The 72,089-nt window shown below is 38.9% G+C and overlaps 1 long non-coding RNA gene across 1 annotated transcript; it reads left to right on the top strand.

Moving 5' to 3' along the window:
• The first annotated feature begins 23,906 nt into the window (after window positions 1-23,906).
• LOC121144300 lies at window positions 23,907-50,101 on the top strand. The gene is made up of 3 exons (XR_005881625.1): window positions 23,907-23,949; window positions 29,818-29,878; window positions 49,454-50,101. It is a non-coding gene; the product is annotated as an uncharacterized LOC121144300 (long non-coding RNA).
• Window positions 50,102-72,089: the final 21,988 nt, after the last annotated feature.

Raw genomic sequence — 72,089 nt, 5'->3', positions numbered from 1 at the left:
GGATTTTAGAGCAATTTCTGTATTTGATGTACTTTTGTATTGAATTAACCAACAGCACACTCATAATTCAAAACTCTATATGAAATCTATCAGATTTCAGAGAATTCTGTATTTCATATTTTCAGGTCAGAATGCTCAACTTGTGTCAGTATTTAGTGAAATAAAACATAGTTGTCTAAGGACACGGTTAATTCTAGGACTGAGGAAAATGTAGAAGACACAGCTTTAGCACACTTTAAGAAGTGCTCAGAAAAGGAAAAGAAGAAATCCTCTACTGATAAATATAAATTAAAGGGCCACAGAATCCAATTGAGAGTACTTTCTGTACTAATTCCTCAAATCTATGATACTAAAATTACTCTAAAGATTTATTATACATTTTATAGAATCCTGTGGGGGTAAGACCAATATGTATGTCATTTGGACAATGATGTAACAAGATAAGCCATTTCAAAAGAGAAAGTGCTTACTTTTTTATTTTTTTTATTTTTTATTTAGAAACAATCATTTTACATATCAATCCCCCCCAGTTCCCTCTCACTCCCATCCTCCCATGCCCCCTACCAACACCTCCAACCATCCCCCCCCACCCACTCACCAAGAACGGTGAAGCCTCCCATAGGGGATCATCAAAGTCTGTCACATCATTTGGAGGAGGGCCTAGGCCCTCCTTTGTGTATCTGGAATGAAATAGTATCCCTCCATAGGGAAAGGGCTCCCGAAGTACATTTCTGCACTAGGGATAAACACTGGTTCCACTGTTAGAGGCCGCATAGACTGCCCAGGCCTCCTAACTGACACCCACATTCAGAGGGCTTGGTTCAGTCCAACGCTGGTTTCCCAGCTTTACAACTGGGTTCTCTGTGCTCTCACTAGGTCAGTTCAGCTGGTTCTGTAGATTTCTCCAGGAGAAAATGCTTATTTGTAATGCAGTTGGCAATGGTAATTATGCCACCCTCATGACATTTGAAAATCATACTCTTCTGGGTCCTCACCATATCTGTGAAGAGTGAAAGAAAGATGAGCCCCACAAGAAGGCCTTTATTCAAAAGGAAGACAATAAAGTGCATAGAATCTTTTCTTTTTTCAGTTTTTATTTTTTATTATATGTTTAAATTAGAAACAAGCTTGCCTCACATGTCACTCCCAGCTCCCTCTCCCTACCTTCCACACCCACTCCCCCACACCAGCCCTCCCCCTGCCACCCACCCAATCCCCACTCCATTCCCCAAGGAGGGTATGACCCTCCATGGGGGATCTCTAGAGTCTGTCATTTCATCTGGGGAGGGCCGAGGCCCTCCCCCAAGTGTCCAGATTGAGAGAGCATCCCTCATTATGTCCATTTGTGTGCCAGGAATATATACTGATCTACTGCCCAAAGCCCTATAGATTGCCTAGGCCTCCTCAGTGACACCCACATTCACAGGGTCTGAATCAATCCCACGCTGGTCTCACAGCTATCAGTCTGGTGTCCAAGATCTCCCCCTTGTTCAGATCAGCTGTTTCTCTGGGTTTCACCAGCCCAGCCTTGAGCCCTTTGTTCATCACTCCTCCCTCTCTGTCACTGGGTTCCAGGAGTTCAGTTCAGTGTTTAGCTGTGGGTGTCAATCTGCTTCTGTCTGTCACTGGATGGAGTTTCCTGGATGGTATATAAGATAGTCCTCAAAATCATTATCAGTGAGGGGCATTTAAGGTGGTCTCTCCACTATTGTTTAATTTGCCAGTTGGTGTCAACCTTGTAGATCTCTGGAAATCTCACTAGTGCCAGATCTCCCCTCAAACCTATAATGACTCCCTCTATTATGGTATCTCTCACTCTGCTCTCCTCTATTCTTCCCCCAACTCAGCCTTCCTTCTCCCCCATGTCCTCCTCTCTCCTCCTCTTCTCCCCCTCTCTTTCTTCCCACTCCCTCTCCCCTCCCCCCATGCTCCCAATCTGCTCAGGAGATTTTGCCTCATTCCACCTTCTCTAGGGTGCCATGCATATGTCTCTTTAGAGTCCTTCCTGTTTCCCAGACTCTCTGGCAGTGGGATTGTAGTCTGGCACTCCCCTGATCCATGTCTAAAATCCATATATGAGTGAGTACATACCATGTTTGTGTTTTTGTGACTGGGTTACTTCACTCAGGATGGCTTCTTCTAGTGCCATCCATTTGCCTGCAAATTTCAAGAATCCATTGTGATTTTCTGCTGAGTAGTACTCCATTGTGTAAATGTACCACATTTTCTCTATCCACTCTTTAGTTGAAGGGCATCTGGGTTGCTTCCAGATTCTGGGTATTACAAATAGTGCACAGTGTCTTTTCACAAAAAAAAATGCACCTGGATTCACAAAACATACCATGTGACTGAATGTGTCATATCTATGAGGCAACTACAGTGAGTTTCTCCACAGGGGAAGAGTACTTCTCTCCTTAGTGAGAGGTGCTTCTGAAGGAGTATCATCCTTACCTGACCTATGCTGTAGTCTATAGCAGTGAGTTCCACTTGTTGAAAACACTTGATTGTAGCTTCCCAAACCCCAAAACAGAAATTAGCAGCTGTCATCAAGCTGAAGGTGTGTGCATCATACACAGATCTATTGTTACGTGAAAGTAAAAGGTAATTAAATGTACTGCTGGGGTTTTGTGACTGAAATTAATGTGTCTGCTTCTAGGAGGTTCAGTGTTAATGTTCCAAAAGCCCAAATACCTCTTGACAACCGACAAAGTTACAGCTTAAGGACCTTTCTCACTGGGGAAAGTCATATAATTTTTCTTCTCCATTAGCTTATTGTAGCTAAGTAGCTAAATGCCTGAAGCCACACTGGTACCCAGCTCTGATTTTGAAGGTAAAACTGAATCCTGTTCACATGCAGACTAAACCTTGTCTCCAATGGGACTCACAAAAGGCTCCCATGCCTGTCTCTTCCTCCTAGGTTTTCACAGGAGGAGACAAGAACTTCACTGTCATTTTCTTATATGTTGTCTACATGCAAGTTCTGACAAGTTATTGTACCTCGCTGGCATTTGACTTGCTTTTTGATACCTAATTCTTGTAAACTTGTTTTACAGTCTTGAGGCTCAAAACACTAGACAACAAGAATATGATCAAAGTACATTCTGAGTATGAAAATGTCATGATGTGACTATTTTATACAATTAAAATATACTGATAAATTACCTAAGATGTGAATTCATGGCATGTTTCATATGTGCATAGAGTGAGAAATATACTTTACAATGTGTCTCCACTCCAAATTCTTTTAGAACTAACAGACCATATTATCCTGTCAGGCACAAGACTTAACTTTACAAATCATTTTATATCATCCTTAGCAGCCTTACAATTTGCAAACAAATACCTATTGTGAGAATCTGTTTGTTGAGCTCACTTTAAGGCATGCAAATTTATTTCTCTATAGACTGAACATATGCTATGTTATTTGTTGTACTGTTGATTGAATATGTCTACATCATTTGTTCTATTAAATAGCTTCATGCTGTAGTCAATTATTTCCCAGTTTAAAAGTAAGCAAATTAAACCTTAAAAGGTGAGGTAATAGAGTTGAAAACTACACCACAATTACAATCTTCATGTAGTAGGAGCTGTTAGAGACACCATACAGTCTGGTCACTGGATTCTGAAGGCTGAAAGATGTGGTAGCTCAGGACGTATGCTATGGTCTTCCACTTACTTCTAATTAAATGCACTATTTCTTTGTACTATACAGAATAATAACCACATCAGTATTTTAGTACCTGTAACTTCCTTCCATCAGAACTTTAATGCCACACGAAAGAGTTCTTGCAGTTGTCTCGAAATATAATTTGTACTCATCACTACCAGGTATTATGTAGTCATCAAGCCTATGTACCAGGCCTTACATTTAGTGTCTTCATAAAACATGTAGCACAAAATTGTGTAAATACGTTGATAAATATCTTTTGATAGTATTGGTTTTCTTAAATTTTTAAGTATTCAATTTTATGCCTTAGAATATTACTTTGCAAAGAGAAAATTTCACAAGACTGACAAAAAGTATATGCCACAAAAAAAAGTTAAAACTCTCACCTAGGTATAGAAACATTGTCTAGCAGTTAAGAATGTAGGTGCTTAACTGGTAACTGCTTAGGATCAATTCTTGGAGCCATAAGGTGGCTCACAACCATCTGTCACCTAAGTTCCAAAGGATCTGATGCTGTTTTCTGGTCTCCACAGGGACAAACATGGTACACAGACATACATTAAGGCAAAACACCTATGCACACAAAATCAAATTTAATTAAAATTTAAAAACTACCAAAAATCCCTAACTCTAGGTATGGTGGCACATACCAGTAGCCCAAACTACTCAAAAGGCTGAGATTAGAGGATCACTTGAGCCCAGAAGTTCAAGACCTGAAAACATATCAAGATCCCATAGCAAAACAACAACAACAATAATAAAATAATAATATATATAAACACAAGAAATACTACATAAAATGATATTTTGATAGATAATAACATCAAAATGACTTTTTATTGCTTGTATTAAACTAAAATGGCAACACCATTCATCATTAATCTCCAAACTGGTCATCTTCAATTTTTCAAAAAAACACAGGATGCACTCCATAAACTGATCCCTTTTAGTTACCTTTGTAAATCATCCCTTCACATTGAACACCATTCAGAGAGTCCATTGGTCTCTGCTATTACACATGTTCTCAGCTGCTCTACCCTGTGCCCAGCATGTCCAAGATGGGAATTTTTAGGCACCAAGAAAAAATTACAGTGTCTTCCACCTTCCTCTTGTTCATACTAATTTCCATAATTCTTCTAAGAAAGAAAAACACAGAGTTTTTATAATATATTTGGGGAAGATAATTAATGTTCAAGTATCCCCTAAAGGATGGGTAATTATTTACATTCACACAGAGATGCAAACAACAGCTTTCTCCTACCCCTTGAAGAAAAGTTTTGAAAAAAAAAAAAGCTGTGCAATTGGAAACATTGAAGAGGATGGGAAATGTGTCTGAAGAGAAACCTAAGTCTCTCTAGCAGGTTTGCCTAACTTTAGGCCTTAAATTTCAATGATCCCCTTAATACTAGCATCAGAAGTCCCACTACCTTGGGTTCATTTTTGTCACACACGAGTAAAATTACAGGATGTCCTGCCTACCTCCTGGTTCTCAGACGCTTTTTATTCACTCAGGCACATGTCATTATATGCCACAATCGGTAACAGCAAAGCCCATTTCTTCATTATGATGAATGTCACCACGGTCTACTCTATTCCTCCCCCATTTTGCAGCTTTTCAGTCTCTGGGCTTCCCATAACACAGGAAGAGTGCAATTACATGTGTTTTCTGAATGACTCATTTTTTGATGGTAATGATCACTACTTAAGTTAATTAAGATTCTTTTGATGCCTTATTTCACTCACAATTAGTGTCAGGCTATATACTTTTTAAAGTAAACTCCCAGCAAGTGGTGTGAGAAGAAGGAATGGTTTCGCTATACTCTGTGTCTATCTAGTTTCGGGGAATTGCTCATCACCTGTTTCTCCTCTCCTAATGAGCAACTAAAATGACGGATGCCTAGAGATACTGACTTTATCTGAATTATAAATGAACACAGAGTTCTGAATCCTGGTCTGGTAGAAAGCTGAGATATGACAAAAAACAACATTCTAGAATGTTCTCTCTCCTTTTGATCAGTTAAATCTCCACTAAAATCCAGGCTCAAAACAGGTATACACCTTTAAATCCCAGCACTTGAGAGGCAGGAGGATCTCGGTTAGTTTAAGGCCAGCCTGGTCTACAGTGGGAGTTCCAGGACAGCCAGACCTACCTAGAGAGACCCTGTCTTGAAAAACCAAAATAATAATAATAAATAAAAATAAAATCCAGGCTCAATTTCAAAACTTCAAAAAATGTTCCAGATAAAGTTACCAGACACCTCTACTACAGAGGTCAAGACAGGAAAGAAAAAAGAAATAGTTAAAATTAGATGTGGTAAAAGATTAGATTTTATACTGGAAGTGCATGCTATGATGGAAATCCTTCAGTTGGAAAGCAGGGAGCACACGATGGCCCAGGGAAGGGCTGTAGATGTTCTGGGCTCTCTGAATGAACGCTTCTGTCTTAGGGTTTCTACTTCTGTGATGAAACACCGTGACCAAAAATCAAACTGTGGAGGAAAGAGTTTATCTGGCTTACATTTCCAGATCACAGTCCATCACTGGAGGAAGCCAGAACAGAAACTCAAATAGGGCAGTAACCTGGAGGTAGGAGCTGATGCAGAGGCCATGCAGGGGTGCTGCTTCTGGCTTGCTTCTCCTGATTTGCTCAGCCTGGTTTCTTATAGAATCCAGGACCACCAGCCCAGGGATGGCACCACCCACAATAGACTGTGCCCTTCCCCATTGATCACTAATTGAGAAAATACCTTACAGCTGGATCTCATGGCCGCATTTCCTCAGCTGAGGCTCCTTCCCCTCTGATGACTCTATCTTGTGTCAAGTTGACACACAAAACTATCCAGTACAGCCTCTGACATTTGAATCAGTCACTGTCTTTTTCAAAGAAAAGCTCAAGAGATCTCAACCCTACACAAAGAACTAAAGACAACCAAGGAAAACTAGAAGCAGGATAAATAGTCTTTCCTAATAAAGAATGCACTAATTTGTTGGGGAAGTCCTGTTATTTGCCTGTTACTTGTCAATAAAGTACTGTCTGGCCTATAGGGAATCTAGATAGGAGGGAATAAGAGTCCAGGAGGACTCTGGGAAGGAGAAACACAAGAGAGTCGACATGTAACGCCATGGGCTAGGAAGCCCGGAAACTTCTCTGGTAAGAGACATACTTAGATTAACAATTATGGGGTAATTACTTAAGTCAGAGCTAGCCAGTAAGAAAGAAGTAAGGCCAACAGCTTCATAATTATTATAGCCTCCTGTGTGTTTATTTGGGACTGATGCAGCTCTAGAACCAGGCTGGCGGGAAGGCTCCTCTCAAGAAAAAGCTTCTCTTTACACTAATTGACTATCAAATACCAAGTGGTCAATCCTGAGGCATGCTTACAAGTAGCATCATACAGACTGAACATGCTGTATTTACATATTTAAGAATATACACACATATAAACATATATTTATGGAGCAACTATTAATAAAAGAAGAGGCCATGGATTTGAAAGAGAGCAAGGGGTTCTATGGGATGGTTTGGGAGGAAGAAAGGGAAGAAAGAATTTCTGTAATTATGTTATAACATCAAAAAACAATAGAAATAATTTTTGAAAACCCAAGTTAAAATTCAGTGCTCTGTGCCCTCTTGTTTTATGATGGTAGAGGGTGAGATGGGGAAGAGAACAGTCAGGAATAATGCCTATATCAGCTAGAGTTGAGCCTACGCCTACAAATATAATTTATTTATTGTGATCTATCTGGGAGTTTCTTTATCCTATTTGCTTCCATAACAGGCATTTTTGAGACAGAGTTTCTCTATGTAACCTTGACTGTCCTGGAACTCCCTCTGTAAACCAGACTGGCCTGGAACTCAGTGATTCACACTGACTGTGCCTCTCAAGTGCTGGGATTAAAGGTGTATGCTACTAGATTGATTGGTGTGGCTTACTGTTGACAGATACTTAGAAAACAGTTAGGGACAATGCTGGGCTAGTGAAGTGGCAGATGCAGGTTCTTCTCCAAGATCCAGGACTTCACTATTCCTAAATAGTTGCGTAGGTTTCCAACAGGAATGATCTCCCTCTTGTTGAGTGGGTCTTAAGCCCAATTAGAGAACTGTTGGTTACCATCAGAGTATGCATGCTGCTACTGCACTCTTGGAGTTATTGTGAAATGGTAGCAATTGTGGTACTTACGTGTGTCATAGTTGGGAAAGACTGTTGGTTGCTTCCCTCCTTTGGAAATTTTTATGGTACCATGAAAGCTAGTCCTCAAGCAAGAGGCATTCAAGTCAGTTCCAGCTCAGGGATCGATGGGCCTTGCTTCTGAAGTGCACAGTGCCTTCAGTAATAGAGACTTACATCTGAAGAGGTAACAGCAATAGCAATAGGCCGTGTGTTTCGGGAGTCTCTTGGACAGCCATGGCCAAACTCAAGAGTATTTTGTATTAGAGTTTTTGTTAGGTGGTCTTTGTCTCTTGGAGAGAACATTGTCAGCCCAGATGATAAAAGTCCATTAAAATCATGTGCATATATTTAGACATAGACTTGCTTGTCTTATAGATTTCTTTAGGTAGATAGTTAATAATAGGATTCCTTACAACTTTTTCAGATGTAATTACTATTATTTCACTGCCCTCCCTCCTTTTTCTATATTATTCACCTTCATAATTGAGCCTATTTTCTCCATCAGATCACTTGTACCCTGCTATTCCTTCTATTGCCTCCTCACACCCTCAGACCCCAATGATGGTCTCTTGATACTTTATTGGTTTCCTTAGTTACTCCAAGGTGTTTATTCATATGTGAGATTTTGAGCTAGGAACCTCAAATGTAGAAAGAACATGCTACACTTTTTAGGTCCAGGTTACTTTACTGTATATGTAGTATACTAGTTCCATCCATTTATCTGCAAAGTTCATGATTTCATTTTTCTTTATAGCAGAATAATAATATATCCTAGTATATATGTGCCACATCTTCATTATAATTTGTTGGTTGAAGGACATTTATGTTATTTCCATTTCCTAGTTATTGGGATTAAAATAGTAATCAATATGGTTGAGCAAGTATCTGTGGAGTAGGATGTTGAGTCCTTTGGGTATATGCCAATGAGTGTTGTATCTGAGTTATTTGCTAGATTTATTTTTAGCTCTTTAAGAATTCTCCACACTGATTTCCAATGTGGTTGGACCAGTTTGCAGTCCCACTTTGCTTCGTTTTGTAAGTGTTTGAAACACTTTCTGCGAAGGTGTTACAATCCATCTGAATTTGAATTTATTACAGAGATTTCCTGCGTCAATAATCAACCATTACTAGAAATTAAAGGGTGAGATATGCGCATACAAAACCTTGAGCTTAACTCTGTGTGAGATCCTCTCTCTGTTGACAGCTGCTTGTTACAAACGTCACCCACCCATTCTACTTTCACGCATAATAACACACCAGTCCAACACAGTTAGATACACTTCCCACCACTGTTATACTTAAGCAGCCCCCTGGTCTGTAATGTGCTATTCACTTCCCAGAACAAAGCCACAGAGTACATCATTGCCCTGCACAAAACACTTTCTTCTTTGCTTAGTGAAATCCCAATCGAGTTGTAACTGCCATGTGACACCTCTAGCTCTGAAAGCTGAATCCTCTTCTATGTGACCATTTATGCTCTATCTCCATTATAGCACTAATAGCACACTTACCTGTGTTGCTTTTTTTGGTTTTTCAAAACAGGGTTTCTCTGTGTAACAGTCCTGGCCGTCCTGGAACTCACTTTATAGACCAGGCTGGCCTCAAACTCACATAGATCTGCGTGCCTCTGAATTGCAAGTGCTGGGATTTAAGGTATGTGCCACCACCATCCAGCACTTGTGTTACTTTCCAATATGAGTATTCATTCAAAACTTTATAGTTATTTTTAGTCACCTAGAATGAATTCTGATCCCCCAAAAAAGTCACTCATGAATTAATAGAGTTAAGTAATTTGATTCCACAACAAAACTGGTGAAGTATTATTTAGTGTTGACATAGTATGCATGCTATAAGACATCCAGGTGGTACCAAGTTTCCATTCAAAGAAAGCGTTTATTGTAGTTCAGAGATGATTATGACAAAAGTTTTAAAAATCAAGTAAAAATCTCTTATAAAATCCTTATAATTTTCAAAAAATATAGGATTCTGTGAATCTTCTGTTTTCTTTATAGCTTGGTTACTAATGACTACAGAGTGCAGAAGACACAACGTTGCCATTCGGAGCTTGACTGGGTACAGCAAGGCCAGCATCCATCAGTTCCCTTCACAATTTCTAAGATACCAACTGCAACTCGGATATGAGAGAGCAAAATGACTTTTCTGTGGTCTCTGGAAAGCATAGGTAGATACCCCAAATGTGTGGGTTAGCAGTTGCTTGCAAATTGATAGCATCTTAGTTACCAGAACCCAGAAAAGACTCTCAGTCATCTGTTACGATGTTCCCTGAAGGTAAAAATCTTTCACAGTAAGGGATGCTCACAATTTCCCACCTGCACTTGAAAACATTTACAGACCAAAAGCTTATCAGAAATCTAGCTCACTGTTGTTGAAAATTAATGAGGACATTTGTGTGAAGCGTATGACACAGTACCTGGCATACAGCAATTGTTTAAAAAAAGTTATTAACTAATTAATGAAGATACTAATTGTCTACCTTAAATAATATCATAATTATCAATGGTTCAGGCCTGGTCCATGTGACTGACAGTTACTTCTTTTAGTACTTATGTGATGTGTCCTTATTTAAAGAGTAGAGAGCATGTGTAAGTGTAAGATGATATGTACGGGTGGGTGGGTATAACCACACTTAAAAGGTGACTTCTTGTTGTTCCACTGCTATCACTCCAAAAGATGTCAACTTCAGGGACTTTAATGTCCAGGCCCCTCTCAAAAAATTATCTTAACCCTGATTCTGGAACACTACTAGACCAGGTGCTAGAGTGACATGAAAAGCCCTTTCTCCCATCTTATGCTAAACATTATCACCTAACCCTTAGAGTACCATTGCTGTAATGACAGTCCCCAAAAGTCTATCAGTCATCTAAGCAATTCAGGACACCAAACAGTGAATCACCTTCCTCACCCTCCAGTTATCCAGGGCTCAACCATTAATTGCTTATGGTAAGTATTTAACATCACTTGGGCAAAATAAAGATATATAAAATAGTCCCATTATAATAAGTAACTTTCTATATTCATTATAGCAAATTCCCACTTAGTGCAGAAGGTTATGTTAAATGTGTAGTGTCTACAAAGGGATGCAGTCCTGACTGGAGTGTAAACATCTACCAACATTATAATATAGTGCAGTTCAGCTACTGAGAGCCCCAGATGTCTGACACTCACTATTCTAATGAGGGGATAAGCTCTACAATGATTCTGTGTTGAAAATGATGTTATAATTCTTCAGGTCAGAAGTCTGGCAAGTCTTGCTAGACTGAAAAGAAGAAGTCAGCAGAAATGTGATGCTTTTGAATGTCCTAGGGGACAAACCATTTTTTGCCTTTCCATCTTGTTGAGGATGCAAGCCATTTAACATTTGGGACTCCTTCCCTCTTTAAAGCCTGAAAGGCTGGCTGGTCAAGTGTCTGTCACCTTCCACGATTCTAGCACTGATTCTTCTATTGACCCGTTTTCCATCCTTCCAGGATCCTTGTGATGAGTTTATCCCCTATGAATAATCCAAGATAATCTCCAATTTTAAGATGGGTTGATTAGAAATCTTAATTGCATCTGTAACTTAGTTTCCTTTTGCCATACACTTTCCCAGGCTGTAACGGTTAGGACACAAGCTGTTATGATAAATGTAAGGTAAATAGGTAAATTAAGTGCATTATTTAATTCACAAAAGTTTTGTAGTGATTTGCTCCCCATAATCTGATAACATTCTATCTTACAAAAATAAAAATAAAAGTTTTCCTCCTGCTCAAGTCTGTTTCTGCATTGTGTGTATATGTTTTCAAGACTGATGGGTCTGTATTGGACAACCAATGAAGGGTCTCAACCCTGGGAGAGGCTAAATCTCATTCTCCAAGCAGTTATTACTCGCCTATGGTTCTTGTTCCAGGGGTAGAACCCCATGAAATTTTTCTCCATCCACATTAGCATGTCCAATGATAATGCCATTATTTTGGTCTTGTGTATTCAACCATTTCTAGGAGAGATTTTTGTTGTTGGTTGTTTTTTTACTCTTTCACTCTTTGCTCTTTGTGGGGCCCACCACCCAGCTCCCATTACTTAGAAATGCTCAGCCTTAACTTGGCTTGTGCCTTGCCAGTTTTTCTTAAAGTATCCAGTATACATACCTCTTGTCTATGGGCTTTTACCTTTCTCTATTTCTGTATAACTTTCTTTACTTCTTACTCTGTAGCTGGCTGTGTAGCTAGGTGGCTGGCACCTTGAGGCCTCCTCCTTCTCTTGCTCCTATATATTTCCTTCTAGATTTCTCCTATTTATTTTCTCTGCCTGACAGCCCTACCTATCTTTTCTCCGGTCTTGCTATTGGCCATTCAACTCTTTTTTTTTGTTTCTTTGGGGGGAGGATAAAGGGGTTTATTTAGCTTATACTTCCAGATCACAGTCGATCACTGAGAGAAGTCAGGACAGGGACTCAAGCAGGAACCTGAGGCAGAGATCATGGAGGAATGCTGTTTGTTGGCTCACTCTGAGACCCATGCCTAGCTAGCTTTCTTGTATAGCTTGGATCACCTGCCTAAGGAATGGTGCCACCCACAATGGACTGGGCCTTCTTATACCAATTAACAATCAAAACAACCTCCCACAGAAATACCCACTGGTCAGTCTAATCTGGTCAAGCCTTCAATTGAGAGTCATCTCTCAATTAGAGAAGAGACTGTGTCAAGTTAACAATTGAAGCTATTTAGGACAATATCATAGTTTAAAGAATGAAGAGGCCTCCCCATGTCACCTATGACCTGTGGGAGCTCCTTTGGGGCCCCAGACCTGACCTCTGCTCTGACTCCCATGGCTGCATATCTAGTCACCACATAAACCTTTATCCTACTTCTCAGCCATCTATCAGTCATCATAATACAGAAATTGTATAGTATATGCTTTAAATATCTATTTTTCTGTTTTCTGAGGCCATTCAACTCTTTATTAGACCAACCAAGTGTTTTAGAAAGGCAAAGTAACACAGCTTCACAGAGTTAAATAAACACAACATAAAAGAATGCAACATGTCTTTGTATCATTAAAACAAATGTTCCACAGCATAACCAAATGTAACACATCTTAAAATAATAATAATATTGTACAACATATTTATTTTCACAGAGTACTTCCGAGTATTCTGACTCTTACAATCTTTCCGTCCCCTCTTCTGTGCTGTTCCCTGGTTCATAGATACAGAAGCTGTGCTGTAAATGTTTCTTTTGGGGCACGACTTTCCATTACCTGTTGATCTCTGCATTGTGGGCAGTTGTAGTTTTCTATTTGCTATAAATGTAGTTTCCATTTGCTATAAAAAGAGGCTTCTTGGATGATGTGTATAAGTGTGTGTGTGTGTGTGTGTGTGTGTGTGTGTGTGTGGTGTGACTATATGTAACTATAATAAAGAAAAAAAAGCTATCAACTTAGTGGGGGGATGGAAGACATTGACAAGAATTTACCTGGGAGGGGCAAGAGGAAGGAAAGGGAAGGTGGAGAATAATGTAGTTCTATTTGCATTAAAAACATATTTTTAAATGGTGCTTAAGATCTTTATCTGAAATAAAAACTTTGAGTTACATTGGTACTTGTGAGGTGTGTTCTACAACATGTCATGAGGACTTAAATCAGCCTCTATGAGCACATGCCTTTCTGGAATTAAATACCAGCTCTACTCCTTACCCTGTTTAACATGTCTCAGTTTCTTCATTTGCAGAATGAGGATGGGGTTAGTGCCTGCATCATAGACTTGGTGTTAGGCTGACCCGGGTTACTAAGTTCTTACAGCATGGCAGAACGTGGCAAGCATCCAGTGCATGCTGCCTGGTCTGGCTTGATTCACATTCACATGAAAACAGCTCTAGAAGTGTCTCTCCCAAGGCAGAATGCCCATTTCCAAAGTGACATCTCGTTCTGTCTTCACAGCCTTAAGAAGAAAGTTTTCACAAATTATTTTCTAATCCATCCTGGCACACTTTTTTATTACCAAACTAAAAGATGACATCAGGCTGCCTGATTCAATCCCAGAAGCCACAGAGCCCAGTGATTTCCTGATGCATCATATGGATTGAGCTATGTGATCTCTGCTTTCAAACAAATGGCCACATTATGAGATCATCAGACAAAGCTGCAACATATGAAAACAAATGTAATAACAACAACAAAAATTCATTCACACATCACTAAATAAAGTGAACCTCAAAAGCAAAGGGAAGAATTCCTTTTTTAGCCAGTTCTGCATTCTCATTCCTACCTCCAAAGAAGTTGAACATGGTGCTGTCACTAGGGACACCTTCTCTACAACTATAATCACTATAATCACATAATTACCAATCTACATCATTGTATCTTTGTAAGCTATTCCTCTGCTGTCCATAGATTGGATTTAAAGATATCTAACTCATCTCTGTAGTTTTATTTTCACTGAAAGATTATCCAATACCTAAACCAAAAAAAAAATCATGAGCACTCAAGGCATCCTGAATTAACAATTAAGCATCAAAAATAATAATAATCACAGTAAAAACCACTTTCATTTTTACTATGATAATAACTTGGCAAGTGGCCATCCTCCTTCCTAATTACTGATAAAATGGAATCAGGACATCTATCTCTATTTATTCTTTCAAGTATTTTGGCAGCGAATCTAACATGTAATTCAAAGCACTTAAAAAAAAGACTGGCAATACCCAAATGTCAACTCCATGGAAAGGGCATGCAAACCTGAGGGTCTGTGCTTTATCATAATCATCCAATGAGATTAAATTTCATATTATCAAATACCATGATTTATCTTCATGTAGCAAGCTGTATAATTAATGAAGAAAGTGAATGTAAATGTTGCCTACTAAATATACAACATGATTAAATCTAGTCTATGGACATTCAATCCCTTTTCTCAAATCTGTCAGAATATCCTAGATGAGGAGTCTCCTATTTTGTCTTTTATAAGTCAAACGAAATTCATTTAGTGTAAAAATATAGCTATATTATGACACAAAAGGTTTCATTTTACACATTGGTCCCTTTTGGAAATATCAAATATAAAAATCATATTATATTATGTACTTCCATATAATTAGGGCTCACATCAGGTTAGAAATAAAATAATCATTCTCCTTGGCCCTAAACTTGTGCAACACATCTGCTATATTTCAAAAGCAATGATTTATTCAAGAAGCATAAAGAATCAACCCAATGGGGCACACAACAAAATCTTCATTTTAAATGGCCTTTTTTAGGTGTGTTTATGTGGTTAAAGTGAATGTTTTATAAATATGAAAAGCATCCAAATTGTTCATTACTTAGAGGAATATTCATAACCTCAAAATAAGAGCTAATCACTGTTTTAGAAACTAGGGACACATGGGTAAAAGTCAGAGATGTACTGCAGTTATTGTTTCAAGCGGTTTTTGTTTTTGTTTTTGTTTTTTGCAATGAACAGCAGTCAGTGTAGACACACAAATTGTCAAAGTGCTAAGAGTACGAGGCTGAGTGCTCTAGACCAACTCCCACACATAACAAGTCCCGGCGACCATCTCAAAATGGAGGCAGAAAGAATGTAAGAGGGGGATGGGGAGGATGGTATGAAATGAGTTTTTTGGACATGACATGGATATCATACTCTTTGAGCTCACAGCAGCTGTCATTACCTGCACAAGAACAGCATAAGATTAAGCCAATCCAAACTTCCAGCAGAGATAGGGCAACAACTTCCAGGCCCCCTCCCTTACTAAGGTGCTATTGAGAGCTGATAATTGCTGGGGGAAGAACACACATTCTTTTTTTAAGGATGTGGCCACTGGCAGATTCCCCATTCTCGAGTCAATAGCCCCACTCCCATACACTTATGGGCAGCACTAATTGGATGTAGACAGTTATAAAAATATGAAGACCAAAGGACATGATATTGAGATGAGGTCATGTCGTGGAGCAAGAAGAGGATCTGGAGGAGGGAAATGGGAGTGGATACGATCATATTTTATTTTATGCATATGTAAAATTCTCAAAAATAAAGGAAAACCATAATTGAAAAGGAAGTACTTGCTTCAAAAAGCTGACATAGCTACTCAGAAGAGGGAAAGAGCGCCAAATCCAAGCAGTGGAATTAAAGCAACAAACTTTTTTTTGAGACAGGGTATCATGTACCTCCAGTCAACCTCAAAATCTGTATGCAGCTGAGGATGGTCTTCAAGATCTGAACCCCCTGCCTCCACCACCAGAATTCTCAGTTTATCAGCATGCACCATTGTGCCTGATATCAATCAATTAATATTTTCAACAAGCAAATAAAAAAAGGATGGCTTTGAGACCTTGTGTTAAAAAATACTGGAAGTTAATAAACTGTTGAAAAATATCAACGATACAAAACCACAATAAGAAAGGTTGAAGAAGAAATTTTAAAAAAAGATCAGCAAACTCAATTAATAAAACAGAAGTATTGGACACAAAATAGCCCAAACAAGAAACTGCCAGAAACTTAGAGAAGTAAATCTGACAGTTTTGAGTGTATTGGTCTTGTCTGACATTGTTTATAAAAAGGAAAAGCATCATGAACTTGAGACTGTTACATTCTCCTTTTCCAATCAGTGGTAACATCCTTTTGACGATGAGACTTTAAACAATTAGGAAAACATTCTAGTTTCCAGCTAATGGACTTAATAGTGATTGCCATTTCAGGAAAAGCACTTCATTGGCTTGTAGGCATGCCAAAGGTAGAAGAGGGGGGAGCTGAAAAAGCATAAACTGTACTGAAGGTCTGTGCAGCTGGCTTTCCGACACTGAGTAACATCCTTCCTCTAATACTCCCTGAAACACTTGAGACTGTGTTCATTCAGAACAAGAACGTGCTGGCCTCAGAACAACTGTTGTCTCAACATCAGCATCGGGGAACTCAGTACAGTATTTACTGTGCTGATGCCAAGCATTCATGGGTAATGAGTAAGCACTCCTCGAGAAAACACGCATATACTAGAAGTTCAAACATGTAGGGACTTGTTCCCTCATTAATAAGCCAGTTTTGACCTTTCACAGATTTTTCTCCTGCTCAGTGCCCTAGCACCCTGGCTTTATTCTGCCCCCTTGTCTTCACTCAAGAGCAAAGCAGGGTGGAGGAAGGATTATGACCCTGGGTCAGCATCCCTTTGTCACAGATATCTGGAGTCACTAATTGGTCATTTGGGGATCCAGCTTTTCCAGAATTCTCCCCCACATTTGCCCTTTACCAGTGTTTTAGCTTTTAAACAGATTGAAATAAATTATTGTTTTATATCAAGTATATTTCAATTTACCTTCAGATATCATCATCTCAAAATTTGCTATGGATATTGGCATTAATAAAAAATAGGAAAGTTATAACTAAGCTAGATTTTAAGTATGGATTATAGATAGACTAGAACTAATAATGAATTTTTATTAGTGCTAAATTAATTTATGTTTAGTTTTCTTAAGTTAATATCCAAGCCGGGCGTTGGTGGCGCACGCCTTTAATCCCAGCACTCAGGAGGCAGAGGCAGGCGGATCTCTGTGAGTTCGAGGCCAGGCTGGACCGACAGCCTCCAAAACAGAGAAACCCTGTCTTGTAAAACCAAAAAAAAAAAAAGATAATATCCAAATGTCCTCATTATTAATAGCATTGGATTAAGCCATCGTATTTTGATTAAATTGTTTCTTAGTATTTATTGTGTTTATTTTATGTGCATGGAAGTTTCCCGTGTGTATCTGTGTATCACATGTGTGCAGTGTCTATGGAGGACAGAAGATTCCCTGAAACTGGAGTTATAGATAGTTGTAAGTCACCATGAAGGGGAGGGGAATGGAACCCATGTCTTATGGATGAGCAGTCAGTGCTCTTAACCACTGAGGCACCTCTCCAGTCTCTAAACTGTTATTTTAATTGCTGTGTAGGAGCTTCTATGTAAAACTGAAAGTTATGGGAAGAAAACAATAATATAATCCTGTAGATTTTTTTCTGGTGCTGTAATTGAGTACCCACAGTTAGGTAATATGTAAAGAAAATATATATACTTCCAACAATTCTGGAAACATTGTGTCTGTGTCTACTGAAGGTGTTCTTGCTGTGTCATAACATGCCAGAGAATTGCAAGGGAAGACATCACATGTGCTAGCCAACGTGTCCTCTCCTCGTTGTCATCCTGTTCCTCCTCCTCACCCTCTGCTACATCATCTCCATCATCCCTTTTTTCTTCTGCTGCTTCCTCTTCTCCCTCCACTTCTATTCCTCCTCCTTTGTATTCTTCTTCAGCTATTGATTACTTCCTGGGACCTCACTTAGATCATATTGTCTGATCCGAATTATCCTCAAAAGGCTTTACCTTCAAATGCCATTAATATATGACTTTGGGAATTAAATCAACATACATTTCAGAAGGCAAAAACTCATACTATTGAAGATCTGTATTAGAATAATGTAAAAAATCATAAAATGTTTTAAGTACAAGTAGCAGAAATCCTAACAGAATTTAAACACAGGGATCATACTTAACAAAAGACTAGGCAGAATCCAGCCCAGAACAGAGTGAATAGCTCAATGACGCCATGGAGGAAATGGACCTCCTCAAATTTCTAGCTCAGCTGTCCTTGGTGTTCTTCCAATGTTCTTCATCAAGGTCCAGTTATCAAAGGTCCAAATATGAGTTCCTCTTACAACAGTAGAAAGTTTCCAATCTCATGAGCGTACTTCATTCCACAGTTGTATAACATGGCCAGTCTCAGAGAAGTCATTAATAAGAAACAACAGATTGCCACAACATTTTACAGCAAATATAAATTACACAGATATCGTGAGTCATTAATTGGTCATTAGTTACTTTCCTGTTGCTGTAATAATACAACATGACCAAGACAACTTACAGAAAGAAGGGTTTATTTGGGCCTATGGATCCATATTATTAGGAGTCCATAATGTCAGGGACAAGATGGCAGCAGGTGACAGACATGGCAACTGGAGCTGGAAGCTGAGAGCTGAGAACCCACATCCCAAACCACAAGCTGGAAGAAGAGAGAAGTGGGACAGTATACGGCTTTGAAACCTCAAAGCCAACCCCCAATGACACACATACTCCAACAAGGCCACACCTCCTAAACCTACCCAAACATTGCCACCAACTGGACAAGTATTCAAATATCTGAGCCTATTGGGGACAGTCTCATAAATCCTCCACATGTCCTGAAGTAGGTTGAGCTGGCATGTATAAAAGGCACATAACAGAGTTTCCAAGTGTGTATGGCTATTTTTAAAGTCAAAATATAACTCAATTTTGCAACTTGAAAACTACAGTTTCAAAGGGAACAAGAAAAGATTAATTTAGATTCCAGAATTTGCTTGCCCCTATGAATTTATTATAAGTTATCAGGTCTTCTGATTTTTGGAGAAACACAATATCTAATGAAAATAATAAGAAATGAGTGCCACTTTCCATTGTCCTCAGCAAAGGGAAAAAAGAAAAAAAAGCCAGTTTATCCTACATGATACAATGTTGGGACATAAAAGAATATTTAAGACATGAAGACTAATGGGAGGAACTTAGTTCATCAAGATACACCCTTGTGATGGGGGAAGTCCTGTGTATATGTCAATAAAGCACTGTTGGCCAATAGGGAACTAAGATAGGTGGGACTAGGAGTCGAGGAGGACTCTGGGTAGGAGAAACACAGAGAGTCAAGATGTAACGCCATGGAGAAGGAAGCCCGGAAACCTCTCCGGTAAGAGAAATATTTAGATTAGCAATTACGGGATAGATACTTAAGTCAGAGCTAGCCAGTAAGAAACAAGCAAGGCCAACAGCTTCATAATTAATATAGCCTCCTGTGTGTTTATTTGGGACTGATGCGGCTTTGGGGGGGAAGGCTTCTCTCAAGGAAAAGGCTTCCCCTTTACATAATGGTACCAGGAGTGGGGTACACGTGGACTCTCATTTTGCTAAGTTCCCCAGCACTTCGCTCACTCGGCAAGGCACGATTCCTGCCACCAGGAACCAGCACCTTCTACCTGCCGGTAAGGTTAGGTGGTATTCTGAGATTTCTCTCGCGGCCACGTGCTCTTTTACTGGAGGCCTGTTGACTTCGGCCTGAATAAAACTCCACTGGTAACAAACTTAACTGCTTTATACAATGTCAGCTAACATTATTGTTAAGAGAAGCTTTTTTCTTTGAGAGGATGCCTTCCCGCCCAGCCTGGTTCTAGAGCCGCATCAGTCCCAAATAAACACACAGGAGGCTATATTAATTATGAAGCTGCTTGGCCTTGCTTGTCTCTTACTAGCTAGCTCTGACTTAAGTAATTACCCCATAATTGTTAATCTAAGTATGTTTCTTACCGGAGAATAGTTCCAGGCTTCCTACCCCCATGGCGTTACATGTTGACTCTCTTGTGTTTCTCCTTCCCAGCATCCTCCTGGACTCCTAGCCCCACCTATCTAGATTCCTATTGGCCAGCAGTAATTTATTGACATATACACAGGACTTCCCCAACATCTCCTCTTTTCTGTTTAAACAAAAAGAAAGGTCTTAACTTTAACATAGTCAAATTGTATATGACAGAACAGTTATCAAGTAAGAACACAGTTACAACATTTTGTCTATTAACATTTAGCAAGATCTAAAGAAAATATCATCCATCCCATCCTTGTGAGTACAAAGTCCTATATGTACCTTATCTTTTGTCATAACTAAGGAAAACTATAATTATAACTATCTATCTTCAACTCCATCAAAGACCACAGAAGGATAATATATAAACACTAGGATTGACAGAGATATCTTACTGCCTGGACAGTCACCCGAAGTTCCTCTGTAACGTTAGGGCATCCATCTTCAGCCCATAGGCCACAATGTATCTGGAATACTTCTCAGCAAAGCAGGAAATTCAAACTGTCCATCTGCATCAGCAGTCTGTCAGTCATTTTTCTGTGTCCTGCAGAAAGTCTTGTAGACTCTTTCATAAAGCAGGAACCTGTAAGACTGAGTTCAGCAGTCACTTTCCTGTGGGTCCTGCATGTTCAGTTTATACAGCAACAGTCAAACAGTCTAGGCAAGAGCAGTTTCTTGCCCAAATGGCTAATCTTGCCATGCTGAAAGCAAACTCCATAACGAGTTTCTTTGATGCCCATCTTCCTCTCAGACGTAATTAGTGCTGCCAGGAGCAGACATTTCTCATTGTCAAGAAAAACCCTAAACCATTTTAAATGCCATTTTCTGAAGGTCTTTGAAAGGTTTGAAGACTGTCTATGTCAAATATATTTCTGTATATCTAGAAAACCTAACTTACCTAACTATAAGTTCAGACTATTATAAGTAACTATCTATAATCTGTATTCAATTATGCATTACATTTTAAAAGATCAGTATAAGCACAATACTTAATCAAGAGGAGAAATGTAAGCATCACAAAATTGACCTTGAATTTGTATCAATAAATGAAAAACAATACCCATACCATAATTCCCTTTTTTACCATTAAAAAATATTGGCTGTGATCATTAGCCAATTATAAACAACCCCATTTAAATGAAAACAAAGATTTATAAACAAGATGGGAATTAGGACGTCGCTCATTCCAAACTGCTTCATGCTGGAAGGGGGTGCCGTTCATACCATGGGGATCATGACAAAACTCAGAAACCTGTATAAGTCCATATTTTCGGGGTCTGTAAAGCTGCATCATCTTAGCTGTTTCAATTGTTGGAACATCTGATCCACTGCTTCCGGGGGTCTTGGTTCGTCGAACCACAGAAGCCTGGAAGGAATCCTCAGCTTTTCATTTTCTGTAGAAACATAAATAAAAACTCCTTTTCCAAGTAACATATTCTTATACTTAAATTTTGAAGTCAAGGCATTTTTAAAAGATAGAAGTTGGATTAATTCAGCAGCATTTATAATCAAGTGTACTTTAGCAGCTGTTCCTTCCTTAGCAATCAAAAAACTGAAAAACACAATAGCATACAGTATCCAGACTCTCTGTGTATTTTCCATCTTTACGTGGCTTATTATTTATCTATTATTACTTTATTCATTTTACTTTTATTTATTTTTCTCTGGGACAGGGTTTCTCTTTGGAAATCTGCCTGCCTCTGCCTCTGGAGTAAATCCTACCGGGGGTGCGCCACCACAACACCGGCTTTTGGATTTATATACCATTTTGCCGTTTCATTTTCTCTCTCAGTCTCACGTATATTTTTAAACACACTGTAAACCTTTAGAGATTTTCTTCATCCAAGTCTGACTTTACTGTAAATCTTTATGTTTTTCTGGCCACGTGTCTTATCTGTAAAACCGCGGCTGTTTTAAACTGCCGGTTTTTCGTCAAGATGACTCCAGCTTACCGCCTCAGTCCATGCTGACCTCCAGCAAAAGCTGCCACTTCCAGCTGTACGTACACACCTTTCAATCGTTAGCAGAGTCTCTTAAAAGAACCTTGTTTTTTTTTTTTTTCTTTTTCTTTTTATGCCGAGTCAGGAAGACTCCAGTAAACGAGCCGCGTGAATCTCGGCTTGTGGCTAGCAAAACAGAGCACACCTGAGAAAAATGCTGCTACCAAAAATCTGTGCTTCTCTCCATTCTCCTGTTTCTAAAATTCCTTTAAAGCTTTTGTTATTTTGTGTGGAAATTCATAATCCCACTCCTGATCACCATTCTGTTAAGAGAAGCTTTTTTCTTTGAGAGGATGCCTTCCCGCCCAGCCTGGTTCTAGAGCCGCATCAGTCCCAAATAAACACACAGGAGGCTATATTAATTATGAAGCTGCTTGGCCTTGCTTGTCTCTTACTAGCTAGCTCTGACTTAAGTAATTACCCCATAATTGTTAATCTAAGTATGTTTCTTACCGGAGAATAGTTCCAGGCTTCCTACCCCCATGGCGTTACATGTTGACTCTCTTGTGTTTCTCCTTCCCAGCATCCTCCTGGACTCCTAGCCCCACCTATCTAAATTCCTATTGGCCAACAGTAATTTATTGACATATACACAGGACTTCCCCAACATATTATGATGCAGGATGTTAAGAATTTTCTTGTTTTTTGTATGGACGGGATTTTAGAAAGGATTGAGGACCTACCTGAAAGGCACTTCCCTATTGTCACCTCTTCCGGTATGCATACATATAAAAGTTAAAATATTTCTTTGTTAACGTTAATGTTTGAGTTTTCCAGAGAACAAGGGATTTCATGACAGCAATCTTCAACTGCTTCAGAAAGAGAATGAGGATCCACTTCCTTGACTTCACCTGATTCGACTGGAGGCATCTGAACTGCCCCACATCATTGACTCCACCTGACAAGCACTATCCTGAAACTGGCTTGAAACTACATCACTCTACACAACTCCAGAACAAGAAACTGAAATAGCACATCTTCTACAATCTGGCTAGAGCTTCAGACGAGAGCTTCAATCAACACTAGAACCCCAGTCAAGAACTTCAGTCAAGCATCTCCTACCATACAGAGGCTGTCTGATCTACTGAAGATTTTGTTACACTAACATTTTTCTTCTCACAGGTCCCCATGAGATTATCATCGTCCCATCTCAGCAGGAAGTAGTTTTGAGAATTCCACGCCCCTCTCCCTACTATTGATATTATAGGATAGTTTACACCTGTTAGTGTTAGTTTGCAATTATTTTAGAGTTGGGATTAGAAGGAGGTGTTCAAATTTGGGTGTTTCTTTCAGATAAGTTTAGGTTTAGATAGAATAGATGTTTGATACATTTTGTTCATTGACACAAGTTAGTTGTCCTTTTTAGACTAAAAGGGGAATTGTAGGAGGAAGCCTGTATGCCGCCATTAACCATGTGACTTACTTGAGGCGCATACAGATGAGGTAATAAAAGAGCGGTTTACCACACGGCTAACCACACCCACTTTAGGCATGACTAAAGACGTATACGGACGGATGTAAAGACGTATACTTATGTAGGCGGTGAACTACGTCACTAGCCAGGCCCACTTTTGGGCATTGCTAGGGGGCGTTACAGGGGAAGGCATAAAAGACTGAAGAACGAAAGTCTTGGTCTCTTTTTCCGGCTTTCAGCTTCCAGTTCGGCAGCGGAAAACTACTGAGCTCATCTGGGTTACTTGTTTGGTATCTTGTGAGTAATTTCTACAATAAATACTTAGTTTTACTTTCAGTAAGTGTGCCGTTTATCGTTACAGCATCACCCTTGGACTAGATTCTGGTACTTAACCCACTTCTGATCTTTCTCCCTTTTTTTCCTGGTGGTCATGAAGTAAATCCTTCATCTATGAGGTATCATGGAGCTGTAGAAACAATGCAGCAGGACCAAAAGACTATAAGCCAAAATAATCCTTTTCTCCTCATAAAGTATTTATCTTTGTGTTTTGTCACAATGATGAAAGGTTTACAGAAGTGGTTTAGAATCACACATACACACAGGGAGAGAGAGAGAGAGAGAGAGAGAGAGAGAGAGAGAGAGAGAGAGAGAGAGAGAGAGAGAGAGAGTAACCCAAAACAAAAACCTGAAGTGGAAAGTCCATTTTAGCAAAGTATCTCAAATGTTTTCTTCTATTAACTTCCCATCAGTCTGATCCAACAAAGTCAACATACAAAATATTTCTTCCATTTCATGTCTTATTAGAACTATTCTATGAATGTTGTAAGAAGCTGGAGAGATGGTTCAGTGGCTAAAAGCATATATGGTTCTAGCAGAGAACCCAAGTTGGATTCCCAGATCCCAGCTTCCTGTAACTCCAGCTCCAAGTGAACAACAGGTTTGTTTCATTCTCATACACAGGCAAACACATAAATAAATAATAATATTTTTGAAGAGCCTTAAAAATAAAGTCCAGAGCACATCTCCAAGTTGCTAGCCAAAGCACTCAGATACAATGCCTATACTCCCTGCTAGAATTATATAATCTTTTGGACACTGTAGAGAATGGATATTTTTAAATATTGAGAAGGGATCATATTTCTGTGTTGAGCAATGGTCTCTATTAAAATGACATATATTGCAAACTGATTCAAAGCTACCACAGAGCATCAATTTAGCAATTCAACCAGTCACTTAAGCTTTCCAGGTTTGTGGGTGGTAGTCAACTAATAGAAAATAAAGCAAAACATAAATTGAACCTAAAATAAGCTATATGGTGGAGGAGAAATCGATACTATCTGTTCATGATTGATTGACTGTCCATCATTTCTTGTATTCTCAGAAGTTCCACACTGCATGACACCAAATGGTACCTTTCATGTAGCAGAGAGCTGACACTAGCAAAGCCATGCAGCTCATGCCTTCATTGTCAGCCTAACAGAGGTGACACTACAGAAACTTCTTTAGCTCTATGAACCTCAGTTTCCATGAGTACAGAAAACAAGGTGTCTCAGCAGGACAGCCTGTGCTCTCCAAACCAGTGTATAGAATTGAGCATTCAGTGCACCACTAAATGCCAGCCTTTTGTTATCTTGTTTTCATATTTTTTCTAAATAGATGTGTGTGTGTGCATATGGTATATATGACATAGAACTTTTATTTGTGACATGAGAATGATGATCAAAAAATCATACTGCAAACAATAGAAAGAAACTCATGCTACAAGAATGCAATGGGATTAAGTCAGATAAGATAAGAGATTTGTCATTTTACTGATGAAAGGGTTTAGCTCTCCTTGGGAACATCTTGAATGTATGGAGGCTTTGTAGATGGGCATTGGAGACACAAAACCAGAGTTCTTCTGGTGTGCTTTACAAGACTACCATTTGTTCTAAGATGGTGTTTGTTTTTTGTTTCTAAATCCAGATTGTGAACTTCTCATATATTTAGAGAAACTGAAGAAAGGCATTACAAAATCTCAATGACAGTGCTTTTGAGGTTACTCAGTGGGGAGAGGACCAGCCTAACACATTTACTACCTAGGTTTTCTTTCTTTAAAAAAGCAGAGTTTGATTACTAGGGCTGTAGTGGTTTGGGTAATCTCCTTATTGATTGACAAAATAAAGTTATATAACCTCTTTTCTACTGGGCATGTAATTTCCCATGATGCATCTAATTTTAATCATGTGTACACACAGTCATGCATAGGCTTAAGAGAGTAAATAGACTGTCTTCCCTAAAAGTTCACTTTGGGGACACAGATTGCTTTTTTGAACATGCACTCAAAGCTAGTTCAGACCAAATCTACCTCTCTACCTGAACATAACTAGGGAAAAATTGAATGTAAGCAAATTTTGATGGTTGTTTAGGAGAAGAGAAACCTATTCCAACTGTTCAGAAAAGAGGTGTGCATTTATATCAAGTCAGGTGAGGGTTCTAGGCTGCTGACAGCATGCAAATATATTGTTCAGAAAGGATGATCATGCATAGTATGTGCAGACAAGGTTTTCAGGCTGCCAAGTGTATTATTTGAAGAGTGGTGTATGCACAGCCTGAGTCAAATGGAATCTCATGCTGATAAAATATTCTATATGCTTGTCTGCTCATTCTGTCTCAGCCTCCCAAACGCTGGGAATACAGGCATGTGCCGCTATACCTGGTTCGTCTGTCTCTCTTATTCTACAACTTTCTGTCTTGACCCTAGATTCTATTTATTTTAACACACACACACACACACACACACACACACACAGCCTTGAGCTAATGGCTAATGAGCCATGAGGCCCGGAAGCCAGATCAAGGTAAATACAAGAGTTTCATAATAATTAGGGACTATGTCTGTGAAGTCAAAACACCCTAGTACACTTATGTGTATATAACATTCTATTACCAGAGGGATGATAACTACCAATGAGACTGTGCCAGTCTACACAACCCTGAGTTCTACCCAACACTACATTGAATTTCCTTCTCCGTTTTCTAATTTTCACATCTTTCCATCACTCTTCTCAAAACTGACAGATTTTTTTCTAAGCAGGTATTTCATTTTTAACTACATGAATGTTTGGAACTGATTTTTAACAGCAAGTCTAGAATTAACTTTTATTTCCTTTCTATTTGTGTTCTATCTTTTAATTTTTAAATAAATTTCCAATGCTTTTCTTTCATTGTGATTAAAAGTGTGTGTTCTCTAGTAAAGTTCATTTTTTAAATTCTAGTGTGTGTGTGTGTGTGTGTGTGTGTGTGTGTGTGTGTGTGTGTGTGTGGAGAGAGAGAGAGAGAGACAGAGACAGATAGACAGAGAGAGAGAAGATAATTTTTCCTCATTGATCTCAATTTAAGTTTTCCCCAGATTGCAACACCTAGACAACTGCCTTCAGAGCAGATAGGTGCCCCAAACCACAATATACAGGAATTTGTGAGTAAGTTAATGTATATGTTGAGTAAGCTATTGTATATATTATGTGAGTCCTAGAAGTTATATTTAGAATGGATATCACTGCTCAACCATGTTTGTAGAAGTCTTCACGCTTTCCCTCTCCTTGTCACACCCACTCAAATCTGTAACATGTTCAAGCAAATTGCAGAATTCATTCAAAGACATGTTTGCAGAGTATCCGTGACGATGTAAATCATCCATCCTCTGACAACTCATCTTTTTCCTGTGAAATATTGGAGCAAGGGTGTTTCTGGGTCCTCAGTAGCTACACCCTACTTGTTCATATTTTTCCAGTGAGATGGAAAGTGAAGAAGAGGAAATGGAAATTTCTCCTTAGAGAAAATGAGAGTGAAGTGGGATTTGTCAACAGATTGAAGCTGTTTAGACAAATCTAAATACAGTGATGGTGTCTCAGATGCTACTATAAGGGAGAAATCAGAGATTCTCTGCCTCACACCAGTGTTTCTGAGCTTCAGTCTCTCTGGGCCTGAGAACAGACTTCAAACTCACTCCAAAACCGGACCTAGGAGCCTCTTGTGGGCCAACCCCCCAGTTAGAGAGAAGGAAGAATAAAGTAGCTATGCCTCCAAAGAGCCTCCTAGTATGGGAGCAGAGATCAACACACCACATGGAGTCATAATTAAAATCCCATGTGAAAAGAAACATATCAAAGATGTCTACAAAGTGTTTTGGTCTCATCAAAGTCATAACGCAGGGCTAAGTAGGAGATGGCTTCTCAGAAGCAGTGGCACGTGGCTGAAAATAAAGTGCTCTGTGAAATCTGTGCCAGGAAAGCCTACTTTTCCTTCCTGGTTTTCCCAGAATATCTCCAATGCTCCCAGCCCAACAGCGTATTTCTTTAGGATGAATCATGAGAATGCTAGGCGTCTGCCAACTGCCATCTCTAATAGCATCTCTAAGGAAAGCAATTAACTCACAATTTTCCTTTATTATCGCACTCATGTGCATAATTAAATATCCTTAACATACTTATTTCATGGCATTTTATGAAGAATGATAACACTGTGTTGCCTTATACTAATGATAATATAATTGACCACCAGTTTCACATGCTTTGATGTATTCTTCCTTAAAATTATTCTAAAGTTAAAGTTTAATGTCAGTTTAAGATTCTACCAAGGCTCTTCCTCTAAGACACCTCTTGCCTTTATTTCATGGTGGGAAAACATCTTGCAAAGCTTACCCTAGGTACATGTTTTCAAAATTACTATATATGTGTAATGATATACAGCATTAATTTACTTATCATTAATACACTTAATGATATATATCATTAAAGAGCCCACTGCTTCCTCAAAAAAATCTTCCTAAGGGATTTTGTCACTTTTCACATTTTGCTTTCAGCATATGGTATGTAGTCTTTATCAGAAACTCCAGACTCAGAACAGTAATATAATGCCCTGAGCGAGGAACCCGACACCACCAAACTGTCTCCTGCTCAGAACTATTCAAGATGCTGTGCAAAATTTTCTTCAAGCTATGAGTGGAAGATGTATAAAACATAAAGAAGTTTCATGTTTAGACTTCTCTTTTATGTAAACTATCTTGTTATATTTGCAAATATTCCAAAACAGGAACTCCAAAATCTGAAACAACTCTGTTCTTGGCATTTTACTGACATGATTTTATATTTATCATATATGTAGATTTGTATACATAGAGAATATATGTAACAGATATAAGTACATGTGTGTGTTCAGGCATAAACAAAGAGTTATATTTATAATGCTATATTATTTTACATATGAAATCTATACATACAAATTTAAACACAAAAAAATAGAGATGTTCACATATGATGCATATATCAATGTAAAGATATGGTATGAATCTTTTAACCCTGTCACATCTCTGTTTTACAAATACCAAAAATTCATTTCTTTCAAATCTTTTTCATGAAAACCTTTTGTAGCAAAAGTTAATGTTCCAGCCTAGGAGTGTAGCTTAGTGATAGAGGCCATAATAGCACATAGGACATCCCAGGTATCATGTCTAACATGGAAACAAAGTTTCATTTCTGATACAATTCCCCAATGTGGGGATTTGAATAAGAATGGTCCCCATATAACTGAATACTTGGTCACCAGGGATGGCACTACTTGAAAAGATTAGGAAGTTTGGTCTTGATGGAGTAGGTGTGGCCTTCTTGTAGGAAGTGTCACTGGGACTTGGTGTTGAGGTTTCAAAAGCCCAAGACAAGGTAAGGGTCTCTCTCTTCCTGCTGCCTACAGATCCAGATGTAGAAGTCTTGGCTACTTCTCCAGCACCATGTCTGCCTTGGTGCTACCATGCTTCCTGCCATCATTATGGACTAAACTTCTGAGACTGTAGGCAAGGCTGCAATTAAATGCTTCTTTTATAAGTGTTGCCATGGTAACCCTTCCCGGGATGATGTGACAGACTCTGGAAATCATTCATGGAAGCCCTTGCCCTCCCTGGGGAGTGGAGGGGGGGATGGAGTAGGGGTGAGGGGTTGGGATGATTGGGGGGGGGTGGGGGAAGAGGGAAGGGAGAGGGAACTGAGAGTGGCATGTGTAAAAAGTTAAATAAAAAAAATATGAAGGAAAAAAGTGTTGCCATGGTCTTGGTGTCTCTTTGCATGTACAGTTTTTAATTAATTTTGAAAATAACTGCCACAGTCTCACTTGCACTCTGTGAATTTTCAGATTCTGCTTGAATATGTCAAAGTGGCACAGCAAACCTGACAATGAAGTGATCTGACATCAGGTAATAACTATTGCTACCTATAGTTTGGATTCTAAAGATTTATTTTATTTGTGTGTGTGTGTGTACATATGCTTGTATATATGCATGCATGCAGCTGCTTTCAGAAAAAGATTTCCAGATCCCCTGGAGCTAGAGTATAGGCAGTTGTGAGTCACCCAGTGTGAGCACTGGAAACTGATCTCAGTCCTCTGAAAGGGCAGCACCCACTCTTAACACCTGAGCATCTCTCCAGCTCTCGAATTTGACTTTTAGTCTCTAATGCCTTGTATGAGAGTGTCCTTCACAAGTTACAACCTGCTGCTTTTTAAGGTAAGTAAAAATTAGCTTTAATATATTCAGCAATTCAAAAGATGAGCTCACATTTCAAACAATATCTCTTCTATCACACATTCTTCTTTTGATTTCTAGGATCTAACTTGACTCAAAAAACAGTTTATGCAAAACTTGGTAAGGAAGTTTGAGACAAAAGCTCCTAGAAGCCTAAAGTCAGAAGACATTTGTTCACTCTTCCTTCCTCCCTTCCCTCCTTCCTCCCTTCCTCCCTTTCTTCCTTTCTTTCTTTTTCTTGTTATTATGTTTTATTTTTGGAGTCTAGTTACACAGGCTAAGTTATTCTCAAATTCACCAAGCAATCCAGGCTAGTCCTGAACTCTTAATACTCCTACCTCAGTTTCTCATCTACTTAGCTTACAAACATGTAACCCTTCACTGAGGAAGATACATCTCAGCGACTGTATTTAAGTCTGCTTTCTTAGTACTTTTCAAAGCACAGCTTGGATACATTTAGAGGACACAAACCAAAGGTTTACCTTAAACAATAAAATTAAACTTAGGGGAAACTAAGAAGTCTCAAACGTCTAGCTCATTAAAACATGTTGTTGCTTTCCTTACATACATAAGTAGATGCTAGCTGACAAAATACATCAAAAACAATAATATTTTATATGTATTAAAAGACATGCAATCTGAAATGTTAAGTCTTTGCTTGAAACAGAGTGTACCAAGAACTGGTTTTATGGGTTCATTATTCTAACTCAAAGATACTACAAGACAATTTATTTCATGCTTCTCTTAAGCTGCTTTTTGGCACAAGCAAGCTGGCTAAAATTGTGCCAATAGATTTCTGGTGGAATTTGTTGTTGTTGTTGTTCTTCATTTTGTTCACAGCCATCTTTAAGGTCTGTGCAGAATGATTTATCTAAGCAAATCATTTATCCTTGCAGTGGCTTAACAGAAGTAAAGTTGTATCATTCTTTGCATACCTCGTTACTCAGTGTTGCTAATGCTCCTGTGTCATTAACCATAAACCACCTGGGATTTTGCAGCTCTGTTGTGTATTCCTGGTTGCCATGCTGGGGTAGAGGTCCATGGGCAGAATTAAGCACTTGTTTGTTAATGTCATGCAGGACTATGGACTGTGCACTTTCTCAGAACATTTTGTCTTGAGACCAGAGGTTGGCTTTGTTCAAAAGTCTCATGCACATGTTTCCATAATTTTGAACATTGGCAGGCAAGCATGAGCTTTATAGCAAATGGTTTCTAAAAGGGCACCCATCTCTTCTTCCCTGTGAACATGCTATTGTTTCTTAAAGAGAAAAAACGGCCAAACATTCAGTATCTATCACTGGTTCCAAACCAGAGAACAGATTGAGCTTTGGTTTATGAAAAAAGGAATGTTCATAGAGGAGAGTTATCTGCCCTTGTTGTTCACAAGCTATCATTTGACAACTCCTTTTTAACACCTCTATTTTCTAGTATTTATTAATTTACTTCCATTTATGTATTCAGCAGCATGACAAACGGTAGGCAATGGGTTCTCAAAGTTAATTCCCCCCCAAAAAGAAAATATTTTCCAGGAAAAAAATTTCCAGGAGATCTCCAAGAATTCCACATAGTTCTTTTACATTTTTCAAGATAGTTTAAGATTAAAGGATGCTGTTTTCTCAGTTGGATGTGTTGCTCCGGGTATTTTCCCTAATGGTCTGTTGTGTGCACTGCTTACCTCATTTGGACATTCTATAAGGTCATTATTTATAGCACAAGTTTACTTTCTTGGCTGCTGTAGGTTAAATTTCATGACATTCTGCAAAGATGACTCTGACTTTCAAGAATTCTCCCACATGAGCATACCTGGGTAGTGAAATTTTCTTTCTGCTCACATTTCTGAACAAAATCACTTTCCTTGAGGTCACCCCCAATATCATTTCTCTGGAAAATACTTCAGTTGTCTTCTCACTGCCATATGCACAGTATCCAAAGCCAGGGGCAGTGGAGCACCCCAAGTGCTGTGAGCTTTTGTGAAAATGAAGTTGAACAACTTCACACTTTAGCATTCATGTGTGTGTTCATATCACACAGGAGAGACAGAGAGTATCTTATTTGTAATACATCCCTAGAATCTGTGTGATTTACTTTCCCAAAGAAGCCATGCTGATGTACATGTGGTATTACAAACTCAGAAAGTTAAACAAAATAAATTACAGCTGGTGTACACACTGGTGAGCAAACAAAGCCGTAAACATGCATGCCAGAACTTCTATGTGTAATAAAATTGTCTTCCATGTCAAATAAAAAACACTACCAATAGTGTCATTATAGTTATAAAGGGCTGTGGAGTATATAATAATATTCTATAATATTTTACTTTAATATTGATCCTACAAACACCAAAGAGCTTTCTGGTGTTGATCATAATCGACATCTAGCAGTAGCATCATCAGAAGCTGCAGACTCAGGGTAAAGATTGGGTCTGGCTCCGGGTAAAGCCCATAGTCATGTAGCAAGTTCCACATCGCACAGAGAAAGTTGTAGACTCAACAAGGAGGCTCAAGTGGCACAAGACAATATTTGACTATCAGAGGAAAACCTGAAATGGAGCCTCTGGCCATAATCTGTTTGTTAATGTCATGCACACAATGCATGTCAATGTCAATCCCATAGAGAGAAGTGAACGCTGCTACAGATTAGTCCTACACTGAACATTCCGAGCACTGCCACTAAAAGAAAAAGCAGACTTGAATCTAAAAATTAAAACATACCGAAGAAAGAAGGAAAAAGTCAACCAAACAAACTAACACCAGATGCACAACTGCCATTACAGAAACACAAAACAACATCAAATGGAAACATGGAAAGTCAAGACCGCATGTCTCCTTCACAAATCGTTAACCCCATACCAATGACACCCAATGAAAATGACCTAGAAGAACAACCGAACTGAGAATTCAAACGATTGAAAGTAAGTATATTCAAAGAACACAAGGAAACATTAATATACTCCAAGAGAACAAAAGCAAAGAGATACATGAAATAAGGAAGTCAATCCGAGACACGAGAATATAATTCATCAAAGATAATTGCTGAAGACCCTTTTTGAAATCTTATTAGAAACAGACAAAAAATTTAATAAGAAACAAAAAAAATAAACAAACAAAACCTCAGTAAAAAAATCCTCATCAACAGAGGAATCATAGAGGAAACAGAGTACCAGGGCTGGAAGACAAAGTTAAGACATGGGGTCACCCAGTAAAAGTCAAGAATAATATTTTTAACAGAACATGAGAGAATTCTGGGACACCATGAAAAGACATAACTTTTAGATATGGGCATAGAAGGAGAAAGAAGATCTAAATTATCAAAATTGGAGATGAAAAGGGACACATTAAAACAGACAATGAGAAAAGTTGGAGAATCATAGAAATATATTTTTATTTTATTGAAAATGGATTTTTAGACAATATATTCTGATTATGGTTTCTTCATCATCGATTCCTCCAAGATCCTCCCCACATCCCCGTACATTCAAATCCACACCCTTTCTTTCTCTTTCTTCTTGGAAAAATAAACTAGCTGCTAAAATATATTGATAAGATAAAAATAAACAAACCAAAACAGGACAAAACAAACAATTTGTATACATCCCTCAGTTAAATAAGAGAAGGAAAAGAATGAAAGCTTTTACTAAGAAAAGTTTTGAAAATCACACAATGTTGGAAATGAAAGATGTATCATTCACATTCAACCCTCTGCTACAATCTAGCTTCAATGTGGTTCAGCCATGTCTCTCCTTTATTTTTTATGCAAAGAAAAGAGTCAACTGTCATTAAAAATGACTCAGCCTTGGGAAATGTATTCAGCACTTTCTCCTCAAAATGATCTCAGACATATCCTATGACTCCATTTCTCACTTTACCCTAGACTGCAGATATTTCCACCAAACACATGGCATAGCATTTTCATAGCCAAAAAAGGAAGAAAAATAGAAATACTCAAATTCTATGAAATGTAAAACCAACAAATAATTATATTTATATTTTATAAACCAATGATGATTCATCAGCATTAAGTTGATTAAAAGCATCCAGGTACAAGAGTGCACACTACAATGTAATCTATTCCATTGGAACTTCATCATGCATTGCTCTTAGTAGAGAGATGGGTTAGGCCTACAATAGAATATGAGTAGTTATATAGTATTAATAATGTTGCATTTCTTGTTCTAATTGCTGGTTACATAATCTTGTTTAGTGCCTGGTGATGTACAGACTCTTAAACATTCATTGCTTTTATTCATTGTACATTAAATTACATTGCATGAGAACATTTTCATACACGTGCATATTGCATTTGAGCAAATTCCCCTCTATACTCCCTACTCTCCCCCTTCCTAGCCCTCACTACCTCTTGCCCCCATTCATCACCTTTGTTTGAGCAAATTCCCCTCTATACTCCCTAGTCTCCCCCTTCCTAGCCCTCACTACCTCTTGCCCCCATTCATCACCTTTGTCTCTTAGACAATCTCCCTTCTACTTTCTCATCAGACACACATATGTGATTTTATGCATCTTCATAAAATCTAGGACCACAAATAGAAAAAAAACATGCATCTGTCTTTCTTAGACAAGATTAATTGGCCAATATGATATGATGACCTATTGTAGGATGTACCTATTTTTCTAAATGTATTTTTATTTAAGAGGTTTTTTTTAAGAATCAACAAAATCAAAAGGACTTTTCAACTGTGGAAAATTCAGTCTTTTAAAGGACCTGGGTATCTCCAGTAAGTCCCAAATCTAAATGTTACTAAAGTAAAGACACAAATCAGCCAGGAGTCAATCACTTGAGCTGGACAACCTTTGCTTTTTTAATATGTTTTGTTGATGGACAAATTCAGGCAGAGGCTATTAAAACACTAAAAAGTGAAAATTATCATTTCAGACTATACTCTGCACCAAGTAGTAGCAATGAATGAAAGCATTTATGAAAGCTATTCTATTTTTTTAAATAACATCTAACTCCTATGAATTACTAAACTGATTGTGAATTAAACTTCATGGGGAATTTTTTAAGGTCAAAGAAAGTGACAGCTTGTCTCCTAGAAATTTGCTATGGCTTCATCACCATGAAGATATGTCTCCCCACCCTTGCCGTCACTTCCCCAAAACTGTTTTTCTTTATCAAGTCAAATATGCAGGGACAAGCATTTTACCAACTATCTGCCAGTGGGACCCTGCTATAAACTGTACTTACCAGTGCTGAAGCACTAGCTCATTTCAATGGTAACAGCTGGACACTTGGAACATGCTCACAAGTGACTGTTCTGATACTTTAAATCTGGACTCTGTAGTTTCCAAATAGCATATTTTTGAGGTCATGTTATCTAGTTCAGGAGTCAAGCTTACAGTCTCTTTGGCCAGGAAGTTCAACAGGAACAAGATAATGAAAAAATAATGAATGTCCAGAGAGAATGTCTTAGGGAGGAAAAAAAAAGTTCCTTTTATATAATCCATCCTGACAAGACCTCAACTTTCTTCTTCATGGGAACAAATGAATACAAGAGATCCCTTCCAACTGAAGAAGAGTTCTTTGTAATTACTCCTAGGACTTCCAATCACATGAGATAACCTGCTGTCACACAGCATTATTCACAGAAAATCATGCTTTCCCACATAAAAAGGACATATTAACCAAACCTGGGAAGGTAAACATATAGTTAAAGTATGTTATGCCCTTAGAAATATATTCCTCTTAACACATGCAGAAAGCATGAAGATTTGATGTAGTTAGATCATTTCAATTAAAGCCTTCACTGTACAATCAAATTAGAAGACTCGACAAGGATCACACAACTAATTGAAGCTTATGATCTGAGACTGGAATCCAGGATCACTGTTGTACATCACCTCCATCCCACATCAAGATGCCTCTAAGTCATGAGCAATTACATGAATGCATGACAATCTAGTTTTGTGGGTTATGCATCGCTACTCAACCAGAACCAAGAGTCACAAGCCACAGAGTAAAATGAACTCTCTATGACCTGAATATTCTTCAAGGTGATGTATGCCTTGTCAGGGGTGCCTGCTGTATCTACCCACTTGAATTCCTGTCACACTTTTTGAACTTTAGAAAGCTAACATGAAGAGATGAAAACAGGGAACATGCACTTCATGTGTGTACACATATGTCCTCTCCTTCACCTTGTTTCAGTCCATCCTAGCAAGTCACTTGTATTCTGTGATGAAAGTCAAGACATGAAACAGGAGAAGTAGCTCAGTGTAGTAGTTAAGCACACTCACCGCTCTTCCAGAAGACCCAAGACCCAGGTTCAGGTCTCAGCATCCACATAACAGCTCACAACTGGAACTCTAGTTCCAGGAGATCTTATGCCCTGGGGGCACCAGACATATGCATAATGCACATGCATACGTGTAGACAAGCATTCACTGACACAAAAGAAGATAAAAATAACTTTTAAAAGTCAGAACATAATTATGCAACAGCTTCTCATTTTACTGGAAAGAAATGGAGAAATCAAGTCCACCAGATATGGCCTTCTAAAATGGCATAAAGAGTCAGCAAAAACAGAAAAGGAACTTTCATTCTTTTACACTCAACACATTTGTGTCTCTTCTTGCCATATTAGTTGTGGTACTAGTCAGTGGGATACATAGATAAAACACATCTGCCCTGCCCTGAGGACATCAGCAGTTAACTAGACAGACAACAATAATTAAGCAATGGAATAAGTGCCATGGTGAAGATGGGAGGAGAGAGAAATGGTTGTAAAGGGGTGGAAACGGAAGTATGTAGGACAACAAATTTGAGAAAATGGTTAAGGAAAGAGTTAAGGTAATAAAAAATCTCTTCAAAGAATGAATAGTAAAATAGGAGAAATTGTCATATTTTCTTTAATGGACTTCCTCACATTCTGACTAACCCATCTGGTTCTTACAGGATGGTCAAGAATCTTCAGAAACCCTGATAGAACTAGAAAGTCTCAAGCCATATCCATAATCAGTAAAACAGACATTCTTAGGGTAGGTTCAGAGGTCTGTACTGCAGCTGGCCCCACTGGTAATAGCATTGGGTGCTGGAGTTTAAGAAAGATTGTGCTAGATAAACCTGAAGTAAGTGGTAGAATGAAAATTTGTATGTTTGCACAGTTAAAGGTAGGTCTCATGACAATATTTTTTGCTCTGGTCATTTTTAACATAATTGTGTTAACTTGAAAAATATTTGTTCAAATGTTTTTAACATATTTTAGAAAATGATTTAGAAATATATGAACCTCACCATTTGCTGAGATTGGCCCTAGAAATGAAGTGTGCTTCTAAAGTAAAGGGCTGGCTTTGCAGTGTTCCCTAGAGTCCCTTGGTAGAAAAACAACACAGTGAACAACAGAAGGCTCAGGAGAGACCATAAAGCAAATGAGATTCTGTGTATGGCACTCACTTATTTTTGTCCTCAGTCTACCTGGTCCATGCTGGTTACAGTTTACTTCCTTTTCTTAATCTCTTTCTAGAGATTTTTGTGATTAACTTTATTTGTAGTTGGCCACATGTCAGTCACTGACCCCAACCCTATGACATGAGAGCTCCCAGATCTACAATCTCCAGCTACATTCACTAAACCTATTAACCTTATGGTGCTTTGTGAAAATTCTTTATATTATGTCTCCTTGGTTCAATAGTTCCCTTAGCCATGGCGTCAAGTGTTAATAAAACAAAAGACTGAAATGAACGGTAAGGAATTAACCCAGAGTAGAATCATGTACTTATCAAGGGGCATTGCCTACTACAATAGACAATGGGCCTGAAAGTCAACCTAAGTCAAGAGTTTCTGGGTCATCTTTTATTTCTATGAATTCCAAAAATTACAGGGGGAAATTCAGAGAAGAGGGCAACGGCTTTTAAAAAATGGTTCAATAATGTATATTAAACTCTTAAATATACACATTCTTCACTTTAGAAACTTATATTCTAGGTTTTTAACCCAAGAAGAAAAATAGAAGACTTATAAAAATAAGTAAACAAGGAATCTTGTCACAATGCTGGTTTTTATAGGAGAATATAGAAACTATATTTTCCTGCCAAATATCTTATTCTGTTAGCTGTTGATGTTTTGAGGTTTAAAATTACATGATAGAAAATAAAAGAAATAATTTTGGTATTTTTTTAAACCTAAATTTCTTGAAATAAGGAGTTTTATTAGTGAAAGCCATTTTTTCCTATTTCTTACACTACAAAAAAAAAGACTCCATCTTTGGGAATTGTTTTTCTGCTTTGCTAATGAAGACAGTAAGCCTTAACATTGTTTTAGTGGTGACATAAGGAAACTGCCAGAAGACTGCCTCCCACACTGTTTCTGTATCTGGGTTGCAGTCACCATGATGATCTGGCTGCAGCTGCTGCCTGATCTCTTCCAGCTGCAAATTTCATGTGCTCCTCCTCATCCCTCATGAAAGTTAGATGCTTCCTTCACTCCTCCACTTCAACAGAGCCTCCCACCTTAAAGGCCCAGTGGGCCTCCTTACCTCTGCTTCTGAGTCCATATACAGGAAAACCCATATTGAGAGATAAACCTCATCTAGAAGAGACCCCTATCATTCTCATCAACAATTTACTTTCCACAAGACTGGCAACCTTAATATTTTTCACTGTAAAGTCAGGTCAGTACTTCAAGACAGGAGAGATGGGTCCATTGGTAAAGTGCTTTCCATGTAAACATAAGGTCCTGAATTCACAGCCAAAAAATACACACACACACACACACACACACACACACACACACACACACACACACAAGCTGGGTGTGACAGCACACTTTCTTTTTTGTAATGTTTTTCTTTAAATTAGAAACATGAATGCTTCACATGTCAATCCCAGCTCCCTCTCCCACCCCTCCTCCCTTGTCACTCCACCAGCCCCCCAGTCCCCTACCCAATCTCCACATCATTCCCCAGGGAGGGTGAGACCCTCCTTGGGGGGATCTCTAAAGTCTGTCATTTCATCCAGGGTAGGACCTAGAGCATCCCTCTATTTGGAATGGGCTCCCAAAGATCATTCATAAACTACGGTAAACACTAATCTACTACCCAAGACCCCAGTGATTTCTGTGGCCTCCTCACTGGCACTACATTCATGGAGTCTGGATCAGTCCCCTGTTGGCCTCTCAGCCATCAGTCTGGGATTCAAGAGCTCCTACTTATCCAATCAGCTGTCTTTTTGGGTTTCACCATCATGGTCTTGACCACTTTGCTCATCATTCCTCTAACTCTGTCACTGGGTTCCAGGAGTTCAGCTCAGTGTTTAGCTGTGGGTATCTGTCTCTGCCTCCATCAGTCACTGGATGAAGGTTCTAGGATGGCATATAGGGTAGTCATCAACCTTATCATCAAGGAGGGGCTATTAATGTAGTCTCTCCACTATTGCTTAGTTTTCCAGTTGGTGTTATCCTTGTAGTTATCTGGAGATCTCACTAGTGTCAGCTCTCTTCTCAAGCCTATAATGACTCCATCTATTATGGTATCTCTCATCCTGCTCTCCTCTATTCTTACCTCGACTCAACCTTCCTGCTCCCCCATGCCTTCTTCTCCCCTCCTCTTATTCCCCCTCTCTTTTTCCTGGTTCCCTCTCCTCTCCCCCATTGTTCCCAATTTGCTCAGGAACACATCTCTGGGGTGTCATGCATCTCTCTTGGGAACCTCCCTGTTTCCCAGACTCATTGGCACTGGGATTGTAGGCTGAGACTCCCCTGATCCATATCTAAAATCCATATATGATTGAGTACATACCATGTTTGTCTTTTTTTGTCTGGGTTACCTCACTCAGTATCGTTTCCTCTAGTGCCATCCATTTGCCTGCAAATTTCAAGATTCCATTGTTTTTTCTGCTGAGTAGTATTCCATTGGACAGCATACTTTCTTTTTGTGGGAAATCTTTATTAATAACATTAGAAAAAACAAGACAACGTTAACACTACCGTTTTATCTATAAAACATTAATATTTTAGGAATTCATACTGGAGAGATGGTTCAGTGGTGAACAGTGCTTACTATTCTTGCAGAGGATAGGGTTTCTGTTTCCAGCACCCTTGTGGTAGCCCACTACTGCCTGTAACTCCAGTTCCAGGGATTGGACATTGGACAGCATACTTTCAATACCAGCACTGAAGAGGAATAGACAGGCAAATTCTTGAAGAGCATTGGTCAGACAGCCCACCTGAATATATGAACTTCAGGGTCAATGAAAGACACTAAAAAACTAGGTAGAGAGCAACTGAAAAAGACACCCAGCAACCTCTCTTCTCCATCAACATATGGATCCCTACGCAAAAGCACATACAGCTGCAGAATGCACACACACACACACACACGCCCACGCATGCACAAATGTAGGACTTCAATTGGAGAAGAGGATGAAACAAGCTCAAAAAGGATCAATATGCAACAACAAGGTCAGTAAAGGCTAAAGCAATTTATCTATATCATACCACTCTCCTTCATGAACACTGATGCAAAAATACTCATCAAAATACTGGCAAATCAAATCCAGGAACATTTTTGCATCAATGTTCATGAGGGATGTTGGTCTGAAGTTCTCTTTCTTAGTTGTGTCATTGTGTGGCTTGACTGTCAAGGTTATTGAAGCCTCGTAGAAAGAGTTTGACAAAGACCCTTCTGCTTCCATTGCATGGGAATACTTTGAGAAGAATTGGTATAAGCTATTCTTTGAATTTCTGGTAGAAATCTGTACTGAGGCTATCTGGCCCTGGGCTTTTTTTGGTTGGGAGACTTTTGATGACTGCTTCTCTTTCCTTAGAGGGTATAGGTCTATTTAAATTGCTTATCTGTTCTTGATTTAATTTTGGCAAGTGATATCTATCCAGAAAATTGTCCATTTCCTTTAGATTTTCAAATTGTGTGGAGTACAGGTTTTCAAAGTATGACCTGATGATTCACTGGATTTCCTCAATGTCCGTTGTTATGTCCCCCTTTTCGTTTCTGATTTTGTTAATTTGCATGTTCACACACTGTTGTTTGGTGAGTTTGGATAAATGCTTGTCTGTCTTCTTGATTTTCTCAAAGAACCAATTCTTTGTTACATTGATTTTTTAAATTCTTTTCCTAGTCTCTCTTTACTGATTTCAGCCCTCAATTTGATTATTTTCTGGCGTCTACTCCTCCTGGGTGAATTTGCTTCTTTGTGTTCTAGAGCTTTCAGCTGTGCTGTTAATTCTCTAGTGTGACTATTCTCCAGTTTCTTCATGTGGGCACTTAATGCTATGAACTTTCCTCTTAGCACTGCTTTCAAAGTGTCCCATAATTTTGGGTATGTTGTGTCCACATTCTCATTGAATATAGGAAGTCTTTAATTTCTTTTTTTTTATTTCTTCATTGACCCAGGAATGGTGCAATTGTGCATTACTCAATTTCCATGTAGGGTTTCTGCAATTTGTGTTGTTGTTGAATTCTAATTTTAACGCATGGTGGTCTGATAAGGAGTTATTCCAATTTTTTGTACCTGTTGAGATTTTATGTGTTGCCAAGTATGTGGTCGATTTTTGAGAAGGTTCCATGTGGCGCTGAGAAGAAGGTATATTCTTTTTTATTTGGGTGGAATGTTCTATGGATGTCCTTTAATCCCAATTGGGTCATAGCTTCTATTAGTTCCTTTGCTTCTTTGTTATGTTTCTGTCTGGTATTCCTGTCTAGAGGTGAGAGTGGGGTGTTGAAGTCTCCCACTATAATTGTGTAGGGATTTGTATGTGATTTGAGTTTTAGTAATGTTTCTTTTATGAATGTGGGTGCCTTTGTATTTGGGGCATAGATGTTCAAATTTGAAACGTCATCTCCATGGATTTCTCCTGTGATGAGTATGACATGCTCTCCTTCATCTCTTTTGGTTGATTTTATTTTAAAATCTAATTTGTTAGATATTAGGATTGCTATCCCCGCTTGTTTCTTGGGTCCATTTGATTGGAAAATATTTCCCCAACCCTTAACTCTGAGGTAATGTCTGTCTTTGAGGCTGAGGTGTGTTTCTTGTATGCAGTACAGGATGGATTCTGTCTTCTAATCTGTGTCTCTTTATGGGTGAGTTAAGATCATTAATATTGAGATTAATGGCCATTGATTGCTCATTCTTGTTTGTTTTGGAATAGTTAATGGTGGTGAAATTATATGTGGGTTTCCACCTCTTTACTTTTGGCTGTTGGTAAGGTGGGATTATCTATTGCCTATGTTTTTCTGGTCATAGTTAACTCCCTTGGGTTGGAGTTTTCCTTCCAAAACTTTCTGTAGGACTGGGTTAGTGGATACGTATTGTTTAAATCTAGTTTTGTCAGGGAATATTTTGTTTTCTTCATCTATAGTGATCGAGAGCTTTGCCGGGTATAGCAGTCTGGGCTGGCATCCATGGTCTATTAGTGTTGGTAGAATATCTATCCAGGACCTTCTGGCTTTCAGAGTTTCCATGGAGAAGTCAGGTATGATTCTGATAGGTTTGCCTTTGTATGTTACTTGGTCTTTTTCCTTTGTTGCTCTTAATATTCTTTCTTTATTCTGTATGTTCGGGGTTTTTACTATTATGTGGCGAGAGGATATCCTTTTGTGGTCCACTCTATTTGGTGTTCTGTATGCTTCTTGTACTTTCATTGGTATGTCTTTCTTTAAGTTGAAAAAGTTTTTGTCTATGGTTTTGTTGAATATGTTTTCTGTGGGAACAACAGACCTTGGCCGGAGGCCCACTTTCCCATCAGCCTGGGAGCAGCCAGCTGTAAGACATGTTTACTAAAAACATGTTTACTAAAAACAATACATTGCCCTGACCTCAACCTTTTCCAAAGACTAAACGCCTCTTTCTGACCCACCCACTGCCGCCTCTGGTGTCAGGGTATATATAACCAGCCAGGGTAGGAATAAAATAGAGCCTTCTTGGGGAGCCTTCTGGAAGCCACCGACTGGTCTCTGTGTCATCAATCCCGACACCCTCCACACATTCTTGGGCACAGGCTGTGCAGCAGGCGTGGCAGTTTTCTGCCCCTTTGAGGTGCATTTCTTCACCTTCTTCTATTCCTATTGTTCTTAGGTTTTGTCTTTTCCCGGTGTCCCATATTTCCTGGATATTTTGTGTTAGGGATTTGTTTGACTTAAGATTTTCTTTGGTCAATGAATCTATTTCCCCTAGTGTTTCTTTAACAACTGAGAGTATGTCTTCCATCTCTTGTAGTCTGTTGGTTATGCTTGTATCTGCAGTACCTGACTGTTTGCCCAGCTTTTCTATTTCCAGCATTCCTTCAGACTGCATTTTTATTGTCCCTATTTCAGCTTTCAACCCTTATACTTTTTTAATTGTTTCGTGTAATTTTTGCTTTGTCTTTTCCTCTCTTTCTTGCATTTGTTGAAGTTTTTGGGTTGTCTTTTCTTCCATTTCTTACATTTTTTTCAGTTTTTGGATTTTTTTTCCTCCATGTCTTGTAATTTTTGGTTTGTTTTTTTTTCTTCCATGTCTTTAAAAGATTTTCTCATATCTTCTTTGAAGGCCTCTATCATTTTCATGAAGTTGTTTTTAAAGTCTTTCTCATCTGCTTCTTCTGCAATGGACTGTTCATATCTTGTTAATGTAGATTCTCTAGTTTCTGGCAGTGTCATATTGGTTTTTCTGTTGGTGGGTGTGTTTTTGTATTGTCTCCTTCCCATCAGAGATGCAGAAGGTGTCTCTTCCTCCCCTGGTGGGTATGTGACCACAGTTCCTTTCCAGTGGGTGGGAGCAGATCCACTACCCTGGTGGCTTTCCTCTTGGGTGGATGAAGGCTGTCCTAGTATCAGGACCTTAGCAAACTCTTGGTAGGCTGGACCCTTGCCTCACCTGTCCCGTGGGTGGAGACTGGGACTTGGAAACTGGCAGTCTCTGGACAGGCTGAATCCCGTTGGGCTGGGATCCGGATCCACTCTGCATAGTCCACAGGTCTCCAGTGGTTCTGCTCAGGCCACCAGAAGTTAGGCTTTAACAAAGTCTTTCTATGACTGTAACATGCATTCTTCCCACCAGCCTCCTCGTTCCTGTCACCACTTAGCCCCCAAATAACACAGGAGACACTATATTAATTATGAAGTTGTTGGCCATTTGCTATGGTTTCTTAATGGCTAGCTCTGAGTTAATTATTAACCCATAATTACTAATATATATTTCTATAAGGACTTATCTTTCCGAGGACAGCATCCTGACCCGTCCTTTCCTCCCTGGGATCACAAAGTGACCATTCTCTTTACTACATTTCTCAGAATCCTCCTAAACTCCCAGTCCCACCTATCTTACTTCCCTATTGGCCTACAGTGCTTTATTTATATACACACAGTAGGACTTCCCCCATCATATGACCCTTTTCTCCCATTAAATTTTTACTTTTGAAAAGGGTAGAGATATTTACCTTCAAAGTTAAAGTCAGAAGACATCTCACAGTCTATCAATCCATCCATGAAAAGGTTTCCATCAAAGATTTAGCCACAGTTTCTTCTTAGCTCTGACATCTCCCCAAAGTTTTTTGCAATGGATGTCTTTTTCTCTTTAAATATCTTCCTGTTCCTCCCAATAATGCTGAATGTCTACACTTACTCTTTTCTCCAAATGTAGTGATATGATCAACAAAAAAAAAACCATTATGTCCTTCCATAGCCTTATCCCCAGTCAAATTTTACCAATGACCAATGTAAGGGGAGCTCCTACAAGATCATCAAGTTGAGAATTTGTGGATAAAGAAACACCAGGAATAAAGAAACCTGCATTTGGTGGCTACAGCTATTAAATGCAGTATGGCTGCCAGTAATCATGATCACTACATTGAACATCATATAGGTCTCCCATATTTAGAATGAAGAAGCAAAAACAGCTGTCTATAAAGGTGGCAATGGGCAGCATCCTCAGGTACATAGAAATAAACAGAAACTAAAGAGAGCAGGGATTTTACAGCAAAGCCATGTTCCCTAGTCTTACCAGTGACAATTATATCCCACTTTGCAAGCAGGCAAGATTGCCCAGTGGGTAAAAGCATTTGTTATGAAAACCTGACAATCTGAGTTCAGTCCTCAGAACCCATGAAGGAAGAACTGACTGCAAATGTTGTCCTCTGACCTCAATGCATACATTGTGGTACATAGAAACACAGACACACACACACACACAAGTAATAATAATAATAGTAATAACAACAACAACAATAATAATAATAAAATGAACTTTAGCTTTAGGTAAACTATAATGTGTGCTTCTACTAACTAGATCAAGGAATACCAAGTATAAATGAATACATCTAAAACTTCTCTAGGATTGAATTTTAAAGTGCAATAGTTCTATTCCAGACAGACAGAAAGCTGTAAGCCTTCTGAACCAGACAAGTCATTATTTGGGGGATGCCTGCTCCACTTCCTTTTAAGTAGGGTGGCCACATGCCCAAATTTGACATGTAAAATCTCAGTTTCTACCCTGCACCCCAATTAGTGTACAGTTAGGAGCACTTTGAGATGACACTAAAGTGTATGTGATTCCTCTCCCACAGACAGAGCTACCACTGTAAGAGGGCTTGCCTGTGGTTGTCTTCCTGTAAATTCATTACTTCTCACAAAACTACTGCTGTTGTCACACTTTGCTGGTTGAGCACTTGCAAGTGAGTATAGTGTCTGGAAGTATAGATCATACAAGTAAGCCAGGAAATTAATCAAATTATTAAGTAGTGTTAGCAAGCAAGGCGTAATAGGAATGATAATAAATGGTATCAGCACATTGAACAAGGGCCATAATGGGTCCTAATGGTTATTAATACCATTATACTGTACAACACAATGACCTCAATATTTCTATGACCATGAACTTTTAATTCCTTAAAGTTTTGTGTGTGTGTGTGTGTGTGTGCATGTGTTAAAATGAAAATTTACCTCCTTGACATTTAATAAAGGGGAAGGCGTGTTCCTTTATAACAGCAATTTGGAAAAATCCCTATGAGTCTTAACTGGAAAATGATTTATCTAATGAATATGTTGACTTTCTGATCTTTCTTGTTCTGCTGCTTCATTAAGGTAAAGGCAGAGATGCTATTTGGTATTAGAACATAAAGAAATTGTTTCACTTTGAATTTTATCAGGTAGTTTTGTTTTTAATGCTGATAGAACATGCTAAATAAATGCACATTGTCTTAAAAGTTCAAAATTTCTTAACATTGGCAGCAGAAGTGTGATTTGTAAATCACCTTCAACAGAATAGGCAGAGAGGCATGCACAGTAGACTCCGGGGGATCATTACTTCATGAGAAATGATAAAGGACAAAACACTGCTGGCTCCTAGGGTGATAAAAATGTAACTGCTTTATACTGTGTTATATTTCATCAGATTCCTTCCTCTTTTCCCAAGTAGTCCCCTGTCCCACATATTAATATTCTGAGTCATTTTAAAATATAGCAGGCAAGGGAAGAGATATTAATAATAAATGAAGCATCCAGGACTTTTCCAATTTTCCTCCCAAGTACTCTAAAGTGATGCCTGTTATGTCGAAACATCCCTTGAAGGAGGAAACAGATGCTTATCACTGCTCCTGCTATGTGTTTAAACATGCCACAGGGAAAGCTGAATGAATTACTGTATTTCATGACAGCTGAACTAGGATTACAATTCTTGTCCCCCTTGTCCCATTTGACCTCTTTGTGAAGGAAAACAGAGAGATGGTGAATGTAGTGGGAAATTTTAAGCTGTTCATGTACTTCCTAGGTTGAACACATGGTGAGCTTGCACAAGGCTAATTCTCAGCACTGTAAAATAAAATAGGTAATATGTGTGTTAGAAAACAATAACTCTTTTAATGCATATAATAGGCATGGTACATTCTAGTTTATAATTTTATTTATACACATGGGTATAATTTATATACACTTAACATTTATAAAATGAAATCATCCTATGGACTTCACTTTATAACATATTCCTCTCAGATTATAGTGCATTGTAAATAACTGTCATCCTTCTATATAAGTATTTGAGACAACTGTAATATAATTGACATACACATGTACCCTAATCAATAAGAAATGCATTTGGGGAAAAGTTATACAAAATCCACACATATATATGTCTTTAAAAAATAAAGATGAGGCTGGATAGACAGTCCAATGAAAACGCCTGCTCTGCAGGTATGAGGACCTGAGTTCATATCTCCAGTACCCACATAACATGCCAAGCATAGCTGTAAATGCTATAATTCCAACATCTTGTGGATGGGAGGAGGCAGAAACAGAAGGATACCAAATGCTCCCCAGGATGTCAACCTAGCCTAAACAGCAAACTTCCATCTTGATGAGATTCCCTGTCTCAAGGCAGTAAAGCTGACAATAATGAAGGAAAACACCGGATATCAAATCTGGTCTCCACATGTATCTTCCTTAGTTGACATACTACAAACTCAGGTGCATGCAACATACTCTCTCTCTCTCTCTCTCTCTCTCTCTCTCTCTCTCTCTCTCTCTCTCTCTCTCTCTCAACTATGTAGACGCTTCTCTTCAACAAAAGATTATTGAGTACTTGTGAACCAGTGGTCACGCTAATAATAATATGAATAGAAGACAAGATCTACATATTCAAGCACTGAAAACTCAAGGAAGGGGAACGAAGAAGCCAGCAGTTGCAATTCTAACCATTTTCCTGAGTGTGTTTCGAGTTCATTTTTCCTTATGGTTGAATAAATGCCATCATGTATGTATGGCATATGTGATTTATATATATATGTGTATATATATATATATATTCCTTATCTTCAGATAAACATCTAGGCTGGTTCCATATCTTGACTATTATAAGCAGTGCAACAACAAGTATGGATTTGAAAATGTGTCTGTGGCCCACCACCCTAGGATCCTTCATGTATGTATCCAAGACTGGGTCATAGGCTGTTCTATTGGAGGTATTTGTTTGTTTGCCTGTTTATTTGTTTGGCAAACTCCCCACAGACTTTTCTGGTGACTGGACCAGTTTACATTCTCATCAGTGATTAATAAAAGTTCCTTTGTGTGCATATTCTCACTAAAATTTGTGCCTGTTTTTCCTGAAGATAGCCATTTTGACTGGTTTAAATTTGCATTTTCCTCAAGTCAAAGGATATTGCACACTTTCCATTCTCACTTCCTTTGAGAATTATATATTCAAATGGATGAATTTGGGTATTTGTTTTTTAATTATTAGTGTTCCCTATAAATTCTGCATATTAATATTAATCCTGAATCATGTGTATAGTTGACAAATGTTTTCTCTTCACACTGTTTGCTCTGCTGTGCATAAACTTTTCAATTTCATGAAATCATATATTCAGTTCTTCCTTATTGCCTCTGATATTAAAGTCCTTTGCATATGTCATATACCTATACCCGTACCCGTACCCATACCCATACCCATACCTTGAAGTGTTTTACTAATGTTTCCCTCCATCATCCTCAGGGATTTCAGTCTTACATTAAGGTCTCTGACCCACTTTAGAGTGATTTTTGTGCAGGATCTGAGATGTGAACCTGGTTTCTGTCATTTACATGTGAACATTCAGTTTTCATAGCACCATTTATTCAAGAGGCTGTCCATTCTCCAATGTGTGACTTTGTCCTTTCTTTCTTTCCTTCCTTCTTTCCTTTCTTTCTTCCTTTCTTTCTTTCCTTCCTTATTTCCTTCCTTTCTTTCTTTCCACCTATCTGTCTTTCTTTTTTGGAGAGGGCCCCTTTGTCAAAGATTGGTTCTGGATCCTCTATTCTATTCCATTGGTCTACCTGTTTGCCTTCATGCCAGTGCCACATTGTTTTTGCTACTATGGCCCTGTAGTGCATTTGAAAAGATGCTTTTATCATTACTCTTTTAGCATGGGATTAATTTGACTATTTGGGTTTTTTTCATATTTTTACTGATTATTTGGGAGTTTCACATCATGCACCCTGATCACACTCACTTCCCAGTCCTCCCAGCTTGCCACCCACCCTTGTGACTCCCCCGGTGAGAAAAGAGGGAAAAAAGCACAAGTCCTATTTGTGTTGACTATATACTTATTGGAGCATGCCCAAACTCACAGTAGCCAGCCCCTTAAAGAAAACTGAGTCTTTCCGTACCAAAACGCCCCCACCAGAAGACCTCAGTTGTGGAGAGCTACCCTTCATCATCCTTACCACAATTTTTAAAAGTTATCTTCTATGGTTTCCTGTCTAGGCTGCTACTTTGGGGGGCAGGGTAAGAGGTTATTACCAAAGTCTTCTATATTCCTCTTTCTCAACTGTAGGTCTGCAGAAATTGATACCACTGCAAAAATAGATTCCTTGCCCTTTGCAGTCAGTGGGAGAATAAACCATGGACTTCCACATGGTCTCCTGAGTTAGCACATGCCACAGACCTCAGCATGATCTCTGGTAACAGTACAGACCACAGACATCAACTGGGACCTCTGCCACAGCACAGGCTACAAACACCGTCATAACCATCATGGCCCTTGGTGGAAATACAGACTAAAGACATCAACATGGCCTCTGGAGCAACACAGATCATGGACGCCAATATGGTCTCTGGCAGCAGACCATGGATATCAACATGGCCTCAGGTGGCAGTGGAGACCACCCACTTCAGCATTGCCCCCCAGCAGCAACACAGCCCACAGATAACAACATGGTGTCAGGCCACAACACCGACCACAGACATCTGAATGTCCTTTGGTGGTAACACAGACCACAGACATCAGTAGAGTCCCCTGCTGGAGTAGGACCACAGACCCAGACCTGACCCACAGTGGCAGAAGTCTTTTCCTTTTTTAAGCTAACATAAAAAGTTATCAGTAAGTCAAGCATGGTCACCCATGCCTTTAATACTAGCACTCAGGAAGAAGAGGCAGGTGGACCTCTGGGAGTTAAAGGACAGCCTGATCTTCAAAGCAAGTTTCAGGACAGTCAAGACTGTTGCACAGAGAAACGCTGTCTCCAAATAAATAAATAAATAGTTATTGATTTTATTATGGCATTTTCACATATATATGTTATTTTACTTTGCTCTTCCCTATCCTGTCTGCCCTTTTGGGGAGGGCTACATCAACCAAATAGTCCCCCTTTATGCTTCCATGCCACACATATTCCATTATTCATACATTTTTCCCTCCACTACCCTTCCTTAAGATCTCTTCTTCCACTCACATAGACCTCTTGGTACTTTGATGAAACACACACACATCACCATCACCACCACCATCGAAACCTCCACTCCATTACCTGCTGTGAAATTATTTTTTGTACACTGTTAAGATATGGCATTCTGATTGGTTTAATAAAAAAGCTAAATGGCCAATAGCAAGGCAGGATTTTGAGTGCAGAGAGATGCTGGGGATAAGGCAGAGTCTCCAGCCAGACACAGAGGAAGCACAACATGTAGGAGATGAGGTAACAAGCCATGAGCCACGTGGCAGCACGTTAAGTAATAGAAATGGGTTAAGTTTAAAAAGCTACTTAAAAACAAGTCTGAGCTATTGATCAAGCTTTCATAATTAATAACAAGGCTCTGTGTTGTAATTTGGGAGCTGGTAGGCAAGGCAGAGAAAGACTCACTACATTCACCACAACTCCAATGAAAGAGAACATGTGGTATTTGTCAGAGCCTAATTTACCTTACTTTATATCATCTCCAAGAGAATCCATTGCCCTATAAATGTTATCACTTTATTTTTTAATGCCTAAAAGAAATTCCATTGTTTGTATATACACATTTTCTTTATCCACTCATTTGTTAAAGAACATTGAATCTGGCTGCTGTGCCTAGTACAATAAAAAAAAAACATGTTCTAACTTGGAATTCTCCAGGTATATACCCAGAAATTGTGTAACTATGTTACATTGGTTTTATTTTTAGCTGTTTGAGGAAGTTCCGTAGTGGCTGCCCCAGTTTAGATTCCTCTTTCATCTTTCCCCACATCCTCACCAGCATTTGTGGTCGTTAGTTTTCTTCATGGTAACCACTCTGAGTCGGTTGAGATGGGATTCCAAAGCAGTTTGAATTTGTGTCTTCTGATATCTAAAGACAGTTCACTCTTTTTAAATACTCTCACTAGCCATAGGAATGGATTTCTCCTTTTGAGAACTGTCTATTCAAATATGGCCCATTTGTGGACTCGATGATTTGGTGTTTTGCATTTAATGTTTGAAGTTTTTATATATTCTACATATAACCCCCAGTGTGATATACAGTTGGCAAACTTTGCATCTCATGCTGTAAGCTGTCTCCTTACTCTTCTGTTTCTTCCACTGTGATGTTATGCAACCAGTTTGTCATCTCTTGGGATTATCTCCTGTGGCTTTGGAGTCCTTTGAAGAAAGTGCTTGTGTATGCCTCTATTTTGAAGGAAGTGCTCTATGATCTTTTTAATCTATCAATTTCAAAGTCTTGCCTCATATATTTCATTCATTTTTAATTAATTTTGTTCAGGGTGAGAGATGTAGCTCTGTTATCATCCATTCACATGTAGATATACTCAGTCTCCTGGTACAATTGGTTGAAGAAGCCATTTTTTCCTAATGTATGTATGTTTTGATACTTCTGTCAAAAAAATGATTAGGCTGTAGCTATGTAAGTTATTCCTTGGTCTTCTATTCTACTCCATTGGCCTTCATGAGTGTTTTGTGACAGTCCAATGATTTGATCACCACGTTAATGCAGTATAGTTCAAAATCAGATGTTAGGCTTCCAGCATTCCTCTTTTGACTTAAGATAGCTGTAGGTAGCTGTAGTCATTTATTCTTCCATTTGAATTTCCACATAGTTTATTCAAGTTCTGTGAAGAATGTAATTGGGATTTGTATGAGGATTGAGTTTTCCATAGGCCAGTTCCAGTTATTCAATCATTTGCCAATCCATGAATGTGGTCTTTCCAACTAGTAATGATTAAATTTCTGTCCTCCATTTCTTAAAGCTTTTGTTAGAGAGGTATTTCACCTCTTTTATTTTCTTTATTCTCTGGATTTTGTTTACTTGTTCCTGGTTGGTTTTATTTCTTGGTTATTATTTAGTTTGTGAATGGAATTCTTTCTGACTTCTTACAAAGTCCTTGGTTGAAACATGGAAAAGTTACATGGTTTCTGCTGTTGACTTGTATCTTGATACTTTGTTGAAAATATGCAACAAAGTATAAAAGTTTTCTGGTTCTGTCTATAAATCTTTTAAGTATAAGATCCGATATTCTGAAAAGAGGAATTATTTTATTTACTCCTTTAATTATTGTCCTAGCAAAGACATCTTGATAAACACTATATTTAATCAAAATAAGGAGACTAGTCTCCTTCATCTTGTTCGTAATTTTTGAGAAGCAATTTTCAATTTCTGTAAGTCGATGTAACATTGGGCAATACATAATATAGGTTAGTTATATACAGCCCTTATTTTTTCTGTTTTGGGACTTTATTCATGACCAATAAACAGCTTAAAATGCCTTTCCTCAGGTGTTAAGATACAGCAATAGATTCCATACATTAACATACTAAGTAACAAAAGTGTCTATGCTTTGTGACATTCTAGAAAATGCCAGACATAACTGAAATCTACATTTTAAAAAATCCAAGACATGATCTTAAACCTTAGTGTTTCATGGGAGCCAACTATAAAACCAACTGAGGAAAATAAGAGATGACCAAAAGTTCATCTCACAGAACCATTCATCTTTACTTTAAAACTGGGGCACTCTGGTCCATGTCTGGGCACAGAAATGGGCACACCACCAAAAGTAATCTAGGATCCCTACCAGTTAGAATTCATAAGCCCTGCAAAGAAACAAGACCTTGCAAGCTTTTCTGGACACCTGTCTATATGCAAACCTCACATTAAAATAGAACTACAGGACTATTATAGGAAGAACAACCCTTATTATTTTAAGATACATTACTCCCCTTCAGGGTTTTTTATCATGAAATGGATGTTTTTGCCAAAGGCCTTTTTATGGTCTGTTAAGATAATCATGTGATTTCTATCTTTAAATATAGTGATGTGTTTTAATTATAGGTTTAGATACAGAAAACTATTTTACCTCCAAGAAAAAAAAAATAAACATGATCATGGGACATAATCTCCTTTTTTTCCTTTTGTTTTTCCTTAATTGAAAAATCAATACTTTTCTTAAACAATATATCCTGATTATACTTTACCCTCTCTCTACTCCTCCTAGTTTCTCATCTCCAGATTCACTTTCTTTGTTTCTCTCTTTAGAAAAGAACATTCTCCCAAGATATGACAACCAAACATGAAAAACAAAATATAATAATATAAAGCAAAAAATTATCATAATGAAGTTGAACATGGTAACCCAACAGGAGGAAAAGACTCCCAAGAGCAGGCATAAAAGTCATAAACTCACTAGTTCTTATAGTCAGGAGTCCCATAAAAAAAATACTAAACAAGTCCTCTGGCCACGAAATCCTACAGAGCGACCTGGAGGCAGCCCAAAGCATCCAGCACCAGTCACCATTCATGCCTTGCCCCTCCAGTACAGTGGTGAGCACAAGGGACTACACCAGCCAACCTCTCCCTCTTTGAGTCTCCTGATGTGCAGAGGCCACCAGACCCTTCCTGCCACAGAATCCTGTAGAGAGACCTGGAGGCAGTCCAAAGTAGTTTACATAAGTCACCATTAATGCCTTGTCCTTCCACCGTCTGGTAGAGTCAGTGACATAGAGCAAGCTCATCAGGGAGAGAAAAGAGGATAGACCCTTGAACCCATGCCCTCAAGAATAGGGAGAGACCCCACATATACCCACTGGAAGAAGAGATGGGAAGACATCCATATAAGAACTCATCTAACAACAGAAAGTCTTATATTACACCACCAGAGTCTAGGGACTCTACACCAGCAACACCTGTATATCCCAACAGAGATGAAGCAGACATTATGAAAGTGATAGAGGCCCTCAAAGAGGATAAGAGAAAATTCCTTAAAGAAAGGGAGAAAAAAACAAATGAAAAAAAATACAAGAAATCTCTTAAAGAAAGCCAAGAAAATCCAATGAAACATATGGAGGAAGCAATTCAAGCAGGTCAAGACCTGAAAACTGAAATAAAGACAATAAAGAAAACACAAACTGAGGGAATACTGGAAATAGAAAAGTTGGGTAAATGATCAGGAACTACAGATGCAAGCACAAACAACAGAATACAAGACATGGAAGAGAGAATCTCAGGCACTGAAGATAAACTAGAGGAAATAGATTCGTCGACCAAAGGAAATTTAATTTCAACAAATCCCTAACACAAAATATCCAGGAAGTATGGGACACCATGAAAAGACCAAACCTAAGAATAATACGTATAGAAGAAGGGGAAGAAATACACCTCAAAGGGGCAGAAAACATTCAACAAAATCACAGAAGAAACACACGCCAATGAAAGTACAAGAAGTTTACAGAACACCAAATAGAGTAGACCACAAAAAAAGTCCCCTCGCCACATAATAACCAAAACCCCAAACATACAGAATAAATAAAGAATATTAAGAGCAGTGAAGGAAAAGAACCAAGTAACATATAAAGGCAGACCTATCAGAAATACACCTGACTTCTCCATGGGGACTCTGACAGACGGAAGGTCCTGGATAGATATTCTACTAACACTAAGAGACCCTGAATGCCAGCCAAGACTACTATAACCAGCAAAGTTTTCTATTACTATGCACAGAATCCATCCTTCTGTTGCATACAAGAAACACACCTCAACTTCAAAAACATACATTACCTCAGAGTCAAGGGTTGGGAAAATATTTTCCATCCAAATGACCCTAAGAAGCAAGCTGGTGTAGTTATCTTAATATTTAACACATTAGACTTTAAACTAAAATTTCTCATCACAGGAGAAATCCATCAAGATGAAGTCTCAGTTCTGAACATCTATGCCCCATATACAAAGGCATCCACATTCATAAGAGAAACACTACTAAAACTCAAACCACACATAAAACCTCACACACTTACAGTGGGAGACTTCAACACCCCACTCTCACCACTAGACAGGACCATCAGACAGAACCTTAACAAAGAAACAAAGGCAGTAACAGAAGTTATGACCCAATTGTGTTTAACAGACAACTATAGAACATTCCATCCAAACAAAAGAATATACCTTCTTCTCAGCACTACATGACAACATTATAAACCTAAACAGGTACCAAAAAAATTGGAATAATCCCCTGTATCTTATCAGATCACCATGCTTTAAACTTAGAATTCAGCAACAACACAAACTGCAGAAAACATACAAGCTCATGGAAATTGAATAATGTGAACTTGAACCATTCCTAGGTCAGGGAAAAATAAGAAAAGAAATTAAAGAATTGCTAGAATTCAATGGTAACAAAGACATGACATGTGCAAACTTTGTGTGTCTGTGTTCTAATTTGTTTTAATTTTTATTTAAATTAGAAACAAGCTTGCTTCACAAGACCTTCTCCCTCCCATTCTCCCCCACCCCTCAACAGCCCTGCTAGCCCCCCACCCAATCCCCACTCTGTTCCTCCTGGGAAGGTTAAGCCCTCCATGGGGGATCTCCAGAGTCTGTCATTTAGTTCAGGTCAGGGCCTAGGTCCTCCCCCAAGAGTCCAGGCTAAGAGAGCATCCCTCATTGTGGGATGGGCAGGCAAAGTCCATTTGTATGTCAGGGATAAATATCGATCTACTACCCAAGGCCCAATAGATTTCCAAGGCTTCCTCACTGAGACCCACATTCAGGTGGTCTGGATCAGTCCCAGCTGGCCTCTCAGTCATCAGGAGTTTAGCTGTGGGTGTCTGCCTCTGCTTCCATCAGTCACTAGATGAAGGTTCTAGGATGACATATAAGGTAGTCCTCAACTCATTATCAGGGAGGGGCATTTAAGGTAGTCTCTCCACTATTGCTTAGTTTGGCAGGTGGTGTCATCCTTGTAGATATCTTGAAATTTCACTAGTGCCAGATTTCTCCTCAAACCTATAATGACTCCCTCTATTATGGTATCTCTCATCCTGATCTCCTCTCTTCTTCCCCTGACTCAACCTTCTTGCTCCCCCATGTCCTCCTCTCCTCTTCTCCCTCTCTCTTTTTCCCCCTCCCTCTCCCCTCCCCCCATGCTCCCAATCTGCTCAGGAGATCTTCCCCCATGCCCCTTCTCTGGGGTACCATGCATATCTCTATTAGGGTCCTTCCAGTTTCCCAGACTCTTTGGCCTTGGATTTGTAGGCTGGCACTCCCCTGATTCATGTCTAAAATCCATATATGAGTGAGTACATACCATGTTTGTCTTTTTGTGACTGGGTTACCTCACTCAGGATGATTTCTTCTAGTGCCATTCATTTGTCTACAAATTTCAAGATTCCATTGTTTTTTCCACTGAATAGTACTCAACTGTGTAGATGCACCACATTTTCTCTATCCACTCTTCAGTTGAGGGGCATCTAGGTTACATCCAGGTTCTGGCTATTACAAATAATGCTGCTATGAACATAGTTGAGCAGATGTCCTTATTGTATGAGTACACATCTTTTGGGTATATGACTAAGAGTGGAATTGCTGGATCTTGTGGTAGACTGATTCCCATTTTCCTGAGGAATCTCCATACTGATTTCCAAAGTGGCTATATAAGTTGGCACTCCCACCAGCAGTGGAGGAGTGTTCCTCTTTCTCCATATCCTCTCCAGCATAAACTGCCTTTGGTGTTTTTTATTTTAGCCATTCTGACAGGAGTATGATGGTATCTCAGAATTGTTTTGATTTGCTTTCACTGATGGCTAGGGATGTTGAGCACTTTCTCTAGTGTCTATCAGCCATTTTAGTCTCCTCTATTGAGAATTCTCTATGTAGTTCTGTAGGCCACTTTTTAATTGGATCCTTTGGAGTTTTGGAGACATGTTTCTTGAGTTCTTTGTAAATTTTGGAGATCAGCCCTCTGTCAGATGTGGGGTTAGTGAACATCTTTTCCCATTCTGTTGACTGCCTTTTGTCTTGTTGACTGTGTCTTTTGCCTTACAGAAGCTTCTCAGTTTCAGGAGGTCCCATTTATTAATTATCAATCTCAGTGTTTGTATTACTGGTGTTATGTTCAGGAAGCAGTCTCCTGTACCAATTCATTCAAGGATACCTACCACTTTCAATTCTAAGAGGTTCAGTATGGCTGGATTCCTGTTGAGGCCTTTGATCCATTTGGATTTACATTTTATGCATGGTAATAGACATGGATCTATCTATAGTTTTCTACAGGCCAGCATCCAGTTATGCTAGCACCATTTGGCTTCATATGACAAATTTAGTAATATTCCTCCCCGTCTGTTTATTGGGTATTTTAAGGAACATTAATGTTATCTCTTTGTTTTAATGTGGTTGAATTTGGTTATGAATCCATCTAGTCCTGGGCTTGGCTTTTGGGAAAAGTTTTTATTACTACTTCAGTTTTGCTGTATATTATAAAACTATTTAAATTCTTTGTAGTATCCTGGTTTAATTTTAGGTAATATTTAGGAGTTTATTAATTTCTTCTAGGTTTTCAAGAATTTTGCAGTTTAGGTGTACAAAATCTTCTCCAATAATCACTGGATCTCTTTGGATTCTATGTCTGTCTCTTCATCTCTAACTTTAATAATTTGAGTTTTAGTTCTCTTTCTTTTGGTCAGATTGACTCATAGTTTGTCAATTTTATTTGATGTTTTCAAAGAATCGACTAAACACTGAGCTGAACTCCTGGAATCCAGTTGCAGAAAGGGAGGAGTAGTGAGCAAAGGGGTCAAGACCAGGCTGGAAAACCCCACATTAACAGTTTATCTGAACAAGGGGGAGCTCATGGACCCCAGCATAGGACCAACCCAGGCCCCCTGAATGTGGGTGTCAGTTAGGAGCCCTGGGCAGTCTATGGGGCCTCTGGTAGTGGATCAGTATTTCTCCCAAGTGTACAAATGGACTTTGGGAACCCATCCCAAATAGAGGGATATTCTCTCAACCTAGACACATGGGGGAGGGCCTAGACCCTGCTCCAAATGGTGATTCCTCCATGGAAGGCCTCACCCTCCCCAAGAAAAAGGATGGGATAAGGGACTAGTGGGGGCCAAGGGAGGAGGTGAGGGAGAGAGAACTGGGATTGACTTGTAAAACAAGATTTTTTTCTAATTTGAATAAAAAAGAGAGGAAAAAACAATAATCGACTGCTTATCTGATTGGTATGAATTGTTCTCATGCTCTCCATTGTATTAATTACTGCCCTGGTCTTTATTTGTCCTTGCTTTGTTTTTCTTCTTGTGTCACTTTACCATTGATTCTCCCTTTCTTTCAGATATCTGCACTGTTTATGTATTTCTGAGCAGTTCATATCTCATAACAAGTCAGATCTACCCCCCATAATGTCTTACCAATATGTCCAACTAAACATGAGCTGAACAAGGACAACAATGGACATGACCTTGTGAATAGAGGAAACTCAGCCCTACACAAAGAACTACAGACAACCAAGGAATGCTGGCACCAGGAGAAATAGTCTACTCCAGGGAAGGGTACACCTATTGATTATCTAATACCAAGTGGTCAACTCTGGAAACATTTATAAAGTTAACATTATATGGACTGAGCTGTTTATATTTAGGAATACACACATACACACACACACACACACACACACACACACACACACAACAGTTAATGAAAAAAGAGGCCAACAATTTGAAAGAGAGTAAAAGGAGTCAATGAGAAATTTTAAGGGAGAAAGAAGAAGGGGAAATGGTATACTTGGGTTAGAATCTCAAAAAATAAAAGAAAAAACTTTAAATGCCCCCCAAAAAAGAAGGAGGAATATTTCTCCATGTTTTAGTACCCAGAGACACAATTTACTTTGAGTTGCAGGTAGCTGATGGTTGGCAAAGATCCACTCAACTCTAACTCACACCAGATGAAAATCTCCATGTTCAAAGCTGGTAATCAGATTCTAAGAAGAAGATGAATTGGGCTAATACTCAGCATGTATACAGCAGCAGGCCAAGACCAGCAACTAGAGTTAATGGAAGGTACAGGAAAGTCTCCATTCTAGTATTACATGTACCTGGTGGGATGTTAATACTTTCAGAAATTGAAATACCAAGAAGACCTAATAACCAGGGTAGTAATTGCCTGGAAATTGCATTAGAGGAGGAACCACTGACCATACAAAGAATCTTCAGCCTTGGAAAAAGAAGATATGGAATGAGCCAGAGTCAGGGAGAATATGAGCTCTGCCTTCCAATATAAAAATGGACTTCATGTGACTATGAAATTAGATTTATTCCACATAGCTGCAACAGGAAGAATGACGCACAATGATTGGAAGTTATAATGAGTCTGACGTCAGTTTCACACAAAGAACTCTGAAGTCCTGGTACTGCCCAACAATGGCAATGGCTCGTGAAGCAGTGAGCATCCATTACTGGGACAGGAAAAGGCTATAATTCTAATGAGGGTGCTGCAGCTCTGTGTAGTTCTGCTCTACTCAGTGATTAGATATCAATGGTCACCAAACCTGAATGTTCCCCTAAGATGTCAATGCAGTGGTTTTGAAAGAGACTAGGTTTTTAGAGTAATAGCAGATTCACAGTGAATTTGAATTTTAAAAAAGTTTCCACATTCCTCTTGCCATATATACAGCCTTTCTATATTTACAGCCTTTCTTTACCATAAATATTTACAGCAGATGGAGCAGGTGTTTTTCTTTTGATGTCATCATTTTAGACACGGCCTTATTATATACCTCAGACTAGTCTTGAACTTGAGATATTCTCATGCAGGTTCTGTGAGTTCTGGAGTAGCAGGCATTTGCCAGAATGCCTGGTAATACATTTGTTATGATGGAATGACACAGCATAATCACACCAAGTCCATAGTTTTTATACTGGCATTCACATTTGGTGTTGTAAGTGCACAAATTTTGATAAATATCAAGTGATGTTATACTACATGTTCAGCCTTATCAGTACTTTTTTAATTTAAAAAGTGGTGGTGGTGAACGCCTTTAATCCCAGCACTCGGGAGGCAGAGGCAGACAGATCTCTGTGAGTTGGAGACCAGCCAGGTCTACAAGAGCTAGGTTCAGGACAGCCTCCGAAGCCACAGAATAATGCTGACTCGAAATCCACCCCCCCAAAAAATCACCTTTTATTTAAACTTTAAAATAACTAATGTTTACGTATATTCTAAATACAGTATTTCAAACTTCATTACATGTGTATGGAAAAAAACTACTAGCTGACATTTCTCAGGAACAGTCCTGTTTTCAGACACAAAATTCTGAAAAATGTGTTTCATGTAGTTCTTAAAAGTGAGGTGATTAAACTCTTTTTAGGAGGCTTCAATAACATTGATACCAAGCCGGGTGGTGGTGGCGCACGCCTTTAATCCCAGCACTCGAGAGGCAGAGGCAGGCAGATCTCTGTGAGTTCGAGGCTGGGCTGGACTGACAGCCTCCAAAACAATACAGAGAAACCCTGTCTCGTAAAACCAAAAGAATAAAAATAACATTGATACCGAAGCCGAAACACAACTAAGAAAGAGAACTTCAGACCAACATCCCTCATGAATATTGATGCAAAAATACTCAATAAAACACTGGCAAATCTGATCCAAGAACACATCAGAAAACAAGTGGGAGGTACCCTTGAACGAGTTGGTACAGGAGATAGCTTCCTGAACATAACACCAGTAGAACAGACACTAAGATCAACAATTAATAAGTGGGACCTCATGAAACTGAGAAGCTTCTGTAAGGCAAAGGACAGTCAGCAAAACAAAAAGGCAACCCACAGAATGGGAAAAGATATTCACTAACCCCACATCTGACAGAGGACTGATCTCCAAAATTTACAAAGAACTAAAGAAGCAAGTCTCCAAAACAGCAAAGGATCCAATTAAAAAATGGGGGACTGAACTAAATAGAGAATTCTCAATAGAGGAGGCTAAAATGGCCAAGAGACACTTGAGAAAGTGCTCAACATCATTAGCCATCAGGTAAATGCAAATCAAAGCAACTCTGAGATATCATCTTACTCCTGTCAGAATGGCTAAAATCAAAAACACCAAAGACAGTTTATGCTGGAGAGGATGTGGAGAGAGGGGGAAACTCCTCCACTGCTGGTGGGAGTGCCAACTTGTACAGCCACTTTGGAAATCAGTATGGAGATTCCTCAGGAAAATGGGGCTCAGGCTACTACAAGAACCAACAATACCACTCTTAGGCATATACCCAAAAGATGCCCATTCACACAACAAGGATGTCTGTTCCACTATGTTCATAGCAGCATTATATGTAATAGCTAGAGCCTGGAAGCACCTAGATGCTCCACAACTGAAGAATAGATAGAGAAAATATTGTACATTTACACAATGGAGTACTTACTACTCAGTGGGAAAAAAAACAATGGAATCTTGAAATTTGCAGGCAAATGGAAGGCACTAGAGGAAACGTGAGGTAACCCAGACACAAAAAGACAAACATGGTATGTACTCACTCATATGGATTTTAGATATGGATCAGGGGAGTCTCAGCCTACAATCCCAGTGCCAGTGAGTCTGGGATACAGGGAGGTTCCTAAGAGATATGCATGATACCCCAGAGAAGTGGAATGAGGCAAGATGTCCTGAGCAGATTGGGAACATCAGGGGAGGGGAGAGGGAACCAGGAAAAAGAGAGGGAGATAAGAGGAAGATAGAAGATATAGGGGAACAGGAAGGTTGAGTCGAGGTAAGAATAGAAGAGACCAGGATGAGAGATACCATAATAGATGGAGTCATTATAGGCTTGAGAAGAGAGCTGACACTAGTGAGATCTCCAGAGATCTACAAGGATAACATCAACTGGCAAACTAAGCAATAGTGGAGAGACTACATTAATAGCCCCTCCTTGATGATAAGGTTGATGACTACCCTATATGCCATCCTAGAACCTTCATCCAGTGACTGATGGAGGCAGAGACAGATACTCACAGCTAAACACTGAACTGAACTCCTGGAACCTAGTGACAGAGATGGAGGAATGATGAGCAAAGGGGTCAAGACCATGATGGTGAAACCCAAAAAGACAGCTGACTGGATAAGGGGGAGCTCTTGAATCCCAGACTGATGGCTGAGAGGCCAACAGGGGACTGATCCAGACTCCATGAATGTAGTGCCAGTGAGGAGGCCACAGAAATCACTGGGCCTTAGGTAGTAGATCAGTGTTTACCATGGTGTATGAATGATCTTTGGGAACCCATTCCAAATAGAGGGATGCTCTCTCAGCCTGGACACATGGGGTAGGGCCTAGGTCCTGCCCTGGATAAAATGACAGACTTTGGAGATCCCCTCCAAGGAGGGCCTCACCCTCCCTGGGGAATGATGTGGGGGTGGGGTGGGGGTGGAGGGCTGATGGAGGGACAAAGGAGGAGGTGTGGGAGAGGGAGCTGGGATTGACATATGAATCATTCACGTTTCTAATTTAAATAAAAATCATATTCCGCACAAAAAAGATTTTAAAAAGTGAGGTGACTTTATCAAACTTATTGCTATGAATTTGACTTACAGCAAATTATCCTTTCTAAAATGAAGTACTTGCACTCTGTTGATGCCAATATAATTCTTTATACCACAACACCTAATATTCAGTAAATTATAAACAATAATCAAAAGTTTTGTGCTTGTTCATGTATCTTTATTTTTCATCTGGGACATTGTTTAGATTTGTGAAGTATTGCTCAGCATAAGCATCGTGCCCCCTCATGTATTATTAACTGATTAACCCCTTGCAGGTTAATTGCCTGCGTAAGGTTTATCTCCAATACAAATTCACTTGTGTTGACTAAGGACTGAGATTCCTTTAAATGCCTGGTCCCATTCTTTATATGCTAATTTCTAGCTGTATGCTGAAACTGTATCTTTATACCCACAGGACAATCTCACTTCTCATCAAAGAAGTTTCTGCTGCAGAGCTACTCCAGACACCCACAACCCATCAAAACTCAGAGCCTTCGTGAAATAGGGTATACATAAGGCTCAGGGAAGAAACTAACCAAAAGAAGGAGATAACAAAAATAAATAAAATTAGAGTTTAAAGAGTGAGAATACTACAGAGTCTAGTGAAACACAGAGAATGACTATGGAATACTATGAAATTTTGTATTACCAAAAAAATATAAAATTTACATGATATAGATATTACCAAAAAAATTATAAAATCTACATGATATAGATATATTCATGGACATGTATGACCTAAAACTTAAATCAAGAGGCTATAAACCACTTAAATAGATCCATGTCAATGAATTAGATAAAAGTAATAATGAAAGATCTCTGTATTAGCTACTTTCCTGTTGTTGTGATAACACACCACGACCAAAGCAACTTAGAGACAGTTGGTTTGGGGTTTATGGTTCCAGGGGGATAAGAGCCAATCACTATTGCAGTGGAGAAGCATTGCAGCAAACACAAAGAATGATGACACAGGGACAACTGAGACCTCACATCTCAAACAATAAACAGGAAGCAGAAAAAGCAAAATGGGAACTGCACATGATTTTTGAAACCTCAAAGTCGACTCCAGTGACACACTTCCTTCAACAAGGCCATACCCCCTAAGCCTACGCAAACACTGTTATCTACTGGAAAGCACGTATTCAGAGACCCAAGTGGACATCTCATTCAAACTACAACAACAACAAAAAAGTTCAAGACCACAGGTGTTCACTGCCAAACTCTATGAAACCGATGAGAAAGAGATAACAGTGCTTTTCAAACCACTCCATATATAACAAAAAGAGAAGTACTATGATAAGATCACTCCATGAAATGAGCATTATTCTGTTTACATAAAGGTAAAGACACACAAAGAAGAAAATGAAAGCCTGAAATCCTTGATGAACATAGGTGCTAAGCCTCTCAATAAAATTCCTACAAATCAAATTCAAAAACATCTTAAGATCACACACTACAATCAACTTGGTTTCATCCCAGGGATGCAAGGTATGTTCAAGACACATAAACTAAGTATGTGTACTATGGTACTTAAATAGACCTAAGGACAGAAATCACATCATCATTTCAACTGACACAGAAAATTTTAATATCCTTTCATTATAAGAGTCTTGAAGAGTCTAAGAATAAAATGATTACACATTGACAAAAAACTATAAAGCTATATGTGACAAACTGCTAGTCAACTTAATACTAAATGGGAGAGGGGAAGAGAGATTTCAAAAAAATCTGGAACAAGACAGGGTGCATATTCTCCTCTCTTTGAGGCCTTAGGTAGAGAACAAATACAAGAGAAAGAAAAACAAGGGATGTAAATCAGAAAATAAAAGGTCAAGTTATCCCTATTTTTGAAAACATTCATTTATTTGTTATTTTAATTAGAACTACAATGATGCCAGGTGTTGGTGGTGCACACTTTTAGTCCCAGCAATTGGGAAACAGAGGCAGACGGATCTCTGTGATTTCGAAGCCAGGCTGGTCTACAGAGCGAGTTCCAGGGCAGGCTCCAAAGTAATACTCAAAAAAACACACACAAAAAAAACCTACAATGATATCAATCCTACCTTCTCTTTCCTCCCTCTAACCCCTCCCCCACTCTTATCTCAAATTGGCATCCTCTTTTTCTTCAATTAGTGTTGCTATAAACATATTTATAAATGCATAAGTATATAAATACAACCTTCCAAATTCACTTAGTATTGCCTGTGTGTGTGTATAGTTTCAGGGCTGGCCTCTTTTTGATGGATAACCAATCTAGGGCCTCATCACTAGGACAGGCTGGTTCCCCTCTCTTAGCAGTGTCTAGGGATCAAATCCATTAAGACTGACCCCTTCCATATAAATTGCCACTATTCTGGTCATGTTTAGGCATCCATATTACTGAGGTATCATAGATGTATCTTTCCTATTATTTCTTGGAGACACAATCTCACAGCAGACTTCCTGGTCCCCTGACTCTTAACAGTCTTTCTGTCCCTGGCTCGACAATGTTCTCTGAGCCTTGGATTTAGCCATAGTTGTACCCACTGGGCAAGGGCACCCAAAATCAGTTGACCTCTGAATTACAAGCAGTCTTGGCTTTCTGGTTTTCTGCAAAGAGAGGGTTCCTAGATATAGATGAGAGTTCTATTGATCTGTAGAAAATGATTCCTATTTTAACATAACACAATGCTGTACTTAAAGGACCAGTGGAATTTCACCAGAAATTTCTCAGATCTTATGAATACTTTCAGCAAAGAAGCAGGACACAAAGTCAGCATACAAAACTTAGTAGCTTTCTAGATAGCAAGAATAAACTAGATGAAAAGGAATCGTAGGCAAGTAGCTTCAGAAAAGTAAACACCCAGGAATTCACCTAACCAAGGAAGCAAAAGACCTACACAATGAAAACTTTAAGACAATAAAGACAGAAGATAAAAAACACATTAGCAGATGTAAAGACCCCCCATGATAATGAATTGGAAGAAATAAAATTGTAAAAGTGGCCACAGCACCAAGGGCATTTTACAAATTCAACGCAGCCTCCATAAAAATCTGAATGATATTTCTCACACATCTAGAAAACAAATGCTAAAACTTACGTGAAAGTACAAAATATCCCATGCAGCCAAAGTAATCCTTAGTAAATCTAGATGAATGACAATACTCAAAATCAAATTATATTACAGAGCTATGATAACCAAAACAGCATAATACTGGCACAAAAACAATAAGTCAGTGGAATAGGATGGAGGAAGTAGAAATAAATCCACAAAGTCACAGCAACTTAAACTTAAACTAAACCATCAAAAGGGTACCCTAAAGAAAGGCAGACTCTTTAACAAGTGGTGTGGTGAAAACTGGATTTCCACGTGTAGAAAAATAAAACTAAATTCCTCTCATCCTACACACATATCAATTCAGATGGATCCAAGACCTTAATGTAACATTGGCAACCTTGAAAATGCTAGGGGGAAAACACCTCGATGTATAAGAATAGGCAAAAATTTACTGAAAAAAAAACTCCAATGTCAAGGAAACAATCCCAGAATTAGCAAATGGGGTTACATAAATCACAACACTTTTGAACAGCTGAAGAAGACACATGACAAATGCTAGCAAAGCTATGGAGACAGAGGAATCATTATTAGTGGGACGGCAAACTGTTACCATTATGCAACTCAGTATAGAGGTCCTAAAAAAAATCTAAAAATAGAACTACCACGTGACCTAGCTAGTCAGTATATCACACACATAGCTGTACACTATGCTTATAGCTGCATTATTCATGATGGCCAGATAAAATGAGAGTTAGCAAAATGTCCATCAACAGATGAATAAAAAAGATGATATATATAAAGAGTAGGATTTTAATTGGCAGAAAAATAGATGCAGTAGGAAATCATTAGTGAAATAAGCCATAATTAGAAAACTAAATACTTTGTTTTCTTACCCATATATAACTGTAGTGGTTAACCATGGTATCAACTTGACTACATCTGGAATTGACTAAAACCCAAGAAGCAATGCCTGTGAGAGTTTTTCTTGATTGGGTTGCTTAATGTGAGAATATGTTCCTTAAAAATGGGCCATGCCTTCTGGTGGCAAACTACATAAATTGACAACGAGGAAGGAAGCTTTTGGTTTTTACCTGCTTGCCCTCACTCTCTCTGGCAAGCTTATCTATCTTTATGCTAAGACATTCCTTCACTAGTGTTAGAACATACTTCTTAGGGATTCCAACATAGGCAGGAGACCAGTAGCTCTCCAGTCTCATGAACTGAACAAGTACTGAATTCTTGGTTTTTACAGCATGAGGCAGACATTGTTGAACTACATGAGCCACAGTCTATAAACTACTTTAATAAATTATACATATATACATATATGATATACATACACACATACATATTCATTCTATCAATTCCATTGCTTTAGAAAATACTGACTGATACAATAATCCAGTTTTAACAGCCTCTGTGTGTGTGTGTGTGTGTGTGTGTGTGTGTGTGTGTGTGTGTGTGTGTGTGTGTGTGGTAAAGTGGGGTGTGGGGAATGAGTAGTTCATGAAACTTGGAATGGTATTTTGAGGGGAAGAAGAGACCTTACCAGAAATGGTCAGTAGAAAAAGTAATGGAACACATGCAATTAAAGGAGAGTAGTGGACTAGCGAAGGTAAAAGTGGAAACCACAATAGAGCAGGGAGACAGAAAAATGGGAAAAGACAGTGGAGGGGGAAGATAAGTGAGATCAAACGTAATGGCCTAGTTGAATGAAGCAGCTATGACGAAACCCATTTCAAACTCAAAACATTAAATTTTAAAAAAAGGTTTTTAACAGTTTTAAGAAAGGCACCACTCCATTCTCTGTATTTGAAAGGGTCCTCTCTAGTATGATCTTGCTGGTGTTACATAAGTATTGGAGGAACTTTTTGTGGGGTGGGGATGTGCATGCAGATGCCAGTGAAGATCCAAAGTTGACATCAGGTGTCTTTCTTGTTGTTCTTTATTTTTATTTATTGTGGAACAGTCTCTTACTAAACCAAGACCTTGTCAGTTCTGGCTAGTCTAGCTGGCAGCTTTGCCATGAGGATCTGCCTCTTCCTTTCCAGTGCTGGAATTACAGATGGTGAACATTTAATATGAGAGAAAAAGGTTCAACCACATCTCAGCTCATCAAAATGGAGAGGATATTTCTACAGCAAAAGCTTTCTGCACATGATCCACAAAAAGAGCAATCGCCTTCCTGAGACTGTATTTCTCATTTTACTTATCTATCAATATTCACCGTACCTAATGGGGGCAGAGCATGTGAGCCACACAGAGTGTGTAAATCAAAGGACAACTTTGTGGATTTAGCTGTTACCAAGATTGAACTCAGGTTACTAGCTGTACTGGCTAGGAAGGAGTCTCAGCTGAGGAAATGCCTCCTTGACATCCAGCTGTAAGGCATTTTCTCAATTAGTGATCAATGGGGAAGAGCCCAGGCCATAGCTGGTGAGGGCATCCCTGGACTGTTGTCCTGGGTTCTATAAAACAAGCCATGGGAAGCAAGCTAGTAAGCAGCACGCGTCTGTGGCATCTGCATCAGTTCCTGCCTCTGGGATCCTGCCCTGTTTGGGTCCTACGCTTACTTCCTTCAGTGATGAACAGCAATGCTTAGTAAAACCTTTCCTCCCCAACTTGCTTTATGGTCATGGTGTTTTGTTGCAGGAATAGAAACCCTGATGGGGGGGGGGGGCTGGAGAGATGGCTCAGAGGTTAAGAGCACTGCATGTTCTTCCAGAGGTCCTGAATTCAATTCCCAGCAACCACATGGTGGCTCACAACCATCTATAATGAGGTCTGATGCCTTCTCCTGGGGTACAGGCATGTTCACAGATAAAAGACTGTATGCATAATAAATAAATAATTTTAAAAAACCCTGAGGGGAAAAAAGTGCCTATACCCACTAAACCATCGTGCCATTTCCCTAGAGTTGTTTTCTGTTGTCTATTTCCATAGAACATGAAAGAATAGGTTCATGATTATTAAAAGCACATATCTCTGAGTCAATTCTGGAATACAATCTGGGTCTACTACTAAATATATAATCTTAGGGAAATTATCTAACCTCAATGGTTAGATTCCCCCTGCAAAACAAAGCTAAAAATATTTTAATACCTACCTCACAGAGAGCCATGAGAATTACATGTAAAGTAATTAACAACTACCTGATACTTAGTGAGCACTTAGGAAGTTGATATTATTCTTACTAATGAAGAGATCACATCTTGATTCATATCTCTTTAGATGGGTAGAAATTATTGGATTGTCCATGACCAGGTACAGGGGAATGTTTGATGTTTGTGTATAAATAAGTATGTTTGTGCATATGTGTGTGTTTAGCATAGGTAAAAGTAATAATATGTCCTCTGTACTTTACAGATTTGGTCTTAGTCCTCAGTTGTAAAATCTTTAAATGCTTCCAGTTGCAAAATGTAAAGGTAATTATAGGAAATGAAAGAGGAGTCAAATAGTAGACATGAGAAACTAAAACTAAAGCAGACATGTGAATGTTCTAGAACATTTTTAGAAGGTAAATACTAACATATTTCTGTTTCTGCCCTTTTTAGACATTTCTCTTTGTTTGTGGACCAGGACAGGCACACAAAATGTGTCCCTTAACTCAAGACAGACACCAGTTCTCATTCCTTTGATGGCCGCTGGTGCTAAGCACCAAAGACCTTCATTGGAGATTAGCAATCATCTTTAAAAGTATTTCATTCCCTCTGGCATTTAAAAAAATCATCTCCTATATACTAAATCGCCAGCAACATTCATTTTTAATGAGATAAATAACTCAGCACATATGGCATAACAGCATCTAATTCCAGAGTGTAACTGTTGAGGCCTGAGGGCTTAGTGGGTGTGGGGTAAAAGAGGAGGGTCATCTCCCCCCTGGCACTGGTCAGTTGTTAATCATTGTTGAAGCATTAACTTCTGTTTAAAAAAACTGTTGCTATTATTAATGATAAATACCTTAATTTACATATATATCATAAACATTCATTTTGTCATTCATTTTCCTGTAAACAAGCAAATACACTGGGGATGGAGTAAGTTGATTCTCTCTGTCTGAACTGATGGGATAAATTATTGGTACAACACCCAGCCTAGCTATTTTAATACTAAAACTATCATTTTGGAATCTACCATGCGCGCCTTGAGACAGCTATACAAAATTGCAGCTGACTGCCTTGGCTCCTGAAGATGCAGCTTCCAACAGGGATGTTTGCAGCCAAGAATACAGGCCTTTTCTGTCACATGCTTCAGTGAACCTTAGATGACCTTGCAACAATTTCCACCTTGACAGGAAAGGAAACACTTCCTCTGATAGAGGAACTACTGCAGCTAATTCCCCTGGTAGAGAGACTACTGTGGTTGAAGCTAAAAGGCAAGACTGTGGGTTTGTCCAAACAACTATCTGTCATGATTAGCACAAATTAATGACTAACTGTCAAAACAAATGGCTGTTTGTAGGACCATTTCTTCTACAAGTTGTTTTTGATGTTAATATTATATCATAATAGAAAAGCAACTAATATAGAATTTGGACTGGAAGAGGGATAGTGCCTACAAAGAGCCGGACCAGGTTGGTTTATGGAGAAATATGGAAGACTTTAAAAATTTCAGTTAAGGGGGTGGAGAGATGGCTCAGAGGTTAAGAGCACTGACTGCTCTTCCAGAGGTCCTGAGTTCAGTTCCCAGCAACCACATGGTGGCTCACAACCATTCATAATGAGATCTGGTACCCTCTTCTGGTGTACAGACATACAAGGAGGCAGGATGTTGTATTCATAATAAATAAATCTCTTAAAAGAAGTTTCAGTTAAATACGATAAGCAGAGCTTAAAGAGTTGCTCTAGTTGTGTGGAAGACAGTCATGCTGAGAGTTATGTGGTCTGCAGAAGCTCAGCTCGTGAGCCAAGGTCTTCAAGAGCAACTGGGCTAGAGACCATTTGTATATGGTATTTTGGCAAGGGATGTAGCTGCCTTTTGCCCTTGTCATAAGATCTTTCCTATGATTGATCTAAACAATTATTTTCAGATTATGTAAACAGGCTGCTAAGGTTTATTCAAGAAATCAACTGAGACACTCCTAGGAAACCTCCCATGGTATTGCAATAAAGGCTTTTTTTTATAAAGCTTTTTTATAAGAAATATTTCTTTAGCAACTTTTAGTACCAAGAGATAAGATCACTACACAAAGAACCATCAGATAATCTAAATGGTGATAGTGACAAAAGCATCATCCAAAATGATGGGAGAAGAAGTTGCAATGGCTTACACCCAGCTTCTAAGTACTAAGGAGTCCCACTTACATCCAGTATCTGTTCTCAGAGCCTCAAGCCCCAGCTTCTGGTTGAAAACTATGAGTCACTCACAGCTGAGGATGCAATGGGAAATATATAGCATGCTGCCATTAATCCCAACAGCCTACCAGTGGTGCTGTCTACACATTGGGATCCTACCCACTGCAATCTCACCATAACAGTAGACTACCAGGCCTGAAAAATACTGACCATTCCTAATGTCCAACTTACACTTGGTTTTAATGAGAAATGTTTTTCCATGGGATATTTGAGCTGGTTTCCAATTGGTGGTGATATTAGGGGAGGTGGTGAAACCATGCTGAAGGAAGTTCAGCACTGACAGTGCACTCTGACAATCTCTATCTCTCTTTGTCTCAATCTCTCATGATCTCTCAGCTTCATGCTCTGGTTGCCTGCTGAAATTCTTCCCCTGCAATCATAGACTGTCTCTGTTGAACTTCTAACAAAAATAAACTCTTTCTTCATAAATTGCCTTTTTGGTATTGATACTATATGACAACAGAAAAGTAACTAATGCATAATTGGTACCAGAAATGAGGTGTTACTGTAAAGAACCTACCCATGTTGGCATATGAAGGAATGTGGAAGATTTTGAAAGTTTGGACTGAAAGGCAGTTAAATGTTGTAAGCAAAGCTGGAAGACAGCACTGCTGAGAGCAATGTGGCCTGTAAAGGCTCAGAGCATGAGGTTTTGCGTTAGCCAAGGACTTCAACACCAACTGGTTTCTATGTGATATTTCAACAAAGAATCTGGCTGCCTTGTGCCCTTGTTCTTAAATCTTACCTGAAGTCAAATTTCAAAGTAATGGGCAAGGTACCATTATCAGGCTATAAATGTGCCAAGAAACCCTGAAAAAGCCCAAGAAGAAGGAAGAAGAAAGAACAAGATAAGGCTTTCAAGTAGAAACAAAAGAAGTAGCAGAAGAAACTTGAGGACCCAAGGCCACAGGAAAGGGCCATTGGCCACAGATGAAATTTTTAAATGGGCAAAAGCAAGCTGTTCTTTGCACCTGTAATGAGAGTGATCCTCTTAAACATCTGGATACCCTCTTGTAATTTCATTTGCTGC

Source organism: Mesocricetus auratus, unplaced genomic scaffold (assembly GCF_017639785.1).
Source record: "Mesocricetus auratus isolate SY011 unplaced genomic scaffold, BCM_Maur_2.0 Super-Scaffold_100015, whole genome shotgun sequence".
In the NCBI taxonomy this organism is placed as follows: domain Eukaryota; kingdom Metazoa; phylum Chordata; class Mammalia; order Rodentia; family Cricetidae; genus Mesocricetus; species Mesocricetus auratus.
This window is presented reverse-complemented; position numbering and strand designations above follow the sequence as displayed.